This window comes from Perna viridis, chromosome 5 (assembly GCF_037379345.1).
Source record: "Perna viridis isolate PV_CMFRI_1.1 ecotype Kerala chromosome 5, ASM3737934v1, whole genome shotgun sequence".
Classification (NCBI taxonomy): Eukaryota; Metazoa; Mollusca; class Bivalvia; order Mytilida; family Mytilidae; genus Perna; species Perna viridis.
This window is the reverse complement of record NC_142449.1, coordinates 27798367-27859305: the sequence shown is the minus strand read 5'-3', so window position 1 is coordinate 27859305 and position 60939 is coordinate 27798367. Positions and strand designations below refer to the sequence as shown.

The 60939-nt window shown below is 32.5% G+C and overlaps 5 protein-coding genes and 1 pseudogene across 6 annotated transcripts; all 6 read right to left on the bottom strand.

The window, feature by feature from the left end:
* Window positions 1–10212: 10212 nt before the first annotated feature.
* Window positions 10213–11445, bottom strand: LOC148616932 (iris-like). The gene has a single exon (XM_088581615.1). The coding sequence runs from the start codon at window positions 11403–11405 to the stop codon at window positions 10290–10292; it is 1116 nt and encodes a 371-aa protein (XP_088437741.1). The 5' UTR covers window positions 11406–11445; the 3' UTR covers window positions 10213–10289.
* Window positions 11446–18282: 6837 nt separating this feature from the next.
* LOC148616931 (uncharacterized) lies at window positions 18283–21556 on the bottom strand. The gene is made up of 3 exons (XM_088584107.1): window positions 21399–21556; window positions 19207–19294; window positions 18283–18923 (listed from the first exon to the last, which is right to left on the bottom strand). Exons 2-3 carry the CDS (start codon window positions 19271–19273, stop codon window positions 18472–18474), a joined length of 519 nt encoding a protein of 172 aa, XP_088440233.1. The 5' UTR covers window positions 19274–19294; window positions 21399–21556; the 3' UTR covers window positions 18283–18471.
* A 3266-nt stretch (window positions 21557–24822) lies between these two features.
* Window positions 24823–28866, bottom strand: LOC148616930 (uncharacterized). The gene is made up of 3 exons (XM_088584106.1): window positions 28709–28866; window positions 26518–26605; window positions 24823–26234 (listed from the first exon to the last, which is right to left on the bottom strand). The coding sequence occupies exons 2-3, from the start codon at window positions 26582–26584 to the stop codon at window positions 25783–25785; spliced, it is 519 nt and encodes a 172-aa protein (XP_088440232.1). The 5' UTR covers window positions 26585–26605; window positions 28709–28866; the 3' UTR covers window positions 24823–25782.
* A 3266-nt stretch (window positions 28867–32132) lies between these two features.
* On the bottom strand, window positions 32133–34836 carry LOC148616929 (uncharacterized). 2 transcript variants are annotated; one of them, XM_088584103.1, is made up of 3 exons: window positions 34721–34836; window positions 34221–34306; window positions 32133–33050 (listed from the first exon to the last, which is right to left on the bottom strand). In XM_088584103.1, exons 2-3 carry the CDS (start codon window positions 34285–34287, stop codon window positions 32632–32634), a joined length of 486 nt encoding a protein of 161 aa, XP_088440229.1. In that variant the 5' UTR covers window positions 34288–34306; window positions 34721–34836; the 3' UTR covers window positions 32133–32631. The 2 variants fall into 2 exon arrangements, with proteins under 2 accessions (XP_088440229.1, XP_088440231.1); XM_088584105.1 differs by having other exon boundaries at window positions 34278–34306; window positions 34721–34813.
* A 3230-nt stretch (window positions 34837–38066) lies between these two features.
* On the bottom strand, window positions 38067–40404 carry LOC148616928 (serine protease inhibitor 42Dd-like; annotated as a pseudogene).
* Window positions 40405–56622: 16218 nt separating this feature from the next.
* On the bottom strand, window positions 56623–57747 carry LOC148616927 (antichymotrypsin-2-like). Its single transcript, XM_088585096.1, has one exon. It carries the CDS (start codon window positions 57745–57747, stop codon window positions 56623–56625), a length of 1125 nt encoding a protein of 374 aa, XP_088441222.1.
* Window positions 57748–60939: the final 3192 nt, after the last annotated feature.

Sequence of the window (60939 nt, the reverse complement as noted above, 5' to 3'; positions counted from 1 at the left end):
AAAAAAATCTTGTACAATGTTTATTGTTCTTGTTATGCAACATTTACATTAAACCACTGTGGTAGATCAAAACGAATTGTTTTCCTGATTTAAAAACTCTGCAACTTGTTTCATAATTAAATAATCATGTTGCACCATATGAAGTCCTACGGGTATACCTGTCTGTTAATTGCAAGCCCATACCTGTGTCAACAGATTCTCGAACCGCGACAAGATAAAAGAAGCTGCCAACGCTATCTTTAATTGAGGGAAAATCGTCCCTTGAATTATCTACAAATGAAGTCTGATACATAATGTATTTGCAATTAAGTTATAAGTATATATATCATCGTGGATTTTTCCCAGGGAATCCGATTAAGTAAAATAAATAGCCGACAACAGGGTTGTGGCACAGTCGACATAAACCGTCATTTTTTTAAAGAATTAATTTTTAATACAGAAATACTAGTTTCAAGCTCCTAGTCTAATATTACATGTAAACATATTTTTAATTAATGATCTCAAATTTGGTTGCACCGTTGAGGTGAGTTTATCACTGAAATACATGAAGTTCTATTTTTATATTTATTCCAATGAGGCATCTCTTAAATTCTCGCTAATTCCGCTTTATTTTTCATTCGATATAAACACAACTTCTTAATACACATGTATACATAGCCCATGTAACTTATCGAAAACAGATAATACTTCGATTATAAATGGTATTACTCTGTGCGTGATCTATCTGCTGCATATTTCAAACCCCAGCGCGCAAATTAATTGTGCCTGTGTATTATACATGTATGATACATGTGATGTAAAGGAAATGAGCATCCGTACCAAACATCACACAATGAAAATAATTAATCGTTAAGGTAATTTGTATGTTTATAGTTGGGCTGTCAAATCTTTAAATAGAAATATTCATGTGAATTTTATACATGTAAAAGCGGAGTAAGGGACGAGCCTTAAATCTCCATTCAGCTCGGAATTTTATCTTTTTTTTCTTTTTTAAATTCTGTGTTACAAGTGTAACTAGATGTGTATAAGGTTTGAATTTTATTCATATTTCTCGTCATCGGTTCATTTGGTCAGTACTAGATTGTATAACATTACTTCGATACCAAAACTGAACTATATATACATGTACAAGTATACCGCTAGTATATTACATATTAAATAATTCCACTCAGTATCTGTGTAATGTTACTAAAGACGCAATATACACGCGTGTCACTTATAAACTGTCAGCTAACTAGCATGTGTCTAAATACATATATTTTATGTTAAATTCTGAAAACTTAATTAATTAGGGAATATTATTAACCAACTACCCAGAATACGTTAAAATATGTAAAAAACTAACCAATTGATATGAATTCAAACCGGGCCTATATACGGGGGCAATATGAAAAAAGAGGGCCAATATGGATCAAACCAGGGCCAATACGGCATCATAACTACCGGTCGTTTGACACCGCCAGCAGGCGGGACATTTTCCAAGCAAACTAGAATGGAAACGATTAGTGAAAAATGCAGTAAACCAAAGACACGATGCCGATTGGAATAACAGAGTTTCAGATCATGACGATTTATCTCGCTTTAAACTGATACACAATTCAATCTCAGCCGCTAGAGTATGGTCTTATTCCTCAAACTGTATGGAACTGAAGAATGCATTTTTCATCGCAAAACTGATTTCAGCTACACCAAAAAGACACACTCAGCCTTGCAAATTATGTAACAGAATTGTTCATGATATAAGGATTCATGCACGCATAGATTGTACTATTAAATCTCCTTTACTCGACATTTGGTGGGATTTACTTATCGATCTTCCGCTTGAACTCTATGTCGAATTGAGTGAGTGCGATGACGAGTCATTGTACTGCATTATGCTCGAAAAACAGCCAGCCACAGTACTCAGTGAATTGAATTCCTTCCAACGATTGTGTTATATCCACGTTGTAATGGCCACTGCAGCCTAAGATAAAGAGCTGCGTTCTTGTAGTTTCACGATGTGACATTGTCAGCATTCCTTGGGGCTTTGTTTATTGGTTTGTTTGTTTTTTGTTTGTTTTTTGTTTGTTTTTGTTCTTTTTTTTTTACCTCTGTCAGTGTGTTTTCTATATATTCTTACTTCACTCAACCTCACCATACATATATGTAATATGTGTATATATTATAAAATTATAAAACTTTATTTTTGCATTTATAATATTACATACATACATACCATACATGTAACTATTTTCTATATGTGTAGCTAACTTATGTGTAAATATGTTCTATCTATGTTTATATAATCCCAATACTGGGGAAATAAAGAAATGAATGAATGAATGAATGAATGATCACCAAGACTAAAAGCTGCAGAAACACAAAAAAATCTTTCATTTTATACAAAAAGGATATTTACTGATTAATACAAATAAACCTACATGATTTTGGTAAAACACAAAAACAACTTTTCAACAAATCATCTAGTTGAGTTGGGTAATAAAATTGTCAATAAATATTTATAACCCTGTTATAGGTTTCGGTCAATCATATTGGCCTCGACCAATATGACAGACCTCAAACCTATACCAGGGCCAATATGAAATTACATATTTATTAACATATAATAAAGCCCCTGATTAAGGTTTTTTTTTATAATATTGGGACTAACTCAAGAAAGGATCGCCTTAAAACTTTAGCGATAAAGCATGCGTGTATATTATATAGATTAATATATAGAAAAACAGTAATACAAATGTACACATTGACAATTCATCATACAGGTACATGTACATATACGAAGTCCCTTTTAATTTGATACAGGTCAATAACTATACAAATGTAAGAAAATTCATCAATCACCTCTATATCCCCGCGTTACCTGCTCCTGTCTGACACCAATAGACACACGTTCGTTTAAAATAAAATTGATCTAAGTATTACACCGAAACTACCGTCTAAAAAAAAGACTACCTTATAAACCATAGAAACAACCTGCTTACATCTCGGATGATTATGATGATTGTGTTTTGTTGTTAACAAATTCAAGCATTCGCTTTTATAATGCATAGCCAAACTAAAAGGAGTCATTCATTGCATGTTTTTATAACATGTATATTGTTAAACATGAAACTGATACAAATTTGCTGCATGCCACTTGTCTGCTTTTTACCAGATAAAAAGTGAGATAGTTTATAACCTTTTGTATATTATGTACATGTAACCACAGAGGCTTGTTAGCGTCAACTAAACTGTTTATTATTATATTTTTGCGTTATCATGCGAAATTGTGCATCTACAACATCAACGCGGAACATCCGCTACAGATTTTGAATACATATCTCGTAATACTTATACAAGTTACATCTTAACAAAAAAAGACAGCCAGACACATTGTTTTCGGTGCAAGCGAGAGTGTGAACTTCTTTTATTTGGCTGTACGACTAGTTTAAAGCAGGGTCTGTTCGATTGGTAAGTCGTTCTCGTTCTTTCTGCCAAAAAGACGTTAAACCATATCATTAAATGGTCAGGCATTTGAATATAGTTATACCTAAACTTGTAGTGAGGATATGTAAAGATGTAGGGTGTCCGTACTTTCGTCAGTCCATACTATCTTCCTTCCTTATGCTATATAGGGGATGCATCTTGCATCTCTCATATGTTCAATTATTTTTAAAATGCTTAAAACATATTTTGGTTTCTCTTCCGACTAAACATAGTATGTACTTAAGATATAGAAAATTAAATGCAAATTAATTAAAAAAAGATAATACTATTATTGACAGGCAAGATTTAATTTATTTTCTTCTCTATACACAACCTTTTATAAACTATAATAATTTTTATTTCATAAAAAAAACTGAACACACAACATTAAAAAAGCAAATAAAAGAAGGGAAAAGAAGAAATCTATATTTTTTTTGGTAATTAATATATCACACGAACATTATATATCAACATAGATCTGTATAATAGTGAAACAACATTATCATTTTATACGGTACTAGGTACCAGTATCGTATTGCATATCCCTGAGCAGGTGTATAAATGGATGCCATAAAAATATAGTGCATTTTCTTTTTGCCTCTCTACAAACTAATGTTTTGTCAAAAGATATGAACTATGACTTAAAAAATAGAGCAAACATCACACTGTAAGATGAAGAACTTTTTTAAAAGAAAATCTAACATAATATCATAAAAATGTTCCACTGAAAAGGTTGGTTTGGTGAGTGCAAAACGAAAGTGAAAGTAGGGAAAATGGCTATTTATAGTTCAAGACTACTTTTCTGTCCAATCTTCGTGGACTCACCCTATTTTCTTTGCGGGAAATTATTTTTTCACATGTCCTTAGAAATGCTACATAAGTGAAAGTTTTATTGAATCAATTTACATATTTTTTAAAAAATCCTAAAAATATGCACTTCACTATAGAAGTCTATGGGAAAATTAATACGATACTGAGACCTAGTAAGCCAGTTTTTCAAGTAAAGTTGGATATTCAGCAAGTGGTCTTTACCAGCTGAAAAAGTAGTACCCCAATACAGGTAACACTTTTAAGATGAATTAGCCAATTTTTGAACCTGATTTTTTATGGTAGCTCTGGTTTTTTGCATTTATAGTTAATTTTTACCAAATTTGGAAATGCATTTTGTTTTCATGAATTTGTAGGATATCAGTTCAATAAAATTATTATCTTGACTATTTATGATGAGCATATCTATATTCAGGTAACCTAAAGCAAGTAATACTCCTGCATAAAGGATAGTTTTCAAGTTACAACACATTTTAAGTATGTGGTTAGGACTTGAAAATAGTCATTTTCCATACATTGCCTCTTATATATGAAAAAATGAATATTTTTTTTATTTTTTGTTTTTCTTTCAAATAAATAGCTAAAATGAGTTGCCATATAACTGTGTGGTTGATTTAAACACAGAAATGTCACAAAAGTCATCAGCCAATTTTTTAGTGGACTTTTTTTAGTGGTTCAAATGGACAGATTCTAATGCGGCAAGAAAAATAATGGTGTTTTTTCATATAAAAACTGAATTTTTTCAAAAAGTATCTAAAGCAGACAATTGTTATTATAATATTTATACCAGTAAACTATATTTCTTGCATCATAGCTATCTGTTTTAAAGAAAAAGTCCTTTTCCTGTCACATTGAGGTCCATTTGTATCTGCCTGGGGTACCAAAATGGCTTAAAATCTGTATTTTCTGCATATGAAAAGCTATATTTTTTTAAAACTATGATATTGGTATAATTTTTTCTGGATTTATTATAATTGAAATGACCATATCTATAGTTTAAAACAGTTGGTTGTACCGGTCATTATACTTTACTTTAAACAAGAGGCTCCCTTGAGTTAAAGACAAAAAAGGAGGTTCGGATATTAATATTTCCATATATGGAACTCACAAGTGGGGATTAAATAATGATTTAGAACTCATAGTACAGCTCATGTATCTACCATGTCAGAATAAACCACAAAGTTGCTTAGTTTGATTAATACAGCAGCTTTTTATCAAAAGTAATATTTTCTGGCTAACATTGAGATATTAGTCTTATGCCTGGAATAGGGTACCTATATAAGAATTTTAATAGAAAACTCATGTTTGTAGCAGGGCAATGATATTCTGAATTTTCAGTATGGAAATGAATACTCTAGCAGAAAAACAACAACTTTTAGGATTATATTGAAATGTTTATTAGTAATAGGTACCAGTATCGTATTGCATATCCCTGAGCAGGTGTACGTCAAAACATGGATGCCATAAAAATATAGTGCATTTTCTTTTTGCCTCTCTACAAACTAATGTTTTGTCAAAAGACATGAACTATGACTTAAAAAATAGAGCAAACATCACACTGTAAGATGAAGAACTTTTTTAAAAGAAAATCTAACATAATATCATAAAAATGTTCCACTGAAAAGGTTGGTTTGGTGAGTGCAAAACGAAAGTGAAAGTAGGGAAAATGGCTATTTATAGTTCAAGACTACTTTTCTGTCCAATCTTCGTGGACTCACCCTATTTTCTTTGCGGGAAATTATTTTTTCACATGTCCTTAGAAATGCTACATAAGTGAAAGTTTTATTGAATCAATTTACATATTTTTTTAAAAATCCTAAAAATATGCACTTCACTATAGAAGTCTATGGGAAAATTAATACGATACTGAGACCACTAGGTTTATCGCTTATGTGATTCAAGTAGTTCGTGTACATGCAGGTATATTGTATATTGTCTGAATAGCGTAAATACTCCTATACAATTTTCTCTGGTATAATGATGAACTTCACATACAGGTATCTAGTGTTTTTACCTGGTCCTGTGTGTACCCAGGACTTATGAGGGGTGTTAAGATGCACCGAATAGCAATTCAGATTCTTTTTAAAAAATAACTTCGGGGCAGGAGTGTTTAAAAAAAGACTGGCTTAAGAGGTAATCACGAACGGGTTTTCAAGCTATAATCTGCACAATTTTGTTCAAAATTTATGAAAGTAATATGTGTATTGTGATTTCGAGGATTGTAATAAATGCCACGCACCAGGACCAGTTGCACGGTATATTGTATATTGGCTGAATAGCGTAAATACTAGTATACAATTTTCTCTAGTATAATGATGAACGTCACATATAGGTACCTAGAATTTTTATTTGGTCCTGTGTGTACCCAGGACCCCTGAACAGTGTTAAGATGTACCGAAAAGCGATTCAGATTCTTTTTAAAAATAACTTCGGGGCTGAACAGGAGTATTTAAAAAAGACGGGATTAAGAGGTAATCACGAACGGGTTTCAAGCTATAATCTGAACAATTTTGGCCAAAATTATACATTTTTCAGTTGTTACTGATTCAATTTCTCAGCACAATATTGCTGTTTAAATCTATGAGTATGTAGAATCAGTTATCTACTGAAAATGTTTGTATGCATGCATTGATTTCAATTAGACAGAGCAATTTATATTTTTTTTTTATTTCACAGGCAGCGGTGAAACATTGAATTTTTCAATTAAACTATTTTTATTTGAATTTCTTTTCAAATTCTTCCATCCAAACTTTGGTGTTTTCCATATCATAGTATCACTATGAATGTTCTTTCCTATAACCTAAATAATGAAGTAACAGTCTCCATAAAAAATATGCATAAGGCAATTCATGCATAAAAGAGACAGTAGTTTTATCTTTGAATTCTTAAATTAGGATTGTTTTGAGTCCTAAATTGTTAAATATATGTCATCGAGACAGTTTGAGATTCATTTTAGACTGGTCGAGACTTCTTTAAGACTATTCAAGACTGGTAAGACTGTTCAAGACTCTTCGAGACAGGTTGAGACTGGTGAAAACTTGGTCGAGACTGGTCAAGACATGATAAGACAATCGAGACTGGGTCAAGACAAGTCGAGACACAGTCAAGACTTTTTGAGACTTGATTGGACATGGTGAGACTCAGTCGAGACAATCCAAGTATTTTCAGACATATTTAGAGAAGTTAAGACAGAGTTAGCACAAGTTAGAACAAGGTATACCATATTCAGACTTATATAACTTACTAGTGAAACGACCGTTAAACAGTAAAAAGTCAAAAGTCCAAAAAATTCGCAACAGAAACAAATGCTTCTTACTCTGCAGGAATACATGATAGAAATGTGCAAATCAGTTGGTGTTGAGGGATAAAAAACGGGACATTACGGAAAGGTAATTGTTTACATTCTTTTTATAACTGTTCGTTCATATATCATAGTTACATCTCTTGAATATGTTATTGTGCACAAAAAAGTATAACCGAAATTCTTAAAACTTTCCCAATATATTTTCAATCCAATTTTACAATGTAATACATGATCATTATCGACAATATATTTGAATAAAATAGTTTTCCGTACTTTCCGTAACCTAATTCATTTCATCGATCTTGTTCGGTTTGGACAGTAAAATTGGCTTTTTTCTTTAAAGATTATGCTTTAAAAATGACGTAGGGTTAAATGCTAGATCTTAGTAATTTTCAAAAATCGTATAACACAAAACAGTGGCATGCTTGATTTCAGGTAAACACTGCAACCACCCTTTTTCACCATTTCAATGAGCAACTGATAAAAGAACGCATTGGCAACAAAAGTGATTCTGCCAAGGCACACAACAAGACAAGTAAAAGACAAATAAAACAAATCTCTGACGTCCTCCAGTTCCCTAGGGAAAATTTTCTGGAGCAGCTGACATCGAAACGCAAAATGAAATCTATCTAGTAACACACGTACTATTGAAGAAGAGAGTTTAATAAAGTTTTCAAAAGGGGATGTCACTTTTAAACTCAAATTTTTACCGGAAAATATTATTTGAATATCGTAGTTTTGCAAGGTGTATCAAAAATTTAAATGATAAAGATTATTTTCATTAAAATTTCCCCCCTCCATGTTATTGTTTATTTTATTTTGTGTGCACGGTCTCGAACAATTTATTGGAAAATTAATATTGCTTTTTCATCATTAAGGTTGCTTTCATCTATTTCAGAACTTTTGATAATTGTCCAAAAATGATTTGATGCACATACAGCTATAGAAAATTAGGACTTTTAAAGGGATGTTATACGGACAATTTTCGAATATTCTAGAACCAATCCTGTGCTTTGCTCATTTTGACCTACTTTTAAGCTGGGTACGCATGATTTATTCGTTTCAGGAAAAGTGTCCATGTTACATCCGTTAAAGTACGGTCTTTAATAGCTCTGTTAGGGGTAAAGTCGTATAAATACAGAAAACCAAGAGGAAGCTATAAACAACTTACACAGTAAGACCGATCAAAATAAATGAAAACGTGGCATGACCACAGTAAACATTTTAAACAAGAGCTACTTATCACACATGATAACATTTGTGATAATTATACAGCTAACTACTATACAAATGTGCAGCAATATACTTTCACCTCCTGCATATGGTGTTTATATTTCACAATTGTAATTCGCTACGCTAGAGCCAGTGCGTACCTCTCTGATTTCTTTGAACGCCATAAATTATTGCGTAACAGATTCCTGAATCATGGGTCTGAGAAAATGCGTCTCAAATGGTCTCTTACCAAATTCATTTTATGATGTCAGCCCTTGTTTGTAAAATATTTAATTTCTTCTTAAATAATGAGTAAAGATTATTGTATTGTAAATTGTACTTTTTGCGTGACCACCAGTAAATGCATGCTGCAATGGAAGGGGGAGGTTTAGCACGGTGTCAAACCTAACTAACCAACCATTTTGTTTGAAATGCCTGTACCTAGTCAAGACTATTGCTCCGATAGTGTAATATCTATTTTGGCAGATTTGTTTTGGACTTGACCCCGGATCGGATAAGTGTTCGGTAATTTTGTTGTTACCCTTATTTACACCCGAGAAACGTGTCAGATCCAAACATGTCATTTAAGAAGTATGATATTTTGCGAATGTGTAGTAGAGATGGCCGATTTGAAGCTGGCCAACAAAGATGTGTCATATACGGCTGTATATGTAGAATCAACATAAAAAACCATACAAACTTAACTGGGACTTTAAAAATGTAGGAACTAACTCTAGACGACAGGTGCAAAGTATCATGTTCAACAAACAACAAGATAAAATACCAAGCGAAAACTTTCACCAATAAAAGATCTAAGTAAAAAAGATGTTATCAAAGAATAAGAAAGAAAGCAGCGGGACGAGTTCGAGTCCCGTTGAGGGAACAACCAAAAATTTGCATCGCAATTTTGACAGTTCTAACATCGTTGGAATTTTTCAGACCCTTCTATAAGTATACATTATCGTCATTGTATCAATTTGATTGGATGGAGCAGTGTAGCGAATAGAGACGTCACGTTCTGAGACGTTTGTATAATGTTGATTTGTTGTGACATGCATCATTAATTTGATCCTGTATCCTACATTATAACACTTAGATGAACTGTCCCGTACTACCATACATCGTGTACTAAGTTACAGCCCTATATTAATCCTACGATGAGGAATGACCCGGCCAGCGAAAGCTATATTTTTATATAGCCTAGCTGGCCGAGTGGTCTAGGGCACTGTACTTTGTGCAGGCGGTGTTGCCTTAGATGTCACAGCGGTACGAGTTCGAGTTCCGCGGAGGGAACAACCATACATTTGAATCGTTAAGCCCTACTACGCAGAAGGCTTATCCACTGTCGCAGGGTTAACATGAAATGATTTATGCAGGCATAAAAACTGATAACTTATGTTGTGAATACTTTTATTGCCTTAACCCATGTTGACACAAACTTTTACACATTCCGTTAGTAATGTTAAATATCCGTCTTTTATTAAGGTCCAAGATAATGTCCTATGAAAAGGATCGATCCAGACTGCTCGTGTCTGATGTAAAACATAAACGGATGGTTTGCAATAAATTGTGCCTGAGGAATCGGGGACGATTCAAACACTACAACAATAACTGTTGCAGCGGCGGCCTCCGTGCCTCGCTCGTTTACCTCTACAACAACTTTATGTCGGGCTTCACTCACGTACATAGGACGTTTTAGATTCTGTATTAGGTTATTGAAGTCAGCAACACCATCTATGAAAATATCGGAGATCCCCAATGATGGTAAGAGTAGTTTAAGATTAGCTTCGAATGCAAAAGAAAATTTGGGAATTTTTATACTTACAAAGGTCTTTTTAAAACCTGAATCAATTACCTTCGCCGTTGCAGGGGAAAACGATTTTTTCAACTCACTGAATCCATCTATTCTTTTTGGCAAGACAAATATTATTTCATATTTGTTCCCCTTGTACGGTAGTGCTATCGCTGAGAAACTTCCTCCATTGTAATAGCGGACTTTGTGTGTCATCTGCATCATATCAACTTTGACCTGGTTCTGTTCTGTCAAATGAAAATCTTCCTTTCGAGTTTCTTTAGGGTTGAATTGTTTTTCCCATGTACCTTTGAAGTAAAAAGTGTTGACTAGGACCATGACGGTGTTCCTCTTAATCCACTTTTGTTTAATTAAATCTTTTATCTTATTGTTCGTTCTTCTTGCTATATAGCGATTCATTATTCTAGCAGCTCTTTTACAGTTCGCAAAATTTAGTGTACCTATGCCAGCTTTGAAATAGGTCCTTGCAACGTAACCAACATTTCTCTCCAATATAAGACCCTTACTGACAAACAATTTTGTCGCAATATAGAGTTCGTTGTCCTTCGCGCCGAAAATGCCAGCACTTAAGCTCTTATATTGACGATAAATAAGAATATCAGTCAATTGATCGCCTAGAATAGCCAATTTAATTTGAGATTTGCTTTTTCCACCAGTGCCAGCCATCAACATCAAAAGAGCGGAAATAACACTGAACGGAGATACACACGCATTTTGCGAGCCGTCAATCTCACGATAAATATCGTGGGAAAAGTTTATCAAGTTGTCTGTAAAAGAAGCCATATTTAATAAAAATGTCTCAAACGTGTTTGTTGACTACTAAATCCGCAATGGTTTAAAGGTTTATATTTATATAGCAAACTTATTGATCAAATGAGAATAACATTGTTACTTTTACTCGAATATTTTCCGTCCTAATTGATAAATTTGAGCACTCCATTGCAATATACATGTATATTTACATTAAGCCATTAAGCCATTTATGATCTGCAGTCCACAAAATGTACTGTGAAACATTATGAATGTAGCATCTGTGTCGCCATTTATTTCTGTCCTGTTTCATTTTATGATATTGTGTTTTTTGATATTTGATGATGATTTCTGGTCACGTTTACATTCCTTACTGCTATAAGTAGCATTAATTATTAATTCTTGTTGTTAATCACACGTTTGCAAAACAAATGAGTTTTTCTTAAGTATTAGCTTTTTTTAAAAAAAGTCTTAATATTACATCTAGAATTTGCTTTTCTAACGTATCAAGTAAGTCGGAAAATCTAAGAATAGAACAATTAAATATCACAGTTTCCCTCTGAATTTCAGTACATAAAATACAGTTTTTCCACTTCGTTACATGAGAGCTTAAACAAAAAACAAAACAAAAAAAAAAACAAACAAACAAACAAACAAACAAACAAACGCTTTCATACAACAAAGAACAAACAAACGTAAGGAAATTGTACAATAAAGCGTTATCTTACTAAATGTTTCTGTGAAATAAAACCGAAACTGCTTCAGTTGTAAAATGTTACCTTAGAATACGACACGCATCATTAAAAAAAAAACGATCACGTCCATTTACTGGATCTTTATTTTGGCAACACAAGGGTTTAAATATAGCCATAAATATTAATGTACTGTAAACTGCGGTTGATTTGGTGAAGAATATTTTTGAGAAACGTCAATACAAAAACGAATATGGTGAGTAAAAATGAAATGAACTTAAATTGGTATTCTTAATTAATTTATCCTCCTTGGTTGCATTAGTTATTTATTTGCGTATACGATGAAGAAATTCAAGACAAACCAAATATTGCTGATAATGTTCCTGTTTAAAGGTCATTCCATAGATAATCGTTTGAAATTTACAAGTCGTGAGTCATTCGAAGGAAGCAATTTAAGATAAGACTTTTTATAATTAAAATACGTTTAAACTACTTCACTATTTTTTTTCTGACAGAATTACATAGTAAGCTTTTAAATGATTCATTGGGTATGATGTAAATAAATTATTCAAAGATTAGTTCATTGTGTTTTACTTTACGTCCTGTGATAAACACTTAATGCATCAACCGTTCGATTATACCCCGATTTGTTCCAATCCGACGCTCTGAGTTTTATTCTGAATGTCAAACAGATACAACAGAGACAGTTTAAAATGTCATCCAATCGAACTCCAAGTCCTCCAATTAACACCCTATATGTATCTCCGATATATCACTTTGCAGAGAAACAGTAAGAGGTATTGTTTAGTCTTTTGGATTTGACAAGGTTTGGGATCAAACTTACAACATCCTACAATCGTGGAAAGCACACTAATGGGGGAGAGGTGTCTCAGAGGCAGTTGTGATGTATAAATAATTAAAATACAATATAACATTCTGGAAACATTTTGAAATAGTAATGATGAGAAAAACAATAGTCATAGACGGAAATAAAATATATGACCTATCGCTCATTATATAAAAATAATATTGTTATTATATTGTTATTATATACTATTGGACTAAATTATGAAATGCTCCTATCAGAAGTTTAAATTCAGTGGGGGCAGTGGCCAAGTGGCAATATTTTATACTTATTAATTGGATATAAGAGGAATAGAACGGTTTGTTTTAACCCCTAATATACATTACGTAAATGTTTTATTATACCAAAAGTGACAAAAGACACAAATGTTGGCAAAAAACTGAAAGAGACAACATACTAGATTTCAGGAAATTAGATATCTAGTAGACATAGGCACATTTTCCCTCCTGAAATTACAACAGACAAGCAAATTGACCTGCCGACTGGGCACCGTCCATGATGTTTTTGTGTTCTGACTGAAATATGAAATATCTGGACTCGACATTGAATACATCTAACAATTAATGTTGAGAATTCTGAATGAAGTGTTAAACATTTTGCTAATCCGGTAACAGCAATGGATATTCCTTGGAATTAAATAACGCTTATGGTCAAATAGTGTCAGTGCGGATCATATAGGAAGGAAACTACTGACCAGTCAATAGTTTTTTTTTGTCACGCAACTCATCAGGACTATTCACATTTGTAAAAAGAAAAAGTATAATGATATCATATAATTATTCACGAAGTCAGACATCACTGTGTATCCCAATTAGTATAGAGATTTATGAGACGCAAGACTTTATCCTACTCAGAAAATTTCAAAGAATAAAGTATTATTTTTTCAGTCACATATTTTAAACATCATTTAAGCCTCTATACATTCCAAGGAATGCTTTTGCTATGAAGATCTTACTTCGAATAAATTTGTAACAACGGAACACGTTATTCTTTATTTTCACTACAACACTCATTTAGTCTTCTGCTAAGTAGACTATAGTTTCAGCCAAGTTTACTCAAGCACAAATTTACACCGGAAGTGCTTTGGCCACTAAGGGTCATAAGACCTATTGTAACTCACCTTGATTCTTGCTTGTACCAATTCAGGAACATGTTTGTCATGATATTTTACGGTTTATCGTTTATTTTGCCAGTTTGTACTATGTATTGTCTGCCTTCGTGATTAGGAATTCAGCAAATATTGTTTTTATCCTTATTTTGTGCGGGTTTGTTTCTGAAATATTTACGTTGGGCACATATCCGTGGCATATATGTCAATCGTTGAAGAAAAAGAACAACCAAAACAAAAACAAAACAAAACATTGATTAGCTCAATTTCAAAACAAACTGCCTTTCAATTGCCCTTTTCAGAAAACGGGCACATATCGCGAAGCCATACATCACACGAAAATCTCAACTGATGGGTCAAACTACACAAATAGTTGAAACAAATACATTGATAATTATTAGTTACTTTATGTTCTTCGTTGTGTATGTCTGTTTTCCATGTCTGGTCTTTGTCCCTGGATTACATTCTTTTGATTACCGCTATAACCTTGGTTCCCTTTAAATGCCGATACATAAAAAAATATTATCGAACTACGGTATATAGGTTGTCATTAAACAGTATAACTACAGAAAAAAAACGACATTTGATTTCCCATTTGCAACTTGTGATACAGTTCGGAAAACTGATAACAAACTACATCTATGTGCATTGTTTATGTAGAACAATTACTGTACTATTGTTCGTTTGTACCAATCTTCGTGGATTTCATGGGTAAGGTAAACCACAAAATTTGATTCCCAACGAAAAGGAATATTTATTTTAAATTGTATGACAGGATCATCAAAACCACGAATTCAGGAGTCCACGAACTTGTATTTTCCCCTAAATCACGAAAATTGATACCCATGAATATAAGTGCTTTCACATTAGTCTTTTTTCCTTTCCAATAACACTGCTTCATGAAAGTTATGAACCATGTCGATATATTGACTTCACAGTTCAGCAATAGTAACGCACTTATATCAAGCATCTTAGTTTGGCACGCGACCGAATCGATTTATATTGACTTTCGAAAACTGCATTAGCTCTCTCTCTCTATATATATAACTCTTAACAGACAAGACGATAAAATTTGAGGGAGAAAATTCTTTTTTATTGAAGAGTGCATCCAAAGTTTCACGTACAGTAACAACCGTTAACTATAGGAAGCAGTTTGTAACATCAGTCTCGGCCTTAAAAGTAAATAAAGGAATTTTTAAACATGGAGATTACGGTTTTTGTTAGCTCAGGTTGCTCGAAGGAGGGTTAAAGAGTAATCAAGGGAACCAAGGTTATAGTGAGCTATTGCAATCACTTGACTCCGTTGTCTTTATCAATTTTCTACAGGAAAAATAAGAACCAAAGTCATTTACACTAATTTGGTGATTTTGGATTCATGGAAAAACATGGCTGCGATAACTAAAATTATAAGATAATGGTCGGACAGCAGTTTTTCACATATATTTACCAAATACTTTTACTTAAATTCGGACAAAATGATTTTGTTCAGATTTCAAAAATTGTTTTGTGGTCAAATTTTCGTGTACATCCTGTGAATCATGTAAACTCTATGTTGAAGTTATTGCCCTTTTTGTTTTTTTTTTCTTAGTTCACATAGGTTTCAGACAGAAGCTTTTTTTGCATATATTTCCAAAACCGACAGGTGAGTAAAATTCTGACACGGACGGAGTAAAAATATTTAGCCTAATGAGATCAATTGGTGGTCCAAAAATGAAGTTATTGATTTATTGATTTATTTTTAATTTTATGTTGCTACATTTGCTAGCATTTCTTAAAAAATCTTCTTTTCTGACACTCCTCGAGATATTAGAACAAAACTTGATTTGAATATTTCTTAGGATATTCTAATTTGACATTATGTCATGGATTTAATCAGTTGAAAAGCATGGCTGCAATTACTGGATATAGAACATAAGGGCCAAACATGAGTTTTTCGCTTATTTCTCTAAAACATTAGGTTTAGCCAATTTCTGACTGAGTTTGAGTGTTCAGAATGATGAGATCTTTTTGTGGTCACATGTGATGGTATGGTTACCCGTGTTGAAACTGAAAATTTTTTTTGACGGTTTTATTTGCTATTTATATTGTTATTACTTTCAAAAATAAATGGCCGCTTTTACAAAAATAGATTGTATACAAGTATTAGCTCTCTAAAGCTATGAAGTGCTTAGCTATTTTATATATTTACGTGGTACGCGAATATTTGTATATTGATAAATTGTTTTAAAAACTGTTTTAAACGACATACAAAAGGTCAACAATTCTATTAAAATAATAAATACTGCTTTTGGCTGAAATAATGGGCATTTCAAACACTTGCTTTATATATAGGCCAACACACAGTCAGACAAAAGTGTGTGTATTTCTATTTATAGATCATTCGTCATACAATTTGAAATTAAATTTTGCACTATAAACAATTTTTAACATGAACGCATTTCAAGCAGTACATGATCATTTTTAAAAACGAAATATTTTTCTAAGCTACCTGACTAATGTAATTGCACACCATATAAAAGTATATAAATATTAAAGTCGTTTGCTCAAGGATATTAATTCTATTAAATTTGACCCTTAAAATGAACAAAATGAATATATTTTAATCCTTTTTCATAATTGACCAATATAATGCAATGCTATAAATTAATGTTTTCGAGTCGAAGCTTCGCAAGTATGTCATATTTTTTTCTATATATGTATATAATATCAAACTAAATGCGTCACTTCTGAAAGTGAAGCAATAATTAAACCAGGTTAGCGATTCCGCCTCTTTAGAACCTCTAATTTAGTATATGCATACATGTAGGCTTCACAACCACTACTACTTATATGGATGGCTAACCAACTCTTAGATTTTATAGACTTCACCAAAACAGGACTGTGTTTGGCATCAGCAAACTCGACTAAATCAAATATTTTTATTTTTTTACTCATCATGTTATGATTCATTGCCAGCATAAAAGTAGGTTCTGGCGAAATTTTGGACATAACTGGTTATTGTTTATCTATTTTTCAAGAAAGAATAATCAGGGAAGCAGGTTTATAGTGGTAATCAAAAGAATGTAATCCAGGGACAACGACCAGTCATGGAAAACATACATACACGACAAAGAATATGAAGTAACTAAAATCATACATACAAAATAACAAAAGCAAAAGAGCAACTCGGACTCCACTAAAAACTGGAAGCATGGACAAAAAATGCTTTGTCACTCTATCGACATCGTATCCCGTTGTACAGAATGTTTTCCCATGTAAGGTTTGACATATTGCGGTTTAATAATTTCATCATTCGCATTCTGTCATTGTTTAGAATGTATGATCGAATATGAAATTTACTTGTTCAAAACATCAAAGTCAGAAGAAAACAAATTCCGTACCGCGATGAACATGCATGGCATTACCAATAATTTCCTGGTGTCTCCTAATAAGTGATTTTTCTTTCCGCTAAAGACGACTAGGTGTACTCGACAGCCAAATGTATTTTCTGATCAACAACCTCTTAAAATTTACTTTCTTACAAAGTATGCGTAATATATATATATATATATATATATATATATATATATATATATATATATATATATAAACAAACAAACAAACACAAAAATGCCGTAAAAAAACTGCAATAGACTTCAGCAAACTCTCAAGGTTTCATAACAAACGTCTAACCATATCATGAGGACATTCTGGCCCGCTTAACTTTCAAATAAACATGTCGATAGATTTACATGCGCACCATACGCAAGAAACATGGTAGCCGATTGACTGGGTAACATCACGTATTAATTTTTTGACTCTAGAAAGAAACAGAAAGTAGGATTCCCGAAAAACAACTACGGACGGACCGTTGAAGGGAAATTAAAAAGTTTGAACAATCACGAAAAAGGCTAGACATTGCCTTGTGTACCTCCAGATGAAACAAGAAGTCATTTTATTTTACAGGCAGAAACTTTTCGGAAGCATTCGGTACAATAAATTTTACTTCAAAAGGTACCGTATATGCTAGCGTTCCTTTGGAGTTTATTCATGTTATTAATTGAGCTATAAAAATGAAATTAAATGAAATTATCTTCTAGAAAACAATTGTTTTACCTTTGTATTTTTCATATGATTTATTACCAGGTTAGGAGTTAAAGGTGCATTGTTTTATTTTGTTTGTAATGCAACAAACTTCTATTAAAAATGACTACAAACACAAACTTACAAACAAAACCATTTGTATATAATAAAAGAAAAACAAAGTTGACAAAAAAGATATTTTATAAACAATCTAGAGGTATGATATACAAAACAAAATTAAACATTAACTGACAGAGAAAAGTAAAATAAACGCATTGTTCAATAGTAGTATTAAGATATATGTGATAAAGCTTTTTGAACATTTTTACAGTATGCTTGATACAAGAAAGTACACTCCGTTTACGTAGAAGTTCAGTTATTATCACCAACTCGCTGAAACACTGCCTTCCCAATCTTACTGTTTTGCCAGTTGTCCTGAGGCTCAGTTTTGTTTGTCATAATCCAAAAAGTAGTGATAGATTTGTAAGGGTCATAGTACATTCCAGTAAGGCTGGACACGGACTCTAAGTTGTGAAGATGGTCGTTGTTAAAGGCAATTGTAAAGCCTAGGTAGAAATCAGTCCCAACTTGAGTATACCTTCCTTTCAAAGGATAGTGATTGTCGGGGGCATTGCTCCAAGTACCTATTATTGTTCCGACACCGGCTGGAGATGTATCTGGTTGGCATTCCAGATCAATTGTAGCTACATGCTTAGCGTACCACTTTCCTTTGATTCCACACCTATTTGTCACTATTACGTCATTTAGGTCTTGTTCCCATGATTGTAGAACCTTTTGCAATAAGCCCTTTCCCCTTGAGTTAACTGTAAACATTTTAAACAATAGTCATAACATCGTACATGTACACATTTGCAGCAGTGTAAAATTGCAAAAAAAACAATGTGATCCATTTTTATTTGTATTTTTGTGCTGTGATCTATATAGATGTAATGGTAAAAATACGCATTTGCATAAAATACTTATACATAAGTGTGATTGTGTTTAAGGTAAACTTTGTTGATATCGTATATAAATGTAAAAAAAAATATTTCATTTCACTGTTTGATATAAATAAGGTAAGGCTGGTCTCCAACAGATATAACTTACAGTTCATGTATCTTGCTTCAGTAGTAAATGCAACCAAACACAGTACACTAGCTATTCTCTGAAACATGTTTGCGTCTTCTGTGCTTAGCTTAAACATAAAAACCAGCAATAATTAAAATTGCATATTTAGTATCGTTTTCAAACAGAATATATAAAATAAGATGAAATAACAAATGCAAAAATTATCGACAGTTATCCGATCCAGGTGAAGAATATATTTGTAATTATTTAATCGATATCAGTTATTCCCCATTTAGTTTGACTTCAAACAAAGCTTGAAGCAGAGTTGAAAAAATACCGAAACGTCATGAGTGGGATGATTCAAATACGTCAACATAATAATAATGCAGTACCATATAAATTACATTTTTTAATATATAAAGTGCTAAAAGAACATACACATTGAATCTGGACAAACATACATTTATTGTATACTGATAGAACCACTCACAGTAATTTTATGACTGTAACAAACACATTTCCTCGAACTTACTAAATATGTTTGCAGTTCTATACTAGACAAATAAATGATTTTCACAATTCATTAATATAACATCAGTTACAGAAGGCACGAAGTATTTCATCAAACACAAAAACACGTCCAATACAGTGAAATCGGACTTAAGTACTTCTCCGTCTAAGAATCGGGCAAAATGTCTAGAAGGTGTTGTATACGAAGGAAAAAACACAGATATTTTATTGCATAAACCAGGTATTTATACCCGATAACATCCAGAAATAAGTATCAAACTGTTTGTAAAATTTGCCTTTTTAAGATATTGATAGTTCAATTTAAAATGAAATGCACTATGGAAAAAAACCGCCTACGTCTACGTCACAGATGCTTCAGCAGGATAAATTTGAATAGCTGTTCAGTTGTTTTCTAGAGTTATTGAATATATTTGAGGCAAAAAAGACCAAATTGAGAAACGTGATGTGCCACCCACTACCTGATTCCTACACAGAAAGATACGTACAATGTAAATGAACAACGAATAAACCAGACACTTTTTAAATCCCTTTACGTCAAATTTATTTAACCTCACACTTGTTTAAAACGACCCATTTTTATATTCCAAAAATGTTCTTTTTAAACAGGTTTTATTGTATATAATTTGGTTTTAGATATTATGGATTCAAATTTATGTTATATTTATTTTTATTGACTAATGTTCGAATATTAACCTAAATATGGATCAAAACGTCGAATACAATACAAAATACCTAAGTGCGCCGATACGGGATTTAGCCGTAAAATATGGCTTTTACCCGTCTAATACATCATATTGGCGTCGTTAAAATCCATATTGGTCTGGCCCAATACGACGTATTGGACTAATTAGTTAATAAAGGTATAATTGCGTAAGGTTTTCCATATTGGCAGAGTTAATGGTCATCGGCTAGCAATATTGGACTTCGGCTACGTCTAAGTCCAAAATAGCTAGCCTCGGACCAATTTTAGGTTACAGACCACCAATTCAACCAATGGGCATTTGGAACGTAAAAATAGTCCTACGCAGAAATTACCCCCTGTTCCTCATAGTGCTGTGAAAAAAATCTTCTTCCTTTTATTTAAACAATTCAAACTGTTTCTGAAAGGAAAAACTCTTTTGTACATTTTATAGGTGTATTTTGGGAGGATTGTGAGCTGACATATGTAGAATCATGCTGATATATAGTCCTCTACAGGTTAAAGTAAAGGTAAATTCCAGAGAAGCCATTGAATATAGTGAAATTAGCATTGAAGTCTATGGGAAGTGGAATTAATGGTTTCTAGCCTAAATAAGCCAGTATGGAAAACCGTTACATAATACTATGGTATTGCGCATTTCAAGATCTAAAGCTAATTGACCTTTGTTGATCTCTACGTAACTGAAGAACCTTTTTTTTCAAATAAAGACAAATGTACGTTTGGTTAACCATAATCACTCTTTTGACACAAGGATGCACATATTTAAGAAAATATACTCAGAATATTGCAAATGTAAGGTTTACCTATATCATATATAGACTAATAACAATTTAGAAAAATGCTTTTAATATAGTGTCATTTTAGAACCTTTATTTTAATACATATTACGCTTTTTATATCGTGAAGTAGCTAGATAAGTTACGTTCTAAATGTATTTACTTGCGTCCCAACTATGTTCTAAATATATTAATCAAAATTTATCTATAAAACGAATCCTTACCTTAATCAGCCAAATCGAGAAACAGATGACCAGGATACCTGCAGTGCGCAAAGAGGAGTGTTTATGTATGCGCCACCGTCCCACGCACAACAAGATTTTTTAACACACGTGATTATGTGGCCAGTCTTGGATATTTGGGCTACTTAAAGGATTTCATAAATATAATTCATAGTCATGTTATAGCTGTTTTACCGATACATTTGGCAAATCACAATGTATATAAAATACAAGAACACAAGAATTATGGCTCAGCGATCAGTGACCGAAAAACACGCACAAACACATATATAAATATATATATATTTGTAGAAATTGTGCCCCCAAGTCCTACCCAATTTTGATTTTGACCTTTATTAATGCTTAATTTGCAGTTTTGATTTACGTAGTCAGGAAGGATGCCCACAAAGTCTGTGTTGACTATAACATCCTGTCCTGGTCAAATTGATAAGTATTGAAACAGTGTACCGCACAAAACAAAATTTACATTGTATCATAAATGATTCATGTTACAAACTGAGGTCAATAGAAAAACTGTATATTAGCATCCCAAATTTCCCTCATTACCCTAAACATGTTATATTATTTTACACTTATAATAACCAACACTTATTCGATTTTAAAATACTTGTTTTAAAAAAAACCCTTTATTAAGATCCGTAAAGGATCAGATCGCAAAAAAAGATGACAACCACAAAATAGGTCAGGATCTTTTCCTGCCTAAGAAAAATAAATCAAAAGGGAACAGTTTTATCCAGAACCGTTAACTAAGATCTAGCTATATTGAATATAACTAGAACTCCCGCAAAAATATATTAATTATATGGTATAAAATTTGACAATTTTAAATTTCAGATTGTAAAAGTAATTACTCATTGTTTTGTCTAACGAACTGGATATCTGTTGAGATGTTCAACCATAGGGTGGTGTAATCTTTATTTTGTATATTTTAGATACTCTAAAGAACATGCTTGCTATAAATTGTTGAGTGCTAGATTTTTTTAAGGTAAAGACAAATATAGTGTACCCTGAAAAAATTCAATCTTTACAAACGTTATTTATATTAACAATCAAAGTCAATAGGAAAATTAAAACTAATACATGTAAGAGCCAAAATATCATTTTAATGGATGAAACGTTTTGTCATCCAGTTCATTTTTAGTAGTGCTTTTGAATTTTGAAACAGTGATTTTGGTTCATGTTAAACTCAAATTATTTCATCTAAAATACATTCCGTCAGAATTATTATTCTATTTATTATTAAGATATATCCGCTAACAAAGTGTTTTGCGATACATTTACGCTTACAACGTGTTATGTACAATTTCATTTTGTGAATCCCTACTCAACACGAACATTCTCCAATGGACACGTTTGACTATTTAGTGATTGGTTGGATCGGTTACTGATATTCAAGTAGGTTGGGAGAATAAAGAAAGCTAAAAGATATAGTTATTTCTATCATTAATAATTATAAAATGAAATTTCAACATATCAAAAGATACATTTTGCGACCAAAAGATCATAGGGATTTTATAAGTTATACATTTGAGTTGTTACATGTGCGGTGGTTTCTCAATAGTGTGCTCATATCAACTGCAAGAAGTCGTTGATTCGTCCAAGTACAGAACAAAGTCTGGTCAATTTGTCAGACGTGAAATGCATCGGATACTTTTAACTAGGTCTTAGCTATAGACCGGCAATCAGCCATTTACATTTATTGTTTTGTCCCACTTCAATTGTATTATTATGGCATCAATATTGTATCCACACAAAGCGTGTTAGATCTGAGGCAGAAAATGTGTCCGGTTGGGGACTTGATACTATCAGTTGTTGCTTATTGTACAGAACACAAAATCTCATAGTGCTGTGAAAAAATTAATGTGTGTTTCAAATATTGATCCGGTCCGGATCGTGTACTAGTGCTGTAAATGGTTTTGTTTTTCGTTTTGACCGACATTATTTTGTTTTTATGGGTGTACTTTTGTTACGTTCGGATTACGTTTTCTTGAAAAAAACATTATTTTAATGTGATATGTATTGCAAAAGGGTGAACAAGATTTTGTAAAGTCATTAAATTTACCACAAGACGTACTAGAACTACTTCACAATTATAAGTGGATGAATTTTCTAATCGTTTAACTACTTATATCAGTGGCCCTTTTCAAAAAAAATATCGTATGAATAAAATTAGTTGTAAGTTATGACGATACTTTTATTTACTATGGCGTCATAACTTACGACTAACTTCACTCTTACGATTTTTTGTGAAAAGGACCACAAATCTGCAATATATTATTGATTGGGTCAATTGCCTCTAATTTGTGTCTTACAATTGTACCTATCACGATTTCATCTTTCTACAATAATTTTCAGAAATAAATGAAATAATTTTTTGGACTGGTTACAGCATTTTAAGTAGCACTCCACATGTATATATTTTTTTTCAGCAACAGTTGGAGGAATGTTTTTTTTATTGATAAATCTACATTGTTAAGTACCATTCCAGCTAAGATTCATGCAAAATGTGATTCATGGTTGGAAAGCCTACACTTTTTCATGTTTGATATTTTGTTTATAATGTCATAGTAAACACAAAGTAACATGTGGCTTTTCATATAACCCATGTTTGCAGAAGCTAAAGAAATCATATAGAATGTGCTGTGAAATTCAAAATGAAGGGGGATAATTCTGTAAATTACGCTAAAATACAATAGATACAATTGGATTTTCCACAAGGATTGTCTCCTTAGTGCAGACAGATTGATATAAAGAATTATACATTTCATCATAAAGACATATAAGGCAACTTAACAACAAAAATAAGCAAAAATATGTAGCATTTTTAGGTGTATCACATTTTAAAAAGTTTGCACGATTCTTAAAAATACGGCTACTTAAAATGTGATTGACTTAAACGTTTTAAATGACAGACAGTGCAAATGAATATTGAATCATCAATCACTCCATCAAAATGTCCGAAAGTGAAAGCCACTCCACTTTGTTATAGATGACATATTATTCTGTGTTATCTATTCATTATATAAAGGAAAATCAAAAGTATCGTTCATACAGAATATTTTCTTCCCATTTTCGTACGTTTTAGTACACTAGTGCTCGCGAAAATCAATTTGCCTTAAGTCCAAGAAGACTCTCTCAATCAACAAAAAAGATCAATTTTATCTAGATCTGCTTTGAACATGTTCATATTTTTACTTTTAGATGTGTTATGGGACGAAATTTCCACTTTTCCAATTCTCCATTGCCATTACCTCGGTTCGCAGTTCCCATTTGCCTATCCTCCTTCACAGCCGCCCAATAATAACAAATCGTGCATTCTTAATATGTTAAAAGATAATTTTTAAATATGTTTACAAATGTGTACCAAAAACGTAATGCAATACCTTTATAAAACAATGTTTGCTACTTGTAATTAAATAACTTTTTTATTATCCACAAGCCCATTGCGTTATACAACATACGTGAATAATTCAAGTAAAACACGTTTAGATTATATTGATATACATATATGCATATAATGTTAGTATTCTTTCATTAATTTTGTGAGTTTTCGTAAGCCAATATTTTGGGATTTAACTATGTCGAAATGAGGAATACGTGTAGGTTCATACAGACATAATTACTCAAATTTACCATCTTGAAGTTTAAAAAAATATTTGAAAGGCGACATATTTGTCTTTTTGTTCTATGGTAGTAATTTATGCTTCATTAGGTGACTGTTTATTTTTGAATTTATGTGCTAGGATGTGAGATTGTCTTTCAGTTTTAGGTCTTCTTGTGTTCTACAACTTAATAAGTTACCATAAACCATAAAAAGTTTTTTACATTTCATCACACATTGTTTGTTTATTTTCAAATAAAATATAGGTTCTGATCATTATGTTACTTTAACATTCAGCAATGCCTATTTGTCCTCATCAACTCGGTTGAAAACCGCTTTCCCTATCCTAAAGCTTTGCCAGATATCTTGGGGTGCAGTTTTGTTTGTCATGATCCAAAACGTTGTAATTGAGTCATCGAGTTTTACCTTTGTATTTTTCATATGATTTATTACCAGGTTAGGAGTTAAAGGTGCATTGTTTTATTTTGTTTGTAATGCAACAAACTTCTATTAAAAATGACTACAAACACAAACTTACAAACAAAACCATTTGTATATAATAAAAGAAAAACAAAGTTGACAAAAAAGATATTTTATAAACAATCTAGAGGTATGATATACAAAACAAAATTAAACATTAACTGACAGAGAAAAGTAAAATAAACGCATTGTTCAATAGTAGTATTAAGATATATGTGATAAAGCTTTTTGAACATTTTTACAGTATGCTTGATACAAGAAAGTACACTCCGTTTACGTAGAAGTTCAGTTATTATCACCAACTCGCTGAAACACTGCCTTCCCAATCTTACTGTTTTGCCAGTTGTCCTGAGGCTCAGTTTTGTTTGTCATAATCCAAAAAGTAGTGATAGATTTGTAAGGGTCATAGTACATTCCAGTAAGGCTGGACACGGACTCTAAGTTGTGAAGATGGTCGTTGTTAAAGGCAATTGTAAAGCCTAGGTAGAAATCAGTCCCAACTTGAGTATACCTTCCTTTCAAAGGATAGTGATTGTCGGGGGCATTGCTCCAAGTACCTATTATTGTTCCGACACCGGCTGGAGATGTATCTGGTTGGCATTCCAGATCAATTGTAGCTACATGCTTAGCGTACCACTTTCCTTTGATTCCACACCTATTTGTCACTATTACGTCATTTAGGTCTTGTTCCCATGATTGTAGAACCTTTTGCAATAAGCCCTTTCCCCTTGAGTTAACTGTAAACATTTTAAACAATAGTCATAACATCGTACATGTACACATTTGCAGCAGTGTAAAATTGCAAAAAAAACAATGTGATCCATTTTTATTTGTATTTTTGTGCTGTGATCTATATAGATGTAATGGTAAAAATACGCATTTGCATAAAATACTTATACATAAGTGTGATTGTGTTTAAGGTAAACTTTGTTGATATCGTATATAAATGTAAAAAAAAATATTTCATTTCACTGTTTGATATAAATAAGGTAAGGCTGGTCTCCAACAGATATAACTTACAGTTCATGTATCTTGCTTCAGTAGTAAATGCAACCAAACACAGTACACTAGCTATTCTCTGAAACATGTTTGCGTCTTCTGTGCTTAGCTTAAACATAAAAACCAGCAATAATTAAAATTGCATATTTAGTATCGTTTTCAAACAGAATATATAAAATAAGATGAAATAACAAATGCAAAAATTATCGACAGTTATCCGATCCAGGTGAAGAATATATTTGTAATTATTTAATCGATATCAGTTATTCCCCATTTAGTTTGACTTCAAACAAAGCTTGAAGCAGAGTTGAAAAAATACCGAAACGTCATGAGTGGGATGATTCAAATACGTCAACATAATAATAATGCAGTACCATATAAATTACATTTTTTAATATATAAAGTGCTAAAAGAACATACACATTGAATCTGGACAAACATACATTTATTGTATACTGATATAACCACTCACAGTAATTTTATGACTGTAACAAACACATTTCCTCGAACTTACTAAATATGTTTGCAGTTCTATACTAGACAAATAAATGATTTTCACAATTCATTAATATAACATCAGTTACAGAAGGCACGAAGTATTTCATCAAACACAAAAACACGTCCAATACAGTGAAATCGGACTTAAGTACTTCTCCGTCTAAGAATCGGGCAAAATGTCTAGAAGGTGTTGTATACGAAGGAAAAAACACAGATATTTTATTGCATAAACCAGGTATTTATACCCGATAACATCCAGAAATAAGTATCAAACTGTTTGTAAAATTTGCCTTTTTAAGATATCGATAGTTCAATTTAAAATGAAATGCACTATGGAAAAAAACCGTCTACGTCTACGTCACAGATGCTTCAGCAGCATAAATTTGAATAGCTGTTCAGTTGTTTTCTAGAGTTATTGAATATATTTGAGGCAAAAAAGACCAAATTGAGAAACGTGATGTGCCACCCACTACCTGATTCCTACACAGAAAGATACGTACAATGTAAATGAACAACGAATAAACCAGACACTTTTTAAATCCCTTTACGTCAAATTTATTTACCTCACACTTGTTTAAAACGACCCATTTTTATATTCCAAAAATGTTCTTTTTAAACAGGTTTTATTGTATATAATTTGGTTTTAGATATTATGGATTCACATATATGTTATATTTATTTTTATTGACTAATGTTCGAATATTAACCTAAATATGGATCGAAACGTCGAATACAATACAAAATACCTAAGTGCGCCGATACGGGATTTAGCCGTAAAATATGGCTTTTACCCGTCTAATACATCATATTGGCGTCGTTAAAATCCATATTGGTCTGGCCCAATACGACGTATTGGACTAATTAGTTAATAAAGGTATAATTGCGTAAGGTTTTCCATATTGGCAGAGTTAATGGTCATCGGCTAGCAATATTGGACTTCGGCTACGCCTAAGTCCAAAATAGCTAGCCTCGGACCAATTTTAGGTTACAGACCACCAATTCAACCAATGGGCATTTGGAACGTAAAAATAGTCCTACGCAGAAATTACCCCCTGTTCCTCATAGTGCTGTGAAAAAAATCTTCTTCCTTTTATTTAAACAATTCAAACTGTTTCTGAAAGGAAAAACTCTTTTGTACATTTTATAGGTGTATTTTGGGAGGATTGTGAGCTGACATATGTAGAATCATGCTGATATATAGTCCTCTACAGGTTAAAGTAAAGGTAAATTCCAGAGAAGCCATTGAATATAGTGAAATTAGCATTGAAGTCTATGGGAAGTGGAATTAATGGTTTCTAGCCTAAATAAGCCAGTATGGAAAACCGTTACATAATACTATGGTATTGCACATTTCAAGATCTAAAGCTAATTGACCTTTGTTGATCTCTACGTAACTGAAGAACCTTTTTTTTCAAATAAAGACAAATGTACGTTTGGTTAACCATAATCACTCTTTTGACACAAGGATGCACATATTTAAGAAAATATACTCAGAATATTGCAAATGTAAGGTTTACCTATATCATATATAGACTAATAACAATTTAGAAAAATGCTTTTAATATAGTGTCATTTTAGAACCTTTATTTTAATACATATTACGCTTTTTATATCGTGAAGTAGCTAGATAAGTTACGTTCTAAATGTATTTACTTGCGTCCCAACTATGTTCTAAATATATTAATCAAAATTTATCTATAAAACGAATCTTTACCTTAATCAGCCAAATCGAGAAACAGATGACCAGGATACCTGCAGTGCGCAAAGAGGAGTGTTTATGTATGCGCCACCGTCCCACGCACAACAAGATTTTTTAACACACGTGATTATGTGGCCAGTCTTGGATATTTGGGCTACTTAAAGGATTTCATAAATATAATTCATAGTCATGTTATAGCTGTTTTACCGATACATTTGGCAAATCACAATGTATATAAAATACAAGAACACAAGAATTATGGCTCAGCGATCAGTGACCGAAAAACACGCACAAACACATATATAAATATATATATATTTGTAGAAATTGTGCCCCCAAGTCCTACCCAATTTTGATTTTGACCTTTATTAATGCTTAATTTGCAGTTTTGATTTACGTAATCAGGAAGGATGCCCACAAAGTCTGTGTTGACTATAACATCCTGTCCTGGTCAAATTGATAAGTATTGAAACAGTGTACCGCACAAAACAAAATTTACATTGTATCATAAATGATTCATGTTACAAACTGAGGTCAATAGAAAAACTGTATATTAGCATCCCAAATTTCCCTCATTACCCTAAACATGTTATATTATTTTACACTTATAATAACCAACACTTATTCGATTTTAAAATACTTGTTTTAAAAAAAACCCTTTATTAAGATCCGTAAAGGATCAGATCGCAAAAAAAGATGACAACCACAAAATAGGTCAGGATCTTTTCCTGCCTAAGAAAAATAAATCAAAAGGGAACAGTTTTATCCAGAACCGTTAACTAAGATCTAGCTATATTGAATATAACTAGAACTCCCGCAAAAATATATTAATTATATGGTATAAAATTTGACAATTTTAAATTTCAGATTGTAAAAGTAATTACTCATTGTTTTGTCTAACGAACTGGATATCTGTTGAGATGTTCAACCATAGGGTGGTGTAATCTTTATTTTGTATATTTTAGATACTCTAAAGAACATGCTTGCTATAAATTGTTGAGTGCTAGATTTTTTTAAGGTAAAGACAAATATAGTGTACCCTGAAAAAATTCAATCTTTACAAACGTTATTTATATTAACAATCAAAGTCAATAGGAAAATTAAAACTAATACATGTAAGAGCCAAAATATCATTTTAATGGATGAAACGTTTTGTCATCCAGTTCATTTTTAGTAGTGCTTTTAAATTTTGAAACAGTGATTTTGGTTCATGTTAAACTCAAATTATTTCATCTAAAATACATTCCGTCAGAATTATTATTCTATTTATTATTAAGATATATCCGCTAACAAAGTGTTTTGCGATACATTTACGCTTACAACGTGTTATGTACAATTTCATTTTGTGAATCCCTACTCAACACGAACATTCTCCAATGGACACGTTTGACTATTTAGTGATTGGTTGGATCGGTTACTGATATTCAAGTAGGTTGGGAGAATAAAGAAAGCTAAAAGATATAGTTATTTCTATCATTAATAATTATAAAATGAAATTTCAACATATCAAAAGATACATTTTGCGACCAAAAGATCATAGGGATTTTATAAGTTATACATTTGAGTTGTTACATGTGCGGTGGTTTCTCAATAGTGTGCTCATATCAACTGCAAGAAGTCGTTGATTCGTCCAAGTACAGAACAAAGTCTGGTCAATTTGTCAGACGTGAAATGCATCGGATACTTTTAACTAGGTCTTAGCTATAGACCGGCAATCAGCCATTTACATTTATTGTTTTGTCCCACTTCAATTGTATTATTATGGCATCAATATTGTATCCACACAAAGCGTGTTAGACCTGAGGCAGAAAATGTGTCCGGTTGGGGACTTGATACTATCAGTTGTTGCTTATTGTACAGAACACAAAATCTCATAGTGCTGTGAAAAAATTAATGTGTGTTTCAAATATTGATCCAGTCCGGATCGTGTACTAGTGCTGTAAATGGTTTTGTTTTTCGTTTTGACCGACATTATTTTGTTTTTATGGGTGTACTTTTGTTACGTTCGGATTACGTTTTCTTGAAAAAAACATTATTTTAATGTGATATGTATTGCAAAAGGGTGAACAAGATTTTGTAAAGTCATTAAATTTACCACAAGACGTACTAGAACTACTTCACAATTATAAGTGGATGAATTTTCTAATCGTTTAACTACTTATATCAGTGGCCCTTTTCAAAAAAAATATCGTATGAATAAAATTAGTTGTAAGTTATGACGATACTTTTATTTACTATGGCGTCATAACTTACGACTAACTTCACTCTTACGATTTTTTGTGAAAAGGACCACAAATCTGCAATATATTATTGATTGGGTCAATTGCCTCTAATTTGTGTCTTACAATTGTACCTATCACGATTTCATCTTTCTACAATAATTTTCAGAAATAAATGAAATAATTTTTTGGACTGGTTACAGCATTTTAAGTAGCACTCCACATGTATATATTTTTTTTCAGCAACAGTTGGAGGAATGTTTTTTTTATTGATAAATCTACATTGTTAAGTACCATTCCAGCTAAGATTCATGCAAAATGTGATTCATGGTTGGAAAGCCTACACTTTTTCATGTTTGATATTTTGTTTATAATGTCATAGTAAACACAAAGTAACATGTGGCTTTTCATATAACCCATGTTTGCAGAAGCTAAAGAAATCATATAGAATGTGCTGTGAAATTCAAAATGAAGGGGGATAATTCTGTAAATTACGCTAAAATACAATAGATACAATTGGATTTTCCACAAGGATTGTCTCCTTAGTGCAGACAGATTGATATAAAGAATTATACATTTCATCATAAAGACATATAAGGCAACTTAACAACAAAAATAAGCAAAAATATGTAGCATTTTTAGGTGTATCACATTTTAAAAAGTTTGCACGATTCTTAAAAATACGGCTACTTAAAATGTGATTGACTTAAACGTTTTAAATGACAGACAGTGCAAATGAATATTGAATCATCAATCACTCCATCAAAATGTCCGAAAGTGAAAGCCACTCCACTTTGTTATAGATGACATATTATTCTGTGTTATCTATTCATTATATAAAGGAAAATCAAAAGTATCGTTCATACAGAATATTTTCTTCCCATTTTCGTACGTTTTAGTACACTAGTGCTCGCGAAAATCAATTTGCCTTAAGTCCAAGAAGACTCTCTCAATCAACAAAAAAGATCAATTTTATCTAGATCTGCTTTGAACATGTTCATATTTTTACTTTTAGATGTGTTATGGGACGAAATTTCCACTTTTCCAATTCTCCATTGCCATTACCTCGGTTCGCAGTTCCCATTTGCCTATCCTCCTTCACAGCCGCCCAATAATAACAAATCGTGCATTCTTAATATGTTAAAAGATAATTTTTAAATATGTTTACAAATGTGTACCAAAAACGTAATGCAATACCTTTATAAAACAATGTTTGCTACTTGTAATTAAATAACTTTTTTATTATCCACAAGCCCATTGCGTTATACAACATACGTGAATAATTCAAGTAAAACACGTTTAGATTATATTGATATACATATATGCATATAATGTTAGTATTCTTTCATTAATTTTGTGAGTTTTCGTAAGCCAATATTTTGGGATTTAACTATGTCGAAATGAGGAATACGTGTAGGTTCATACAGACATAATTACTCAAATTTACCATCTTGAAGTTTAAAAAAATATTTGAAAGGCGACATATTTGTCTTTTTGTTCTATGGTAGTAATTTATGCTTCATTAGGTGACTGTTTATTTTTGAATTTATGTGCTAGGATGTGAGATTGTCTTTCAGTTTTAGGTCTTCTTGTGTTCTACAACTTAATAAGTTACCATAAACCATAAAAAGTTTTTTTACATTTCATCACACATTGTTTGTTTATTTTCAAATAAAATATAGGTTCTGATCATTATGTTACTTTAACATTCAGCAATGCCTATTTGTCCTCATCAACTCGGTTGAAAACCGCTTTCCCTATCCTAAAGCTTTGCCAGATATCTTGGGGTGCAGTTTTGTTTGTCATGATCCAAAACGTTGTAATTGAGTCATCGGGTTTGTAATACATTCCGGTTAAACTTGATGCGGATTGGTCACTTTTAAACACAACAGTGAATCCTAGATAGACATCTTTTCCGGCATGTGTATACCGTCCTTCAATTGGGCTGTGATCTTCCGGTGTGTTCCAAGTACCAATTACTGTGCCAACCCCGATAGGAGACTCATCTGCCCTGCAGTCAAGAACTAATGTAGCTACATTCTCTGAATACCAATTTCCGTTAAATATACAAGGTTTATTAAGTTTTATTTTGTCTTTCTGAGACCGAAGAACACCTTTAAGCATATTTGTCTCCTCCCCTACAAAATTAAATATAAAAGAGAAAAGGAAAGAAAATATCATAGATAGCTTATAGGTGTAAAGTTACGGAAGATCAAACATATCAATATCGATAGCATGATTCATCAATTGATTTTAGTTTAACAATAGATTAAACAAGGTATATAATTTAAGAAATAAATCACGGATACTATACTCGACGTCACATACAACACATTTTCGAATTGAAGCTCTACTTTTTAAACCGTCGGGACTTACCGCTAGAGTTGTCTCTTTTTTATTTAATCTGAAGATAGTTCGCATATATGCATGACGTGTTAGTACCAATGAGTCCCTTAGTAGCTTAAATCATGGGTAACAAATCCTTACGGGAAAATCCCATACTAATATCCGCCATGTTGGTTTCTACGGGACGATTTGTTTACAAACGAAGTTCGTAAGTTCCCGTCGAACTCCGGTGACAATCGTCTGCTTGATCAACTTCTCGGTATTGTACGTTGTTCGCGTAAAATAAATCCGAGATATCCGAAATAACGCCGAAATGCATTCTGGGTTCTTCGATTTTTGGAGAAACCATTTAAACGTAAACAACATCTCCTAGCAACCCGATCACTGTAAACATGGCCGACTTTTTACATTGTAAATTTTGGCACCGAGAATTAAAATCTGACCGGAATTTAACGATTCAGTGCTTAGGGAGAAGCCGTTTGGCTAAACGAATGAGCAAGTCATTTAAGACAATTTAAACGAGGTAGGTGTCAATAAAGTCGTAGAAAATATTTTTATTCAAATTTTAACAGTATGTTATTTATGTGACGCCGAGTATACATTCTATCATTGTTTTACCACGAGCTGGCCATTTATATCAGATTGTTTTACCCCAAGCGAAAGCAAGGTGTTAAGAAAGGTTATAAATGGACAGCCCGTGGTAGACGAAAACGGAGTTTCCGTGATTTATTTCGATTCTAGTATGACTAGTTAGTTTATATTGTTTTATATTTATCACTGTGGTTGTGGCTGTGGGCTATAGAGCTTTGAAGCACGTCATATCAGAATTAGTTCTTAAGTGCAGAAAGACACAGGTAAAGGTTGTTAAACAAATTTTTTGGTTAATATAGCAATATTTTACTGTTAAGATTAGCTAAGCCAATCATCTCTTTATTCTCTGAAATTCAATCTTGTTTACTTACTTTTTAGAATTCGGGATTCATTTAACATAACCATAAGACAAAGAATATGGAGAATACCTTGCAGCATATCGATGCCTTGTCCTATGCTGAAATACAAGCAGATAAACAAAAATAGCATGATATATCTGCTAGCAATTTTTAAATTTTTATTAAATGCAATACTTTGACAAAGTGCAAACAGTAAAAAAAACTCCAAATATTTCAAAATTAATAGCATATTGATAAGTGCTATTAGTTCTATCGAAAGTCATTATAATGGATAATATAACACGATTCATGGTCATGATTTTATATATGATTTATCCTTCAAAATTACAACTTTTATAAATTCATTTATGTTAAATGTACATATTAGTTCAATGTATGTATTTGGTGTTAGTAAAGATTTTTGTTATAAGTTACTTTTATATTAATAAAATGTTAAAGAAAACATAAAGCATTTAATTTTAGTAGTAATATTATATATTCTAACGATAAACAAGATTTCCATAAAATCTTACCGAATGTAAGTTATTAAGCTAGATATATTCCCAACAAAAGTAACAAATATGGGCACGGGAGTTTATAAATGCTACTTCATCCGACGCAGTTGAACACGTGACAGTGTAGCCTTGAGCATACTGCATATCTACTTCCCCTTATTTAGAGATACCTTTGAATTATGTAAAAACATATTTGTCTGTTCCCTGTTTCACTACTTACCCCATTTCTGTACCTTAACTTAACATTTTTATGGCCATTTTCACTGATTCCTTTTAAAATCTAGATCTAGTCTGATTTAATGTTAAATCTTTTTGAATTATAAAATAACTTTTCTTCCAGCATTCCCTATTTTGTGTTGATTGGAGCAATACCAATAATTCGTTTTGCCTTAAAAAAATCAATATGGCTCTAATAATTCAAACTAGCCACACAATTGTCAATGATCATATAAGAGTCTTTTCCGAAAGAAAATACTTTTCTTTTCAAATAAAAAAAAAAAAAAACAAAACAAAAACAAAACAAAAAACAAAACGAATTTTATTATACATTTCGCAAATGTTCTACCTTCTTTCTGCAAATAAAACATGTAGAACAGATTTTGTAAACCTATTTAATCTATCATCTCAAGAGATCTTTGGCGGTAATTCTCGTTATAAAGTAATGAAGTTAATAACTTATTTATTCAATTTGTGTTTTTTTCACTAAATACATAATACATCATTACGTAGTATTACTTGTAATTATGTATTATTAATTATGAATGGTTCAAAAGTACATGTTGCTAATGTTGAATGACTGATGTTTTTACAAACTGTGTATGATATGTGTATAATGTGAAATGAACTTTGCACTCTTATACATCATATTTATCGGGGCAGGATGTTTTATACTTTCATACATCAATTGCCCCCTTCCCACGACTTTGTAAAATTTTATTACACCACTGATCATTCAACAGTGCAGAAAAATAGTTCAGTTAGACAAGTAACATGATGTGTTTTTTTTTTGTTTTTTGTTTTGTTTTTGTTTTTGTTTTTTTTTCTACCATACATGGTGTACTAAGTTACAGCCCCAGATTAATCCTGCGAGGAGGAATGACCCCGCCAGCGAAAGCTATATTTTTATATAGCCTAGCTAGTCTAGGGCGCTGGACTATGTGCAGGCGGTGTTGCCATAGATGTCACAGCGGTACGAGTTCGAGTTCCGCGGAGGGAGGCGACCAAAAATATGCATCGCAAATTTGACAGTTCTAACATCGTTGGGAATTTTTCAGACCTTTCCATATATATATATATATATATATCCAATGAGCAGTAAAATAATAAGCGCAGGCCCAAAATTCAACTCCCTTTATTATGTAGTACACCTTATTTTAAATAAGGTAATTTGTTCCTGTATGTGAACGATATGTATTGTTGAAGTCCATTCGTCCAAATTCGTATCCAAAATCGAACTTTTATTTCCCTAAGTCGAAGTTAGGGAATTAACAGTATAAACAAAAAAAAAAACCGCCTAAGTAGCACATCAACGATTTTATTCAACATCATTTTACCACTGTTAAGCTCTTGCCATCCCCAAGCTTTCGTTGACGTTGCAATTCCTGTACAGCCATTTGTATTACCATTTCTTCAAATCTATGACATTGCAAGCTAATTTTAAAACTGTGAAATATCAAGAATGTCCGATTCCTATTTCTAATTGGTACCGATCGTGCACATGTATATACACCATAACGATTCACATGTTCATGATAACGACCTTAAAACCTTTGTAATTATAACTTTAATCTTGTAACAACATAAGTCTGCTCCAGAAGCCTTATCGTGAGAAGTCTAGCACGTCACAAAATTGTGCGAAGTTTCGGGAAGCTCTGGCATGACGAATAAGAGATATGAAAACGCAAACACAGATGCTGAAGACATTTTGCCATAGACGAAACGAAAGTTGACGAAACGAAATGAGAAGTCACCGTGTTTGTCGTATAGTTCATAAGTGTTCCCTTTTCATCAATTTCTTAGATTATGGGCTGCATTCATAATGTTATGTCCTGGAAGCTCAGGTTTTTTCCTAGAGATATGTGATGTATAAAATACCCTACTCGTGGATTGTTTAAATATTAACCGTCCTCTAAATACCGAAAACTGAGGTCAAAGGATCTGGCTAAACTGAACTTCTTTTGGATAAGATCAACTACAAAGTCAGCCTTACAAGAGGTAAATGAATATGTCAGCAAGACGCAGTTCTGTTCCTATCAGAATGTTTTCTGGATGTTGAAATCACGTCTATCACTCTTAATGTTGTAGACTAAAAATAGTTCCAGCATTTGTGTTACACGATTTTAAGCTAAAATAACATTTTGTGAACTGACTTACCCTTACACTTTGATTACCTATCTAATACCTCAAAGTTAATTGTGGAGAGAAACATAAAATTGAGACATGGACTAATGATGACATTTATTAACTATGCATCACCGAGACAATTTACATGCCAAAGCATGAAATCAAACTAGATGTTCATTGGGCATTATTACTTTATATACGGTTTTTGCCTGTTTTGCCTAAAAAGACATGAACATTTACATAACCACCTTTCCTTTATTTCAAAAATGTAGTGAAGTAATGACAGCAGTAAAATCAATATTTACGATTATAGTTTAGGACCTTTATATCAAACTCCTTATCGATCTGCATCATGACAATCGATTTGTTCACTGTGTCATCATAGTTTCCCTCTTCTCTTTCATTTGCCGAGGACTTAAAAATTTATGAGCAACTCTGTGGGTATTTCGAAAAAACAGAGGAATCCTATTCGCCGGTAAACGTTTTCCATGCTCCCGATTTTTTAGTTGGTCCAGGTTGTTCATTTAGTTATGTTTCTTTGCGCCTGATATTTTGACTATATCATGTTTTATTGTTAAATTCAGTTTCCGTTTCTTGTCTTTGTCCTCGGACTATATTTTTGTGGGCTTAACACCCAAACCTTACTACTCTAGATTAACGTTGAATGCAATTTACACCCGATTTTCAAACTATGCAAAATCTACAGAAGTGTTGTATCTGGCAAGTACTCAATCTTCATTGCTGCTCCCCCGATTACTTACCATTTATACAATATGTAGTGTGGTTCATGATCTTATTTATTTATCTAGAAAAAAGAAAGAACGAATTTATCAAGTTTAAGTTATGGAATAAAATAAAAAATAAAGAACAAGAAGGTTTATTATGTTATGGAAAACAACCATCAATCTTACGGTGGTCTGAAGACAAGCACACCTTCTGATAATATGCTTATCAACATTCTTAGGAACTCAAGTATAAAATAACATTTATTTTCGTCTCATTATATTCTTATAATAGCATGTTAGGCACGCCCAATATTGTCCTTATCTAATACAGCAATTGATTTCAGTCATTTATAAGTTATTTTACTGTAGTATTATGGTTATCATATCAGTCTGCAAGTTATGGAAAGCAACTATCGTTCTAACGGATGTGGGAGGACGAGGGCGTTTTCTGCAAATTGACCAACATCTCAAAGGACAGGTGTAGACTAGCCTGATAGACCTAGCAAAGTTCGGTTCTCTCTGTTTGAATAATTCATTTATATCGTCCCTGATGCAATGATCACATTTCATCTAAGTATACGACTGATCTGCTATCTTCAAAGCCTTTGTAAGCACTGGGTCGAAGCCACTGCTGTTGAACCAAAGGGACCCGGGGGTATTCACAACCCCAAAAGTTAGACTCGTCTAACCCCGAAAAATATATGGATTTTATATTTATCAAATTTTGCAGTATTACAAATTTCAAAATACACTTCATTCCTTGTATTGCACATGGTATAACCTCTTGGTCGTCTTCATATTTTATAGTTTTGGTATTGAGTTGTTCTTGCATATAACTAAGTTATAAATTATGATCTTTTTTTTACATATGCATGTTATGTAATAATAATAATAATAATCTTCCTTAATATTTGATTTAAATGCTGCTGATGAGAGGTCACTCCGTGAAACACACGTACAGAATATGGAAAATAACTTATTTGATTGATGTAATTTGTATTTATTCTAATAAGTCAGTGAACTCAATATTTTAGTATACCACTCAAGATAATATCAATCGTTATATAACGTAGTGTTAAACATAGTGTAAAAACTTCATCCCTCATGACATTCATTTTGCACAGAGTTGTTAAAAAGGCAATTTCTGCATTGGAGTAATACGTTATGGTCAAATAATTTCTCTTTTGACCTGTAGTATCTACTATTTCAATTTTTCAGTTAACTATACCTCAAGTAATGCATTAAACTTTCTTTGTATACATGTCTATTCTTTTATTGTAATGAAAAATATTTTGGGGGCATTAAGGGAAAGAGTAAACAAGGGAACCAAGGTTATAGTGGTAATCAAAAGAATGTAATCCAGGGACAAAGACCAGACATGGAAAACAGACATACACAACAAAGAACATAAAGTAACTAACTAGTCCTTTATGTTGCAATGTAATGTTCAATGAATAGAATAAAACCAGAGGGTCGCGTTTTATATAAAACGAAAACGGATGGTTGGCAATAAAGCTATGTGGTGTTGAAACTGAAGTTATACCAGCCACCCCAGTGCCAGTACCATCCGCTTCGTCCGTTCCTATTTCATTAAATTCAATGAAAACTTTGTGACGGGCTTTAGATACGGCGAGATATTTTTGTATTCCTTGAATGAAGTTGGATAGATCAGCAGCGCTGATGTTAAAGATGTCAAGTATACCCATTTTCATAAATCAACAAGTCCTTCAGATTAGTTTTTTACTGAAAGGTGAACCTAGGTATCTGTACAAGAGTTTTTGTGAGGGCTAACTTGGTCTCGATTTCGTTTGCCATTGTTGGTGAAAAAGATCGTTTTAGGTCATTTAATCCGTCTTTTTCATAGGCATACTGCTTCCCTGTGTAGGGCACTGAGATGACTGAGTAATCGCTTCCATTGAAATAGTTCACAATGAATGTCATCGTCATGAAATCAACTGTCATTTTCTCACTTTTTGTCGAAAAGAAGTCTCCCTTTCTTGTGTTTATTGGATCAAATTCCCCTTTTCCAGACACCTTTGAAATATACTGCATTTACAGAAACATGACAGTTACACTTGAAAACATGTCTTTCGAAAAAAAAAATCGGTTATTCTATTTCTATTTTGGTCCATTTGGCTACGTAATCATTGATATCTTTAGCCGATTGTACATTATAACGGAAGTCCGTTTGTCCAATATCGGCATTGCAGAAGAACTTTGCCACGTCACTGACATTTTTCGCTACTGAGAGTCTTTCTTTGATGAAAAGAATTGTAGCAATACTCAATTCATGTTCAATCGAGCTGAAAACTCTATTGTTTAATGACTTGTATTGCTGGTGAATAGCTTCATCGTTTTAGTAACCTTTCAGAATTGCTGATCGTATCTGTAATTTAATTTTCCCTTGGGTCCCTACCATCAACATCAAAAGAGTAGATATTAAACTGTATGGAGATACACACTCCCTATTGACACTTTGTATCTCCTTATAAAGATAGAACAGAATTGACATCCATCAGAGTAAGTCTGGTATGGTCAATGATATGAGAAGATCTGAATCATATTAAAGAATCACTGAGGGCTTTTATTGAAATGTGTTATTATTTATCATTATTATTTTGTTTTATTTCCTTTCTTTAATTCAAGAATCCTATGAAAAAAACGTGATTTGAAAAAATAATATTAATGACTTGGTTAACCGTTTGCATTTCAAACAGGACATAATACGACACTGACATTGTAAGGTAACATTACACATTCTTATTCCGTGTTATCACATGATTTGTAATTATATAGTGTTAATGTTCGCTTAAAACTCAATTTACCCGGATTGAGTTTTTATAAACTTCTGAATCACATATTCAATGATGAACGTATCTTTTACTTTATGTTCCATTTAGTTGAAATAATTGTTCTTCTGTTTCAGATATCCATTGAGTTATCTTGCACACCATTCTATTCAAACACTTCCCAGTAACAAAACGATTCATCTGAAAGCAAATTGTTTTACGAAATATATTTCAGTACATGTGAAAAAAAAGAGAAAGGTCTTGAACCCTTACTATGCCAAAGAGCCTATATATAGGCTTTTCGTACTCCGTGTTTTGCCAAGAGCATGTATATAGGCTTAGCAACTGTTGTCAACACATTCAACAAGTCAGTTGTTCTACAATAATGTAACTGACGTCACAAGTCTGAACGTGACGAAGTGTGTGGTGCTTTACAGGATAAATTGACAGAAAGACGAATTCAAAATTTCTTGCAAGTTTGATCTTTTGTCTACTTGTTCTTTTCTACTGGTCACTGAATGTTCACTTTTCATTTACTATTCTCTTTTTTTTTTATCTTCAATACAATTTATCTTAATCATCTCTCTTTGCATGTGACGTAGTGACGTCATTTACAGAGTCATATTGTGTCTTAGAAAAAAAAAAATAACTATACAAGTACCTTCCTGTACACTAAGTTTTAGTGAAATGTGACAAGCATATTTTTTAATATTTGATTTTCAAATATAGGTTAACCAAGTTCTTTGAGCAAAACAAATGACAATTTCTACCATACTTAAATGCCCTAAATATTTGCAAAGAACTTTTTTCTGACTTTTCAAATAAAACAAATCCATTACTACTTTTTTTTAACAATATTAATAAAGAGATAGCCTTTAAAAGTAATATTTTTCTGAAAAATTTGTCTATTTAAAAAAAAATATATTTCATACATGCCTCCCCCTTGTTCTTGATCACATGTCAAAACCCTAAATCTTTAAATTTTCACAAAAGTTGAAATCGTGGGCTTTAAATTTGTAAATACAGTGTTTTTACATTGACACAGGGCCAGTAAAGGTCACCTAAAAGTACTCAAAATTGGAATTTCAATGTTGCCATAGGGAAATGCTTATACATCCTTCTCCGCAGTAATGAAAGTGTGATTTTCCTCATTTCTAACCACATTTGTGCTACATTCTACTTAAACTAAATATTCAGTGTGGATTACTACTATATTTAGGTAAATATAGCCTTCAAAGTTCAATATTTGATATTTTTACTACGTTTTCTACACTTTTTACAAGATAGAACATAAAAATCGGCCAAAAAGACTTATTTTCCATAATATGGACCTATAACCTAACAAAACGCATATTTAGAATGATCTTTGTAGTGTTTTCCTCTCATAGCAAATTTTACTTTACTTATAGCAAAGATCTTCAAGTAGTTTAAAGCTATTCTAAGAAACTTTTCATTTTGCCATGGCTTCAGCTTAAGGCTAGAAAATACAATTTCCACTTCCCATAGGCTTCAATGCTAATTTCACAATATTCAATGGCTTTTCTGGACTTTACCGTAACTTTAACCTGCAGAGTGACTATATATATCAGCATGAATCTACATATGTCAGCTCACAATCCTCAGAATGGCATGTGGCATGTGGCCTTGGAGTGCAATACTGTTCACCGAAAGTTCACTGTTCACAAGATATGGGCATATGTAGAAATCATTATGGAGATTAGGTGTCACATCACAAGAAGCAAAATGCACCTATAAAATGTACAATAATGTTTTTCCGTTCAGAACCAGTTTAAATTTAAAAAAAAATGAGAACTTTTTTCACAGCACTATGAGGAACAGCGGGTAATTTCTGCGTAGGACGTTATCTGCGTACGTTCCAAATGCTCATTGGTTGAATTGGTGGTTTGTAATCTACATTATTGCAGAAGAATTGACTTGTTGAATGTGTAGACAACAGTTGCTAAGCCTATATATATGGCTCTTGTCAAAATACGGGAGTATGAAAAGCCTACATATAGGTCTTTTGGCATAGTAAGGGTAACAAGAAATTCTAAAATTAGGTGTGGTTTGTTTTTTTCGTACATATATTAAATTTAATGAAGCTTTTTTTTTAATTTCAATATCGAGACTCGTTTGTTGTGATGATGAAATTAAGTACTTTCCGTTGATATTTTTCGATATTCAAACCTTCATCAAACATATAATTATCCTATTATTTTTATTATTGGTCCTTCATCAATTATAGTAATTATCTTGCCTATCGTTGGGAACTATTGGTAATACAAATCAAGCAAAAAATATATATGATTAGAAAAAATACAGCCATTACCTAGGTATTTAATATAGAGTGTATGGCACCCTCGATTCTCTCAGCTTCACCTTTGCGTTTATTTAAACTGGCGATAATCTCCTAATTTGAAATAGTATTGCAGTTATGATTAATGGCACAAGTAGCATAGTACAATTAGGAAAAGGACAACGGACATATGTAATACTGGGATGGACATTTTTCAGGCACATATTGTTTATTAGAAAGGCTATTCTTTATGTATAGATGTAACGTATTGCATTGAATATAAGCAAACAAAAAATTATAATAAACTTGTAACAGGTACATGTGTGATTAACAATCTTCGTGGATGAAGCTCTGATGAAAACAAATGGAGAATGGTGCAATGAGTAGACTTTTCTATAAGCAGTTATCTTACTTTTCCAAACATATCTATAACCAATATAAGACAAAACTATAATGAAATTAAAATGAATCAGAGGAACGAGTATTGGAACGGTAATAAAAAAAATACAAAAAAGCTAGGGATTAATGATGACTACGTAAAGAAAATAGACATTCACAACAAAGAACATGAAATAGCCAAAATAAATAATGCAAATCTAGTTTTTAAACAAATAAAATTGGTTCTTCTTTAAACTGTAACTGGGCAGTTTATGATTTAAGTCTATTGATAGAAATCCTTTTATATTGTTTTTTGTTTTGCTGAGTTTGCTTTGCCTTAATTTCGATTACTGTTTGTTGATAAGAAAACATTGCTTGGCTTTTGGTGGATATCTGTCTCATTGGTAATTATACCACACCTTCTATTATTATACAATCAAATTAATTCTTTAATTTATTATCACCTGAAACGTGATTTAAATAAGAAAAAAAATATATCAATGGCTGGGTTTACCCTTTTGTTATTTAAACCGGATACAATACGACTTTGACATCGTAAAGTAACATAATAATACATTCGTTATTATCTTCATTGTCCATTTCAGTTAAAAGTAGATATATAAATTATTCGTTCAATCTTACAATCAGACAATATGTCTGACCGAGATTTCTTTCATGCCCTTCCAAAAAAGTGGCTATGATCATTTTTGAGCGATATATCTATGTAGATAAAGGAAAGATTTCAAAAGAAGAAACACTGCTGAACATCAAATAGGTGACACTCCGTATGATCGATATTAAGACTAGTTTCAATAACCATTTTCAATGGGGAGCAAATACGTCTTCAAGCAGGGTATGAGCAATAAAAAAATTGACCGACATCTTGTCGCCTGAGATAACATGTTCACTTCTCTAGTTTTACGGAGGTTATGGTTATTTAAGATATTTCATCAAAGACACCAGAAAAGATGACTATACTTTTTCGTGTTAAACTTCAGTTTTAACTTGTGCACTGGGGACGTAAACTTTAGTTTATAACAAGCGATAAATAAAGAAGTACAGGCCCAAAATTCAACTCTCTTAATTTTTTAGTAAACTTTATTTTAAATAAGAAGTTTTGTTCTTGTTAAAGATATATATTGTTGAAGTTCTGTAGTCTAAATTGATATTCAAAATTTCATTCCCCTAAGTCGAAGTTCGTTAACCTTGTAAACAAAACATTACACGCCTAAGTAGCACAGCAACTATTTAATTCAATATCATTTTACCACAGTTAAGCTCTCGCTATCCCCGAGCAGTCGCTTACGTTGCTATTCCTTCACAGCAGTTTGCATTGCCAGCTAAAGGTTAAACCGTGGAATATCAAGGTTGGCCGATTCCTATTTCTGAATTCATGTGCACGTTCGAAGAATCATAAGTGAATGACAAACCAGGACTCCATGAAAAACTGTGGGTATAGACCAAGCGCACCGATACAAAACGCATGTATTAAACCCAGACCGAATTGCTCATAAAATATTATGTCCGGAGAAGATCAGAAAGGAAAGGAAAACTATGACACGGTGACCTAAGTGGTACTGATTGTGCACATGTATACACCATAACGATCAACATGTTCATAATAACGACCTTAACATTTTTTGTAGTTATGACTCTAATCTCGTAAAAACATAAGTCCAGAAGTCTTATAGTTAGAAGCCTAGCACGTCACGAAAATTCAGCAAGCTCTGGTATGACGAATAAATTACATGAAAATGCAAACACAGAAGGCATTTTGCCATAGACAAATCGAAAGTTGACGAAACGGAATGGGAAGCCATAGTTTATCGTATAGTTCAAAAATGTTCTCTTTCATTAATTTCTAAGAGTGTGGGCTGAATTCATAATGTTGTGTCTTGGATGAACAGGAGATGTGATGTATAAAATACCCGAATTATGGATTGTTTAAAGATTAACCGTCTTCTATATACCGGAAAACTTAGGTCAAAAGATCTGGATGAACTTAACTTTTTTTGGATAAGATCAACTACAAAGTCAGCCTTAAAAGAGGTAAAGGAATATGTCATCAAGTCGCAGTTCTGTTCCTATCGGAATGCCAACCAGATGTTGAAATCACGTCCATCACTCATATGTTGTCCACTTAAAGTTAGTTCACAACATTTTCACAAAATCTTCTGTGGTACGGTGTATTTAGAAGCTGAATTGGAATATTTTTATATATATTTACTACGTTTTTGTTTCTAGCTGTGCGTCAGCGTCTTTTTTTTAAGCGTATCAACGATAAGTAATGCTTTAGGGTCGAGGTTTCAACTAAGTATGGTGAAATTTGATATAAAGAGTTGAAAAATGATAGGTCTGTATGCTATTATATTCCGATTATAATCTAGCACCTTAGGTTTGCAGAAGTTCTTTAAATTTTTCGGAATACAGATTGGATTGATACCACAACGGTAGTAACAAATCTTGTGATACGACTTAAAACCCTTTCTGACAGGTCAAAATATGAAAATTAATAGTTCCGACAGAGGCTTGGTAGTACATTTTGCAGATTCAATTAAGATGCATTTTTCGTAAGGATTCTTGTGCAGTTTATACGGAAATGAGTAAAAATCACTCAGTAAAGGTTACCGCAATTTAAAGTTTAACTAAAACTGGAAGCCATGACCGAAAAAAAAAATGAAATATACATTATTCACCCGTTCCATAACTTATTAATGCTATATTTCAACATTTAAAATGCATGGTAATTAGGTACGTGTATGCTTGAAAGAGTAATCAATGGGACAAAGGCTACAGCGGCAACTACAAGAACGCAATCCAGGGACAAAGACCAGACATGAAAAACACACACACCACAAAGAACACAAAGCAACCAAAACCACACACGCTAAGCAACAAAAACAAATGAGCAAATCGGACTCCACTAACAACTGGGAGCATGGACCGGGTGCAGCGGTTGGGTAAGCGTCCTCTGCTTTTCTAGAAATTCTAGATTTACTTTGAAAAGTTATCAAGGAAACCAAGAATCGAGCGGATATCAAAAGAATGTAATCCAGGGACAAAAACATGGAATGGATATGGAAAACAGACACACAACAAAGAATATATTAAAATAACTAAAATAAAACATAAAAAGTATAACAAAAATAGATGAACATCTTGGAATCCACTTAAAACTGGATAAATTTATCAAATATTTACATTAAAAGAGAGATAATACATTTAAAGTTTTTAATTTTTTACTAAAAAACCTACAAAAATTAAAATGCATTTTTGTTTTGTTTATTTTTATTCACAAATTAAAATATATGTATTAAAAGAGATATAATCCACTCATACATTTTTACATTTGTTTTGTAAATGTTTTAAGATGTTATCCTCTATGTTATAAACATTATATATGCCTAAAATAATTTCTAAAAGTCATTTTGGATATGTTTATTATTTACAAATTTTGTGTTGTTCAGTTCTATCGTTCTATTAACCCTGTGATTATTTTTTTAAATATTAAAACGAGAATAGGTATAATAATTATGTCAGAGAGACAACAACTCCTTCTGGATGAAAATGTCAGCACAAGGCCACCCGTTGGTCTTCAATGAAACCCTCACACCACAGGGCTGGCTACAGCTAGCCCAAAGCATCATAATGCACAGGTACAGCGAAAGAGTTGTCCATATGTACCCCAGTAACATAAAACATAAACTAAAGGTGAAAACGAAACAAGACATACAGAGACCTGATATTCCTGATTTTTGTTAGGTGCAACAACGCGCGGGGTTAATGTACTTTGGCGTGATCACAACCCTTTGTGATCACAAATTGGTGAAGAAATGCTTTGAATACATACAAATATTATATATTATTGACATCTCTCGGACAATTAATCTTAAATATTGTAATTGAGAGAAAACATGAGGCATCCAAATGCATCAGTATAGTTTAGAAAAAGTGATTCCTTCTTTCCTTATCTGTAAGAAAAGTTATTGCCTTGTCAACCACTAACAGAGCAATAAAGTTTGCAATGTCCTACACGCGGAGAAAATTACCAGTTTTTAGATTAAAACAGTATATCATAGATATTATAGATATTTAATGAGTTATGGTATCCACATAAAATACTACAATTTACTAAATATAGAATGTTTTGACAAAATGATGAGACATTTTGTTGTATTTAGAAAAAGTGTTTGCAATATCCTGTTTCCAATAAAAGTGGACATTTTTCAAACTAAAAACATATATTTTGGACTTTTAGACATATTAAGAGTTATTGCATTCACATGAAGTACTACATTTTTTCCAAATATGATATTTCAATTGAGAAAAACTGTTTGCGGTACCCTGTGTGTAGTGAAAACTGACATTTGTTTTTAGACTAAAACATATATATATATATATATTTTAATAATTAAGAGTGACCATATCCAGCCTAAATACTTTTTTTAAATAGGACAATTGGCACCTGAATTATTAGATATAAAAGGTTTCAGTCAAAAACACGCACATTTCATGTTTTTTTTTATTAATAGGAAATTATCCCATGCATCGACAGAAAGATTACCAAATATAATATTTTTAATTACTTATTCGCTGCCCTTATATCATATGACTGTATCAAAATTTTATGACAGGTCTATCTTTAATGAAACTTCGGGTTTTAAATTTCATACGAAATTTGTAATTGCCCTGTATCAACGATTTTGATTATTTTTAGGATTAATTTCTGAGGTTGATTCTTAAATCATTGATAGACTCACAAAGTAATACTAATAGAATATCCAATATGAAAATGGTGGCATAATTAATTAATAGAAATTCGTTTTCAACAAAACATTCCAATTTCACATTTCCCAGATTCCATTGTAAACAAAACATTGCATTGTGGGTAATTAACGCTTGTCAGAAAATAGTACTATCGTGTATCGCACATCGTACAGTACCTGTTTGGGATAAACTTCCCATTTTATGGGGTATGGAGCAATGGGGCATGGGGAATGGGGCAATGGGGGGTGGGACAATGGGGCATAGGAAATTGGGAATTGGGGATGGGGCAATGGGGAATGGGGTAATGGGAAATGTGGCATTGGGAATGGGGTAAATGAATAGGGCAATGGGAATGGGGTGTAGAAATAATTTTGATTGGTCAGACAAACAAATTGTTCTGCCTTTTTCCGCAAGCAACTTACGTATCATAAATCTATGACAGCAATTAAAATAGTTTTTAAATAAGCTGGTTTTAGAGTATTTTTTTAATGATTACCAGTGTCGCAGTTCATTATTCATTGACATATTTAGATATCAACCGGAAGTACATTTGTACAATATTAAACTTCTGGTCATTTTAGATTGAACATGTTCGCGCTCATACGATTTCCAAACGTAAATCATTTTTGAAAATTTGTTCTGAAATAATTTTGTGTCGGAGACACTCGTGTGATTTTAATAAAGGATAATAATATTGTCATTTTTAATATTTTAGACAAGAATTTTAGACCAATATTGAAATTAAAACTGTTCGCATCCTTACAATCTGCAGAAATATGTCACTTGTCAGTAATGGAACTGAAATCAATATGTCACAGCCAAACATATGATGTTTACTTTGACCATTTTAACGTTTTAAACAATAATATAAGACCATAAAGGTAAATACAAATTTTATAATTTGCAGAAATATGTCATTTCTGAGAAATTTGATTGAAATTGATGTGTCAAAGCCTCACACATTATATTTTTGTTGACAATTTTAACATTTTTAAACAATAATATAAGACCATTAAGGATATTTTAAGTGTTTGCATTCATACAATTTGCAAACAAAATATCTCATTTTCAAGAATTTGGTCTGAAATATATGTATCACAGCCATCAACATAATAATGATATAGACAATTTTAACATTTTCTACAAAAGTTTTAGACTAATTGGTATATTAAAAGTGTTCGCAAACATACACTTTGCAAAAGTATGTCATTTTGAAGATTTTTGACTGAAATATGAGTGTTGCAAACAACAACCGGATACTAATATTGCAATGTTTAATATTTTTAACAATAATTTTGGACCGATATTGAAATTAAAATTGTTCGCACCCTTACAATCTGCAGAAACATGTCACTCTTGAGAAATTTCATCGTGTATCGCACATCGTGTATCGTGTATCGTGTGCCGTACACCGCATAGAGGGTAAGCGTACAATATCCGAAATTTCAGGTATCTTAATTTTTCAGTCAATTTATATTTTAAGTATGGCAATGAGCATTATTTGTATACATTTCTATATACTTGATGAGAGGTTACTCTTTGAAACACATACAGAGAATTTCGACACAAACATTATATTTGATAGGTGTAATTTGTAATTATATCAGCATTGTTATTATTCAGTGGACTGAATAATATATAAATTTACCGCTCAAGCCATGCCACAATCGTTTTATTACATATTGTCTGTCATAGTGTGAATCTTCTCCCGCCATAAGTCTACAAGGTGTTATATCAGTTCATCAACAATATCCAATTTCCCTTACAAACATGCCATGAACATTATTAGTTCGGAAAAATATAGCATAGGTTTTGTATATATATTGGTAAATATTGCTCCAAGCAGGTTCTGTATATATAACACGACATTGCGAATGCAATATTCAACTTGTGATGTATATCCACCAATATAAATTCAATAACTCTTTTATTATTTCATGTATCCTTAGTTCTTATATAGATATAATAAATTTATTTACATATTTGTTTTTGAATAAGTTCTATTTCGACCACTTTGAACAAACTCCGGAGCATTGGTCTCTTCCATGCCTGCACTACTTTTGCCGCCATTCCAGAATAGTGGAGGAACGTCAATGGTACGGAACTGGAGCTGCCTTGTAGTTTGCACTTTGAGTAGTCTTCATTTGTATTTTTTATGTCCAATAAACTATTACGGGAACATTCGTATTTAAAACCAATAGACTCTTTCATTGCATTTTTAATGATGTTGATACATATACATGATATATGCTGCTAGAATTCCGAAATTTATAGCCTCTTATGATATATAAATTAAATTCAAGCAGGACGACATTTTATTTTGCGCCAAATTGAGAAAAAAATAGTAGTTTCTGTATTAGCGTAACAGTTAATGGTCAAATAATTTTTTCTATTGTTAGGGCCATCTATTTCTAGTATTTTAATTTTTTCAGTTAATCTATACATGTACTTTAAGTATTGCAATAAACATTACACGTATACAATATACAATACTATGGAAGACATTAGTGAGCATAAAGGAAACAATAATCCTTTATGGTGCAATTTAATGCCTGATGAATAGAATAGAACCAGAAGGCCTGTGTTCGTGGATCGTTATGGTGTATCCAACTGCGCTATGAAAACTGATTTGTTCAACGTGTCATAGTTTTCCTTTCCTTTTTTCGACTACCTCGGACTTGACTTTTTATGAGCAACTCAGCGGGTTATTCTAGAAAAGCAGAGGAGGTTGGAAAAATCAGCAGCATTTACATCAAAAATGTCAAGTATACCCAACTTCTTTAACAAGACCTGCAGATCAATTTTAGATTTAAATGTGAACTTAGGAACATTTACAATAATACTTGTGTTGACTAACTTGGACTCAATATCATTTGCCAATTTTGGTGAAAAGAGCGTTTTATCATTTAATCTGTCTATTCTCTAAGGTAAGATAAAAACCATCTCATACTGCTTCCCTGTGTATGGCAATGGGATGGTTGAGTAATGGTTTCCATTAAAGTAGTGCACGCTGTGTGTCATAGTCATCATATTAACTTCCACTTTATTTCTTTCTGTTAAGAAGAAGTCTTTCTTGTGTTTTTTTGTTGACATGAAAATGTTTTAACTAATTAAACTAAAAAGGTGTTGACATAGCCAAAAAATGTCCCATAAACATGTTTATCTTGTTTAGATAGACTAAATAAGACTTTTACAACGTTTGTTGCCGATGTAGTAATAGACAGAATGTGTTTCTCATAGACAGATAAAGGAATGAGGGAGAACATTTTTGTCTGTATCAGTCAAAAATGACTGTGGATGGTCATATCAGTCATTATTTGCAAAACAAAAACCGAGTAGCTATAAAAATTTCTCGTCCAGATTAGACAGAAGAGGGAAACTATGAACGGTGGACAGGTCAGTTTCCATGGTGCAGAATGAGACACAAAAAGCGTGTTCAATGGGATTTTCAATGTTGCTAAATATTTTTTTTCTGCGCTTTTTAAAATTATTTTATTTCTCTCTTTTCAATAGCAAATGAATTATATTTTTTTGCCAGTAAAAAAAAAAGATTAGAATAAATGGAAAATATTATATAAATATCAAGGGAGGGCATATGAAAGAAAAGATTCAGTTCAATCAGATATTTTATTCTTGTTACGACCAAAATAAAATTATTAAGATTAAAATCCCCTCAAGCTCCTGAAAATGACATTTTGTAAAAATAAAATGGGACGGAGAATTCAAAATCAGGATTTTTTTCACATCCCTTACTTGTATTTTGGCACTATAACATACAGAACGTTCAATTCTTGGTGACCAAAATAAGTATTCTTCTCTTAAACTGATGTGGCTATGGATTTATAACATGTCCCAACCACATTATGTTTATGGTGAGGGTTGAATGAAATTTACTCGGCTTAAACACGAGATGGCTATGTCTGCAGCAAGGAATTGGACGAGGAGCTTATTTACAGTGAAGCAGCCCGCGTCATAATCAATTATCCATGGCCAATCTAGATTCATCACCTGGTCTGGTATACATCGTACTTTTAGCAACTCAACATAGATCAATTCGACAAGAAGCAATCTATGAGTAAATTCATGATTGTATATTATATCTAATTAAAATGCTTGCAATTGTATTGAAAATAAGGGGTGACAGGAGACAATCTTGGCGTACTCCTGTATGTACATTGAAGGATGGTGAGAGTGTTGAATTGTGGATGACTTGGCATTTGGTGTTTTTGTATAATCCTTGTATAACCATTACTTTTTGACAGGGATTCCATGGTGTTTTAATACATTTGAAAGTGTATTTCTTTTACCTATGTCGGAGGCTCTCTTAAAGTCCACGAAGTTGATGTAGAGGGGTGATTGCCATTCCATGGATTGCTCAATAATGATCCGTAACGTGGCAATTTGGTCAAAGAGTAATCAAGAGAACCAAGGTTATAGCGATACATAATTGGCTGCATCGGAATCTGGAGAGTAGCTGAATTCCTCGGCAGTTTTTTGCAGTTGCTCAGGTGGCACTTCTTTGGAAGCTTAATGATGTTACCTAAACTCCACTCCTTAGGGATTTCCACTGTCTACCGGATGTTTTTGAACAGCTCATGCAAGATGATGTAGGGCCCCATGCAGGACCAGGTGTCAAAAGAATAGGCCCGCAGAGGGCTAAGCTTGTCTTAAAAGGCGACTAAATAGTGCTCAGAATCCTGGCAGGGTGCTAGGGCGCTCTGCCCAAACAGCGACTGGTTTGTGTGCTTCATGTGGGTCAATGTGGTAACCCTGGCATTTCACATGCTAGGGTTGTCAGGCTATGATACGGAAAACCTGACTGCAAACCATATTGGTGCACGAGTAGGGAAAAATGCCACGTTCCTAGCAAGTTAAACTACCCTTCTGTGGTATTCTACCGGAGTAGGAACCATTGAGCTCCACCACAGATAGCTAAATTGCCCGACCCTACTCACCTCTCCCAATTTCCAGTGGCAATCAAAATTTGTCGACCACGTTATCTTTGTGTCCTATCTAGTTTTTCATTACACCATCATTTCATGTTCATTTTATCATCTATTTCATGTTCATCGCCTGCATATAATAATAGCTGAAATATTGCTGCTCGGGCGTTAAACCTCAGCAATCAATCAAATCAATCAAGATTTTGTAGGTATTTTCAATGTTGATCTCCAAGACCTCAGGTGGAAATTTGGTACGGCCCTGGGACTTTTCCGGTCCTGAATCTCCGTAGAGTGTTTATGATTTCATCCTTCATGATTGGCAGGTATCAACATCAAAGTCTTCACTAGTGGGTAGATTAGAAGCATCTTGTAAATCTTCTCCATTTAAAAGTGGTCCATATAGGTTTGTTATCACATTGTCATCTTTGTCTTTCACTGGTTTAGATGTGTTGGTCTTTCTAAATGCCAGTTTGCATGTGATGTTGTACACAGTTTTGGTGTCATTTTTGCCAATTGCATTTTTTTATTTGTTTTTGAAGAGAGCTCGTTTATGGAGGTTCTTTTATCCTGTCTGGCATGTTTCTTTACTTCTTTTCTAATGCTTATGTGTTCCTTCGTCAACCATTCTTTCTGCTATCTTGTCTTGACCTGGTCAAGTTGTATCTTAATAGACATACGCTTCTCAGTTATCTCGATTGTATCGTTAGATAACCATCACTTGTATTCCTTCTTTGATAATCTAAGTTCCTCTTGGCATATAGTGTTATATGTGGACTCTCTCCTATTGTTTGTTTACTGCACCTTTTCCTTATCTTGTACTTTTTGCTTGTCTAGTTGTCCTGCTATCTTGATCTTAAATTTAGCCACCACAAGTTGATGATCGAATGCTATATCAGCACCTCGATAAGCTCTAATGTCTTTCATGCTCTTTCTGCATCTCCTAGCGACTGTTATTCGGTCTATCTGGTTTCTAGGTTTCATTTCTTGAGAAACAGTATCTGAACCGATCCGTGCAACAAAATTTGCAATCGGTCATCGATCACCGATCAGTTTCCCGTCAGTCATCGATCCGTCAAACCGATCCATTTAACTGGTGATCGCATCACGTGACCACAGAAAGGTCGGTGTATTTTACGGTTTTTGTTGTTTTCTTTGTCAAATTTACACCTATTTATAGAATGTTATAGATATGAACATCAATTTATACTTTCATTTTACATTTCGTTTATTTAAAACATATCTTACGTCATTATACATAACAAAACTGCGATCAGATCGGTTACCGGTCATCGATCAGTCAGGGATCAATCAGTCAACGTTCATCTATCTATCCGTCAAATTGTTGCGTGGATCGGTTCAAGGACTGTACCGAAATTGTTTTGTGTATATCATGTGAGGGAATTGGAATGTCGTACCTCCTATGACTAGACTGTTGTGGGAGCAAAGAGTTCTCCATTTTCGTTGATGTTTCAAATTCTTCCTCCTCCGTGATGAGTTATCTCCCGTGTTATCTTTCTAAACTTTGGCATTCATTTCAACTATTACAATCAAGATGCCTCCTAATGATGTTCAATCTAGGGTAGCTTTGAGCTGGTTGTAAAACTACTCTATCTTCTTCCTCATTGCTCAAAGGTATACTAGTAGCATATTCTTCTTTTTCTTTCATTTCAAGATAATCGTTTTCAGGCGCTTTAATTAATTCAATCACTTAATATGCTTGTATTCATGCTTGTCATGTCATAAGAACATAGGAAATTTGTAGTCATACAGAAACTGTAAAAGTTCCGAGCTGTCTTGTACATAAGTTCCTTGGTTTTTCAATATAGGAAGCAAACATTAGTCAAGAAGTCTACGAAATTTCCACAATGTGAAATAAAACGGACGGTCTGGCATTCCAATCTTTTCTTTGATGGAAATAAAATCTAAATTTGTTATAATATTTAGTGGTATTTCGAGTATTTTTGTGCATCTGTCTAATAGTTTGATTAATGTAAAACAAAAGTCACTGGATATTGAAATCCATTTAGTTGTTCATTATATTACTACATCATGAATTTTGCGACTACATAAACCTTAAAATGTTAATATTTAAGACATTTGTTACAATTCTTCATACACACATGTAATTAAACATGTTGAATGGTAGTTTATGATACATTCACTATATGTACATGAGATTCCTTTCCTTTTCTTTTCTTTTAACTTTTTTTTCGACCTAAACTTTTTTTTTAAAGAAAATCCAGAATACAACATTATTTAATATATTTTTTACCATTGTGGAACTTAATTTATTTTTTTCTTGCCACATAATTTTTTAAAATTTTTCTTCAAAGTGAAATTAATAATTTTTTTTTCTCAAAAATATCCCACCCCACCCCCGGTGCCTTATGTGATTGTATCGCATTGTCTATTCAATCGCATGGGTCGAAAGCTATATTGTCACTTTCTATCTTTGTTTCCCCGTAACAACTGTTGACGTCATAGACAAGTAATAACAAAAATGTCCGCGATTACCTATATGCCAAATGATGTCTAAGATTTCGTTGAAAATAAGAGAAACAAACATGACAAAATCTTTCACTTTAGCTCGTTGTCATGAAATTACTTACATCCCGAGAAATTGCCATAATGAACTCGCTGTCGTTGTAGAGTTTATATTCCTCTAAAAATTAACTAGACAGTTTAGAATTTAAAACATTCAAAATGTTTTTTTCTTTTCTGATATTTCCTCATTTGTTACTGTTTTAATTACACATTATTGTTTCTAAAAAAAAAAACCAAAACAAATATAGTCATTTTTCGTCTAAAGCTAAATCCTTTAAATGAAAATAATTCTTTCTTTCTTTAGTTTTTTTTACTACTGCAATAATTTTATGTGCAATCTAACATTAAATAAAAGTTCTCTTTTGCCCAACTGTGAATTGTTTTGAACTACCCCTATGTGACGCTTGTAAAAGAGCTGTTTCATCACCGGATTGTACCGATTTGCAAATAAGGCAGGTACCGCTGGCCAAGCAAGGCCTGCTTACCCTTCCGCATTACCCGGTTTGTTTATGAAGTTTATATTACAAGTGCTTTATTGATTTTGTTTGTTTGTTTTTTGGTTTTGTTTTGTTTTGTTTTATTTTTGGTTTAAATTCTTATTGTCCTTATCTTTAGTTTTTTTTAAATATAATCTATTTTGCTCGGTTCGCTTCTTTTTTTATGCAGATCTTTTTTTTTTGTTTTTAAGTTCAGGTCAAATTGATGAAGTACCAATTGAAGTAAACTTGGTCTTTTTGTATGTGCTGATGCCATTGACAACGTATAATGCAATAAGTCCTCTTTTGTATTATATACATTCAACAAAGTATTTCAGATGTATCGCGTGCTTAAAGAAAAAACAGTGACAACCAATATTAAGATATGTGGTGTGACTCGCCCATGGATCAACAGCTACTTCTCGACCTCGTAGTAAACAAGACAACTAAAGCCATAATAATACCTTATGTATACGACGAAATAAAAGGTTGTTGTCGAACGATAATTATTTCTTGATTTAAACAATCAATTTAAAACGTAATCATTATTAACTTTAACTGACGACTTAAGTAATGCATTTTATCTATACATTTCATAATCTTTATTGATTTATAATCATATTCATTTTACATGAACTTGAATAAAAACAGAGTTGCTTTTATGATGCAATAAAATGTCCTATAAATAGGATCGAACCAGTTGGACCATGCTTTATGTAAAACATGAATGGATGGTTAGCATTAAACATCGGTGGCATTGAAGTTACAGTTGCATGTATACCTGTTACTCCCGCTGCTTCCGTCCCCTTTTCATTAACCTCAATAAATACTTCATGAAGAGCGTCTGACACGACAATATTCCTTTGTACTCCTTGAATGAGGTTGGAAAAATCAGCAGCATTTACATCAAAAATGTCAAGTATACCCAACTTCTTTAACAAGACCTGCAGATCAATTTTAGATTTAAATGTGAACTTAGGAATATTTACAATAATGCTTGTGTTGACTAACTTGGACTCAATATCGTTTGCCATTTGTGGTGAAAAAGAGCGTGTGAGGTCATTTAATCCGTCTATTCTCTTAGGTAAGATAAAAACCATCTCATATTGCTTTCCTGTGTATGGCAATGAGATAGCAGAGTAATCGTTTCCATTAAAGTAGAGCACGCTGTGTTTCATAGTCATCATATCTACTTCCACTGTATTGCTTTCTGTCAAGAAAAAGTCTGTCTTTCTTGTTTTTTTTGGGTTAAATTCCTTTTCCCAAACTCCTTTAAAATACACTGCATTTACAAGAAACATAACCGTTGCAGAAGAAAACATGTCTGACGAAACAAAATCTGTTATTTTGTTTTTGGTCCATTTGGCTACGTAATCATTAATATCTTTAGCCGACTGTTGTTTATTACGAAAGTCCGTGTGTCCAATTTCGGCATTGAAGTAGGTCTTTGCAACGTCACTGACATTTTTTGTTACTTTGAGTCCTTCTTTGATGAACAGTTTTGTAGCAATACTCAGTTCGTGTTCTGTCGAACTGAAAACTTTACCGCTTAATGACTTGTATTGTTGAAAAACAGCTTCATCGTCCCAGCTACCTTTCAGAATCGTTGACTTTATCTGTAATTTACTTGTTCCTCGGGTCCCTACCATCAACATCAAAAGTGCAGAAATTATGCTGTATGGAGATACGCACTCGCTCTTGACACTTGGTATCTCCTTGTAAACATCATGGGAAAAGCTTATTAAACTGTCCTCAAATGAAGACTGAACAGAATCGACATCCATCTGAAAGATTCTGTTATGGTCAGAGTTATGACAAGATCTAAATCCTGTTGAACGATTGCAACAAGGGAGTGTTTTATATGATTGTGTAAGTCATTTATCATTCTTGTTTTGTCCTATCACCTGATGTAACGAAATTTAATTTCACAAAATTTATACTTCAATTGCGTTTTCAACATTTATTCTATTAATTACTAGATTTTCTTTTGCAAAACAGGATGTAACACAACTGTGTTTTTGTCTCATTCCCTGATTTCTCATAATTGATAGTAGAAACGCAATTAGAACAAAAGTTTAAAGTGCTGCATTTTTAATTTTGCAAAATAAAACCGTATATAACAGTATTTTACAATAGTAAAGTTGAATAACGCACTCCAACTCTCGGTACATTCTTCGAGTATTGAAGAATTTTAAATAAAGTTTCATTTTTAAAGGATAAATAAATGAAGAAACGATCCCTTCACCATACATAGATACATTCATGGCAAAAAGTGTTCGGATTGTCGAAAAACCACTATTTATCTACGAAAACAACCGTATGAGTTTTAGGAAAGGGTATTGGTTTTGTTTTTCTACAAATTGTGTTTCATTTACTTTAAATGTATTATGGAAACAATTTGGTTTCTACTTGTTTTAAAAAAATATTGTTGCCGCGAATAGTGTAAAACGGTTTTTTTTCTTAGATGATTAAAGGGTTGCTGACTTTAAAAAGAAATCAGACCTAACAATGTTTTACCTGTCTGAAAATTTGAGAAAGCGAACTATAATTAAAAAATTATAGTTGCTCAACGAAGTACCTTAAGCATTATATTTCTAGCAAGGTCGAATTAAATACATGATTAACTGAGATATATAACTCAAACAAACCTGATATTTAAATCAACTTGAGGACAAAGTAACAAATTGCAACATATAAGTCGAATATGATCGCAGGAACCTCTCATGAAGGAATGACGTCAGATTTTCACATCCATCGTTCAAATAAGACAGTAAAAGAAAGTGAATTAAATAATCATAAAGTTTATTTAAAAAAGACCATCAAAGAGTCAGACTGTGCATAACATTTCTCACCAATGCCACAAAAATAAATAAAAGTTTCAATAATCAAGCTTTGATATGCAAAAGTTTCGCATAAATATGTCAGCATAAAACTAAGTACCAGTCCATATAAGATTCAGCACTGCCAACGAGAAAATGATTCATGTTGAAGAAAAACCCACGTAACAAACAACTCTTTTTCGGCCTACACATTTGAGAAAACCACACTTTAATCTTCCTCCTCTAAAAATCAAACCAAATAAAAAAAAAAAAACCATAATTCCTACAAAGTGCTAATTTCATGTACAATCTATATATATTGTTTTTCAAGGAAAACAACGAAATAAAAACTGAGACTAGTTATGTGGTTTATAGCAGTTACTGCACAAGAATTAAAAGTGAATTTGGTGGGTTTTTGCCATGCATGAAACACCTTCTGCCTGATTTTTATGAAGACTGCTACTTAAAATAATTATTCAACAATTGTCCCCAACACAATCGACTAGCTTATTGTTTGTGTGATCAGCAATGACATTTAGGTCAGCAAACCTCTTTTATGACAGTCAACAATAATAAGACTTACTTCAAAGAAAAGCGTATTTATGCCGACACAATCTTGAAAGACTAAAAAAACTATTTAAAACAAGCAAAGAATTTCAATTTGAAGAAGCAACTAAACGTTCTTCTCAACCATTTCCAAACTGAAAGCACACAAAAATTTGTTATTTACTTTAGGCTCACTTAGCTAAACGTATGTACATGCAGCAATGAATGTCTTTATCAAATGTCATATCTAAGGTCAATCTTCGTGCTTGATTTCAACATAAAAAGTTGGTTTTTAGCATGACCTATAGCGTCCCAGCTATTAGCAGACGATGATCGTATTCATGCGTTCTACAGTTTCTACCATCAACAAAACAGAAGTTACGAAATAAGAAAAGGAAATCCTTATCAACTTGTACTTCTTTACAATTATCATAAGAAAAACTGCATAGTGATGATGCCCACGTGATAATTCTGATGAAAAGAGATTTTACGAATGATTTGCATATTGCGTAATAATGAAAGACATTAATATGTAAATATAGTCATAATTAACATTTTTATATATAATTATTTTTTGTTGACCTGTGTTATATTGCATAAACGTTGTATATAACCGGATTTTCCTCTGTGCAAGTTCAGAAAATTACATGCTCATTAGCGATAACATATCGCCTAACGACATCATTTCAAGAGCTTGTACTGGCAAAACCTTTGTTTGTCACGTTCTTTGTTTTGTTGTACAGTAAGCAAATAACAAAAATTTTCTTGGAACAACCATTTGAGTAGTTTATAGATCAGCAAAACCACAATTTAAACTCGGAACTTACTATGAAACTTAAATACTTTAAGAAAATCAATGTATATATTAATTACTTACCTTGTCCGTTTTATTTTCTACTAATGTTTTTCCAGATTTGCTTGTAATTTTCTTGACTTCCGTCAAATTCTCCACTAGAAGACGTGTGTTTTATGTTACGGTATGGAGCTTGAAACTCTTTTTTTTTGTTGTTTTTTTTGTTGTTCTACCATTAAACGTAATGTAAAACATAAATTGGGATAGTGATTGGTATATTGAAGTTATCGATGATTTTTTTTACTTTCAAAATATAGGGGTTGATGTACTATAATTGAGGTATAAAGCCCATAAAGTGTATATAGATTTGCTTGAATTTGCGATACATCAAATCATGAGTGCATCGTTTACCAATTCAAGTGTGACTAAAGCATTAATTGCATCATTAATAACCGGCCATCTACAGATTTACTTTAATTTGAAAAAAGAATTTTGTTTTTGCCTTCAGAGTCTTTTAAGGGTTTGCATCTTTTTCTGATTTTAAGATGTTTAAAATGAACTTTTTCACGGCTACATGAATTTCCATGCAGTGGAACACATTACATTTTATTTGTTTTTATCAATTTGTAAATTGCTATCATAAAACCTGTTTTAACCCACCATTTCACTTTGAAATCCTGAGTCAGGAACAAAGTTGTTATTTTCATTTTCCGGTTTTTATCCTTAGTTTGCTACTTCACGTTTTATTTTATTATAGTATATATATCCATTCGATTAGTGATTTTGAACTTGGTAATTGTGTTTTTACCTGTATTCAA

Excerpts from the sequence above, each read along its gene's own strand:
- LOC148616932 (XM_088581615.1), bottom strand. The coding sequence starts at position 11,405 with ATGGCTTCTTTTACAGACAACTTGATAAACTTTTCCCACGATATTTAT.
- LOC148616931 (XM_088584107.1), bottom strand. The coding sequence starts at position 19,273 with ATGTTTCAGAGAATAGCTAGTGTACTGTGTTTGGTTGCATTTACTACT. Across the intron at positions 18,924-19,206 it reads TGAAGCAAGATACATGAACT|TTAACTCAAGGGGAAAGGGC; the intron begins GTAAGTTATATC and ends AAATGTTTACAG.
- LOC148616930 (XM_088584106.1), bottom strand. The coding sequence starts at position 26,584 with ATGTTTCAGAGAATAGCTAGTGTACTGTGTTTGGTTGCATTTACTACT. Across the intron at positions 26,235-26,517 it reads TGAAGCAAGATACATGAACT|TTAACTCAAGGGGAAAGGGC; the intron begins GTAAGTTATATC and ends AAATGTTTACAG.
- LOC148616929 (XM_088584103.1), bottom strand. The coding sequence starts at position 34,287 with ATGCTGCAAGGTATTCTCCATATTCTTTGTCTTATGGTTATGTTAAAT. Across the intron at positions 33,051-34,220 it reads TGAATCCCGAATTCTAAAAA|GGGAGGAGACAAATATGCTT; the intron begins GTAAGTAAACAA and ends TTAATTTTGTAG.
- LOC148616927 (XM_088585096.1), bottom strand. The coding sequence starts at position 57,747 with ATGGATGTCGATTCTGTTCAGTCTTCATTTGAGGACAGTTTAATAAGC.